Below are 71,650 nucleotides of genomic sequence, written 5' to 3' on the forward strand. Positions count from 1 at the left end.
TGTGTGTGGCATGTGACACAGACTGAGTGACAGGTGTTGGTTATTGGTTAGCAGCTAGCGTTACCTTCCTTAAATTTGTGTTCCCAGGTGTTCTCTGTGCTTACTGTGAAATCGCCACACCAGGTTCTGCTGGATTTTCACAGGAGCCATGTGAATCAGAAACCTGACAGAGATGTGAGAAGCTGGCAGGGTAAAATCTGTTAGGTATTCTGTGTGACTAATACAGATATTTAAAGTCGACCTATTATGAAAAATTACATTTTTGCATGTTTTTGTACTTCCATTTGGATCTCTACTGCTTCTAGAAACAATCCAATATAAAAATTAAATAAAATAAAATAAATCCTGCTTTTTTGGCAATACATTGAAGTTATAATTAATATTTGAATAAATCCCATACACAACTTTGTCAGGGTTCTCTGTTTTCCGTGCTCTCTTACTCTGCTTCACAGGTGGCTGCAATTGACGGGTGGGCGTGGCCTGCACCTGCGGCTCATTTGGAAACCCTCATCTCTGGCTTAAAATGAGTGCATAGAAAGCTGGAAGATGCCAGAGTGTTACCCTGTCGTGGTATACCTAGGCCACTGATCTGTCTCCCGAACTTCTGTGAGTTTTTGGAAACTCTGTTTTTGGACTAATCCTGTCTCCTATCTTCTCCAGTTTGTCGTGTTTGGGTTTACTCACCTGTGTTGGCTCCGTGCTCTGAGGACCAGTCGTACGAATACCCGCCGCTCAGATTTTGCTCTGGCATCTCCACTCATACTCACTTGGTAGTACCAAGCCGTCCGTGAGAACCCCCTTCCTGGATTCACCTGGTTCGACAGTCACACTCCGGTTCTTCCAGCTGCTCCTCCTGCCTGCCACCGCAGTGGTGCTGTTCGGGCCCCCCGCCTGTATTACATCCGCCAGCCCTCCTGTCACTCAGCCACCACCTCCCATCAGAGAGTTACGATTGCAGAGTTCCTTTTTCACTCATCCCACCCGGATAGGTCTCCCTGTCCAAACGGTAAGCGGCGCAACGTCTGGAAAATTTCCCCCTGGTTCGTTCCTCAGTAAAATATCCTCTTTCTTACCGCAGTCGTTCCAGCTCTGACGTTCTGACCTCGTTTGCTGCACACATCGTGTGCTTTCCCTTTGTTGAGCATAAATAAACATCTTAAAACTGTCCCTGCTTCCGTCTGTGTCTGAATGTGGGCCAAACACTTAAAAACCATGACAAACTTAACATTGGCATTAATATATGCTAAAGAATTTGCATATAATTCCCTTAATTACAGCTGAAAAGACATAGGCAACTAATGGGTAGCATGGTGCTAATTCACACTGAAAATCCTATAGGAATGCTAGCGCTATTATCATCTTTTTTCTCAGATTCTTCCAACCTTAAGCAATCATAATGCCCCCTAGATGCACCTTATACAAACCAATACTTTATAAAACATAACACTCACAGCTATAATGGAAAGTATTTTGTGTTTCAGCATGACAGTGTGATATGGGAGCTGCATGGCACAGAAGAGTTAGGCTCAATCCAAATACCTTAAATAGAGCAGGGACTCTTTGGCCAAAGTGGAAGTGTGTCAGTGGTCGCCATGATAAGTGCTGTCCAAATAGTGCAGTCAGTAAGGAAAGAGGTAGGAAAAGGAGCCTGTATGCTCCTTCCCGAGGCTAGTTTTGTCTAGGAACCCCGCAATGTCCCTTACTGGCACTAACAACCCTTAAGATATCCCAAAATCCTGTGTGTGACATGACATATAAGCACAGACCCCACACAGAAATCAACAAAAATGTCTGAAGGGAAGAGAACCAGCACTTTGTAGTTCGTTTTCGGAAGGCTGTAGGCCTGGATTTGATTTGCATCATCCATGTGCGTTTCCGTCACGTAATGACGCCGGACTTAAAGGCTGTCTGAATTTGGCACAGCAATCTGAAGCTACTTTCCTCCCAAGGATGGAGTTCTTACTGGTGACCCCGTAGAAGGTCAAGGAACAGGAGCAAGGAATAGGAGCTAGAAACTAGGGTATTCGACTGGAGCCTTAGAATTTAGGCTGTGAGGTCAGCACAAGGGATTGTGGGATGCCGTCTACAAAACCTGGACATGGTTTATGTTGCACAAGTCTAGAAAAGGGACAGAGACATAGCCACAGAGAAACTGTTGCTGCATCCTTGCTGGTTTTGCAGGAAGCTCCACTTCTTCAGGTTCTGGCTCTGACTGACAGTCAAACATGTACTGCTGTGCCATTGTGCATCTGTCTGCAGCCATTTTCGCATGTATAAAGTGTGAGTTTAAACATTGAGCTGGGGGTGCGGCCAGCTACAGCTTATTTGCATTAAAGTGACAGAGCCCTAAAACAGCTCATTCTGAAAGGAACTCAATATAGGTGAAACTGAGGTGAAATCTCATTATCTGAGAATGATTTTGTGCAAAAAAAATTTATCAACATGTTTTGTATAGCTCATATACATGATCCTAAAACAACTCCAATCTCTAAAATCTCAAAAGTTCATTACAATTCAGTTTATTTTTATAGCACCAATTCATAACACGTCATCTCAAGGCACTTTAGAAAGTCAGTTCCATCAAATCATCCAGACAGATTGGTTAAAGAGTTTTCCATGTAAGTAGAGCCACAAGTCTTGACAAGCGGCATTGACTACACTTGGAGCATGGAGCCACAGTGGACCGTCGCTGGCATCATGTCATTGACTTCGCAGCAATCCCTACTACAGAGCATGCATGTTGCGACAGTGGAGAGGAAGACTCCCCTTTAAAGCTTCAGCAGGTAACCTTTGTAAAAATTATTTTCACAGATTTTTTAAAACTGTCACTAAAACATGAGACAGACAATCTGTAGAAAAAAGATCAAGCTCCTCTGGCTCCTCCCAGTGGTACGACTGCCATATCTGAGAAATACACCACTCCCGGTCAGAAACAACCAATCAGAACAAGAATGAAGGTCCTGCTCACACCCTGGGGGCAAGCAGGACATTTTTCCCGTAGCACATGAGAACCCAAGTTGAAAAAAACCTAACATTGCAGGAAAACTGCAAATCTCTTAACTGGCACCTGCTAAAAAAAGTTTAGAACAGTAGTAGACCGATGATGAAAAGCAAGTTAAAAGGAAAGAATTAGACAGAGCCCAAAATAAAACAAGGGTAAACATCGGAGCAGCACGACAGGCTCCATTGTGGGGGAGGAGCTGTGGAGGAGGAAGGGCTACAGTGTAGCAGATAGCAAGGGGGATGGACCTGTAAGGTGTGCTTGTGGGTCAATTTGTCAACCCAAGTCCACTATTTTCTCAGAACTCCCTACTGCAGTTTTAACAGGATAAAACCTCCCGCTGAACCAGGCTCAGTGTGAACGGCCATCGGGGGGTTTGAGAAACAGAGCATATATACAAAAAGAAGAAAGAAACGCAAGGAGTACATTGAATGTGAGAGAAAAGTAAAAGGGTAATGGAGAAATATGAGTGCTCTTGTTAATTTTCATCAAAATTCTTAATGCAGCATTTTGGATCAGCTGAAGACTTTGATCTGCATTTTGTGGACTTCCTGATAGTAAAGAATTACAATAGTCCAGCCTTGAAGTAACAAATCCATGGACTAGTTTTCAAGCATCACTTCTGGGCAGAATATTTCTAATTTTGGCAATATTCCGGAGGTGAAAAAAGAAAACCCTAGAAATCTGTTTAATACAGGATTTAAATGGCTTGTCCGGGTCAAACATAACACCAAGGTTTTTTACTTTATTACTAGAGGCCAATTTAACATTGTCCAGATTAAGTGGTTGATTAAGAAGTTTATTTTTTGAGGACTCTGGTCCAAAGATTACAACTTCTATCTTGTCAGAATTTAAAAGAGGAAAATTTAAGGTCATCCAGGTTTAATGTCATCAAGACATGCCTGTAGTCTAAGTAACTGATTGGATTTGTTAGGATTTATAGATAAAAAATAGCTGAGTGTCATCAGCATAACAGTGGAAACTAATCCTATTATTTTACCAATCGGAAGCATTGTAATATATATATATATATATATATATATATATATATATATATATATATATATATATATATATATATATATATATATATATATTTATTTTTTTAATTATTTTTTTTGTGTATAGATAGATAGATTTAAACCACTATAATGCTTTTCTTTTTTATCTACAGTATATTCAAGTCTTTCTAAGAGAGTATTGTGATCCACTGCATCAAATGAAGCACTAAGGTCTAACAGGACAAGTACAGACACAAGTCCATTGTCTGAGGCCATGAAAATATCATTAGTGACCTTCACCAGAGCTGTTTCAGTGCTATGATGAGCTCTGAAGCCTGACTCAAACTCTTCAAGTAGGTCATTACTTTGTAAATGTTTACATACTTGATTAGAAACTACTTTCTCAAGAACTTTAGATAAGAAAAGAAGATTAGATATAGGTCTGTAATTTATTCAGTCACCTTGATCAACAGAGGGTTTGTTAAGTAAGGATGTGACTACAGCTACCTAGAAACCTTATGGTACATATTCATTTACTAAGGATAGATTAATCATGCCTAAAATAAGGGCATTAATCAAAGAGAACACCTCCTTAAATAACTTGGTTGGGATTGGGTCTAACATACAATTTGAAGGTTTAGATGAAGTTGAAATCTTAGATAACTCATAATGCTCTATTGCATCTAAATGGTCCAAACACTAGTCAAGTTCTAAAGATGTATCAAACACTGCTTCACTTACTGAGGACAAAGTAAAGATGTTTGGGAGGATGCCAATAATTGTATATATTTTTTATATGTATTTATAAAGAATTCCATAAAGTCATTACTGCTGAGACCTACGGGAATGGATGGATCACCAGAGCTCTGACTCCGTGTAAGTTTGGCAACTGTACTAAAAAGAAACCTGGGATTACTTTTATTTTTCTCTATTAATGATGCAAAATATGCTGCTCTAACTCCGCAAAGGGTCTTTTTATACAACAGTAGACTGTTTCTCCAGATTAGGTAGGATTCTTTTAGATGTGTAACCACCATTGTCTCTCCAATTTCTTAACATTGTGCTTCAAAGAAAAAAATACACACACACACACACACACACACACACACACATATACTGAACTCTCACCCACCCCTCACACTCCTGAGCAGGTTGGGTGGCTCTCCATCTTTCAAGCTCGGGTCCTCTACCAGAGGCCTGCGCGCTTGAGGGGTTTTCCTTAGGATCTTAGTTGTTCCTGAGATAGCGCTCTTCTGGGCTGAGATGTCTGATGTTTCTCCAGGTATCTGTTGGAGCCACTTCTACAGAGTTGGGGTTACTGCCCTGAGGGCTCTAATGACCATGGGCTCTACTGTTGTATATCCTGCCGCTCACTGGATATTCTCTCTTTTTTGGGCAATTCTTGTAAACCCTAGAGATGGTTGTGTGTGAAAATCCCTGTAGATCAGCAGTTTCTGAAATACTAAGACCTGTCCGTTTAGCACCAGCAAGTATGCCGTGTTCAAAGTCACTTAAATCACATTTCTTCCCCAGTCTGATGCTCAGTTTGACACCGGTTTGATTGGCTGATTAAAATATGCATTAACGAGCAGTTGGACAGGTGCACCAAATAGAGTGTCCAGTGAGTGTGTGTGTGTGTGAAATAAGTACCGGTACCCAGCTTAATGTCATACAAGTATGGGACAGAAAGAAGGGGAATATGTTTATATAGGTCTGTCCATCGATGTATAGATCAACCGCCTTACTGTATGGAAATTACAAAGCACGATAGAACAAAGCCAGTTCTTAATCAATTACACAACTCAAATTCATAGTGTCATGAAGCCACTTTTATTAACTTTAATCCTGATGGTGTTAACCTTCACTTAAAAAATAAAACTGAAAAAGATATAACACAAAAGATCCTTAAAAACATAAGGTAGTGATACATCCCAAAGATTTCAATAAGCTTACAGTTGTCTTTCATCAAATCTAGTTTACTGAGTATTAAGCCTGGTCTCAACAAACCCATGCCACTTTATGCAGTATTAACTTACATTTTATCTGAAAATGTTTCAGCATCTTCAAAAACCCAATATATTGATCAGCCATACTGAGGGTCTCTGCATAAACATATTTAATATCAAATGTATCCATCAGGTAACATGAACTGAATATGAAATGTGTGAAATGCTAAAAGTCATCAGACCTGAACTTGTTGAGTTGACTGGAGGGCAACAAAAACAAGCTGTATCCATGCTGTCTCTCCACACAGCAGGGATAGATATGGATAGGACATGGCAGAGGCAGGAAAAGAAAGCAAAAAAAGCAGAAAACATTAGTTAATATAAGGGAAAATGTCATTTAGAATTCATAAGTTCCAATTTTAGTACTTTGAATTATTGGCATATCAGCTGGTTTTGCACATAAAGTAAAATGTTCAAATATTAAATATTAATAATTATTTACAAAACAGTAGTCTAAGTCTAAAAATAAGATAACAGTGATCACATTAGCATTAAGTTATCAACTTACATAGAAAGGGCTCCACCAGGTCTTGGGTTCATCTTTGCTTGACTGGTTTGGTGCTTCCTAAGCCCTCTCATCAGCAACATACTACACTTGATCATTTGACCAAATGTCTGGCCTCTGCTCATCCCGCTTTATGTTTATGTTGACTTGCTAGCTAGCGGAGACTGATGTCCGTTTCCTTGTGTAGTGCAGGACTGTTCGGAGCGCTGCTGTCATTACTTCTGCTCCAGTTTGGGTCCTCTTTGAGCTCTTTTGGAGCCAGGTCAACATCACAGCCGTGATCGTTTTCCTCCACTTCTCCCCTCTCATCTGAAACACTTGAACGTACAGCAAGCATTGAGGGCCAAAACAATATGTACTGTGCTGGGGAAACCTGGAAAAGGTCCTGGTATGCAGCATTCAGCACGCAGCACAAAAGTGCCAGTGTTGCGTGCCGGCCCACGTAAAGCACTGATCATAACATTCTGATTGATCATTACAAAAGTGTGTGAGACTGTGTGAGACTGCGCTACAAAGATCTTATTTGGAGGACTGGGACTACTTTCTATCATTTGGTAATTGTTTATCTGAGCAAACCAAGATAATGGGGGGTTCCTCAAGGCTCCATTCTTGAGCAACTTTTATTAGACATTTACATGATCCCTCTAGCTCACATTATGGAGTGCTAAATCTTCTTGTATGATTTCTACTTGACCATCTGCTATTCACTGTGTCCAAAATATCTGAGTGGGCCAGAATTTACTCCAGCTTCTTGCATGAAAGAGAGAAAGGGTATGCTTTCTGTTAGCCCCGCTGAAGCTGTAATTACAAAACTAAACAGCAGGTAAGATATTGACTGCTTCTATACTACTTAGGGAACCCCATTTCAAATAATCTAACAGCTCCTTTTAATACATCCACCTGGATAAAGTTACCTTCCGTGCAATGTCTCTTAATGTACTATTATCTTAGCAATATTAGATATAAATATATTGCTGGGTATGTAAATACAACCAAAAGAACAATGTTCTAGCCTGCATTAAAGTCATATCTAGACGCAATAAGCAAAATCTAATTTACATTTATGATATAAACCCCTCTTCCTCTGACAGAGAGCGTTTGGTTGTCACACCTGAAGCCACGCCCCCTACAGCTGATCTCGCGGAAGAGAAGAAAACCTGACTTCAAAATAAAAGTCTTATTGGTGAATTTCGGTGAACCACAGATTTGATCCAAAACGCTCAGATTTAAAAATGACTACATGTGCAAACTGTTTTTCGAAGCTCTCATCTTTGCGCCCTTCCACAGCTGTAGCGGGTCTGGGCGCCATCCCGCCGAGGCTGACTTGGCTTGAGCCGAGCGGAAACAGAGGGAGAGAGCGACGTGACGCCGAGGAGTTGATGCCTGGCTGTCAGACGGCCGTGTGCGTGTTAGAAGGTTTCTGCGTGTGGACACAGGGGGCAAAGTCTGCTGCCCGCTCTGGATTTCCAGTCTATCTGTGCGCCAGGACAGGCAGACGGGCTCCAGCAGAGACAGCAGCGCGTCAGCGGGCTGTGCGCAGACGCTCCGTGGTGGCGGGTACATGCTGTCATCACAGGTGCTCTCCTCCTGCCTGTTCCCACTCTGCCCGCCGGACCCGTCCGCCGGTGACCCGCCGGAAGCATGGGGGGGAATCTGGGCTGTCACCGCTCCATCCCCAGGGACCCCACCGACCTCAGCCGCGGCAAGCGCAAGTTCAGCGCGGCGTGCAATTTCAGCAACATTCTGGTCAGCCATGAGCGGCTCAACATCAACACGGCCACCGAGGAGGAGCTCATGACTCTGCCGGGAGTCAACCGCACGGTTGCGCAGAACATCGTGGAGTACCGCGACTGCATCGGCGGCTTCAAAAAGGTGGAGGACCTGGCGCTGGTGAGTGGCATCGGAGCCACCAAGCTGGAGGCGATCAAGCTGGAGATCTGCGTCTCCTCCAGGACCAACTCGTCCCAGCATTCGCCGTCGTCGCTGCGCAAAGACCTGGACCATCCGCCCTGCACCGGGATCAACATCAACACGGCCACCGCGGCGCAGCTCATGAGCCTCCGCGGTCTGACGGAGAAGATAGTCAAGAACATCATCGCCTACAGGGCAGAGCACGGGCCGTTCAGGAGCATCGAGGACTTGGTGAGGGTCCAGCAGATCAACAGCTCCCTGCTGGACAAAATCCGCTTTCAGGTGTACGTGGAGCGCTCCAGGGCGCCCTCCACCAACACCAACGGAGGACTGACCAGCACCACAAAGTCCCAGCCGAGCCCCACTTCTTTCAGTCTGAAAAGCGAAGAGCTGGACCTCCCTCCCGGTGGGCCGGCGCAGATCATCTCGGTGAGAGCGAACGTGGAGCCGCCGCTCGGGCTGCGGGACGGGAAGCCCGTGGTGCGCCTGGCGACGTGGAGCCTGCAGGGCTGCTCCTGCGAGAAGGCCAACAACCCGGGGGTCAGGGAGGTGGTGTGCATGACCCTGCTGGAGAATGAGTGAGTATCCACTGGAGATCAGACTCTTCAATTCATCAGAAAATTCATTACAAAATGATGTCTGAGGCCGTTTACTAATGGACAGAAAAAAGTTTATATGTATTTACTAGGAATTAGGTCAAATATAGGAATATGAGAGAAAAAACGGATTTATCAGTGTTCAACCTGCTGCAAGTTTGCAAGTTTTCAGCTAACTAGTCCAGTGCTGAAATAATTGTATAGATTTTAATCTTTCCAGTAGCTATTTATTTGGTTAGTAGTCTGTAAAGATTAACTGAGCTGAGAGGAAAACGTCCCTCGATAACCTCCTTGTTCTTTTAGTCAACTGTGAACTCCAGGAATTTTGGGGTGTGGGGATAATTTGTGTGAGTGAGTGGACACAGGTTTCATTAGTCTGTCCTAACGATCAGTTAGGTAAATGAGAACATTTTCAGGAAATGAGAAAGAATCCAAATAGTAATGATGAGCTTCGTTCTGTGGAGCGTCGCTTTGTTTCAGAGAGTGAATGGGGAATGAACAGGGAGTAGTTTTCTTATTGTTCTGTTGCTCTCTGCTCTGTTCACATATGGTCAGTGCCTGCATGGAGTCTTCCCAGCTCAGACACAACCTTAAAGCGGAGATAGTTTTCCTATGTAGGAACACGTCCTGCGTTGATTCAGCTTCTCTTGGCCCTCTGAGAGAGGAGGCGTTTGTACCAGTCCTCCTTAGCGCCGTGAGAATCGGTCCCTTCTGATCAGAGATTCATGGCTGCACCGTGTAGCTGCCATGTCACCTCTGGTGTTTGACTGCAATAACAGTCCTCTCACCCACAGCGCCGCTGCCAAGCTGTCAACTTCCCAAGACGAGACGGTTCTTGGCCACAATAACGTGGGCTGCTTTTATCGCCCCGCTGAGAGCTAATCAGGCTTTTATTACACCTAGTTTATCTGGACGTTACTTTTTCCTGCGCTAAAACTGGACTGGGTCCAGCTGCAGTGAAACAACAACCTGAAGGCACCAGTTTACCTGGGTCAGAGCCGGTGTTGTGAAGCAGGAGCTGCCGCTGGTGGGTCCATTCTTACGGTACAATGACATGCCATCTAACATTTTTAACACATTTTTTTTATGTTGATACGTTCCATTCAGGCAGATCTGCTCAGATCAAAGGGCCTGCATTATCATCCAGCATGGCTGTGACAAAGCCTCTCCTCCTTCTCCACCCAGTCCAACACAGTTTGCTGGGTGTGACCCGTCTCCCGCTGCTGGGAGCTGTGCTGGGTTCTGGCTGGCTGCTGAGCCAGAACCTGTTTGGGAGGCTGTCACCAAGACTTGTTCTCACACAATCAAACACATCTTAATGTTACACCTGTCAGGGAAGGCCTGCAGCTGTTTGATTTACCGTGTTTAGTGCCGCCATCCAGGCTTGGAGAGTTGGTTTCCTGCTGTTGTCCCTCTGTGATGGCGGACCCGAACACACAGATGGTACCTGAGGTGCCTCTGGGACATCATGTGGGACAGAGAAGAGTCTCTGTTTGCTAAAGAAAACAGCAACATGTTAGAATTCAGCAGAGTGGTGATGCAGGATGACAGCTGATACATGCTGCTGCTCACAGACTTTTACTGAAGGAGAGTTTTGTCATCTGTGCCAAGTTAGGACTAATGCTTTGGCAAAACATGGAACGTTGATCATTTCTTAGTGTCAGAGTAGTTTGGGGATGATCTCTTGTTGTTCTACACATCGTTGGTTGAGTTAGTTTAGAAGAACTCGACTGGCCTGCACACAGTCCTGACCTCAACCTGGTTTAAAAAGCTTTTGGATGAATTAGAAGATTTGTAGCCCCACACTGTGAACTAGGCCTTCATGTCCAACATCGGTGTCTGACCTCACCAGTGATTTCATCAGAACGCTCCAATGTTAGAGCTGCAGCGGTCGGGCCAGCTTAGCAGTTAAAATGGGACGTCACTCAAAGTCATGCAAATGTGTGAGTGCAAGTGATCCAGTAGGTGCATCTCAGGGTCATTTGCAAAGACCAACCTGATGGATGGGTTGTGTGTCAGTGCTCAGAAACACATCCGCTCCAGCTGTACTACCAGACTTCATCTTCAGACCCAGCTAGTCACACCGTCTGTGACAAATGAGAATCGCTTTTTTTCACCTCTTCACAGAAAGCACATTGCCCCGTTGAACAGGCCTGTTTATGAAGATGAACAAACAAAATATCTAATTTTGTCTCTTCCACCTAGCATTCCATTGGGTTAGTGAGTCCAGTTTATGGTACCGTCCATAACTGCTCCATACCTGTCTGTGTTATTGGCTTACAAGATGTACGTCTTAACACAAAAGAAACTCTTATCTCCTGTAAGCATTCTTTTATCGCACTCATCCAGCTTTTATACCCACCACCCTCATATCCTGGTTCCCAAGGTTTTATTGATTTAATTGTTACGAGGAGCCTCTGGAGGAGCAGCGGGAGGCTCTATAGGAGATACGGTGTGTTTGCTCAGTGATGGCTTCCACTGTGCAAGCAATCACAAGATCCAGGCTGACTTTCCGCTCTTCCTGGCTCTCCTCCAGGCACAAACAGAGAGCTACCCAGGTTCAGTGAACTCGCGTTCAGCGGCCGTTCCGCAGTCAGCCGCTGTCAGCCGCTGCAGTCTGCCAGCGCTGCTGATGTTAGCGATCAGCTGGCTGTTAGTCATTCTCACATACGGGGCTGGAGGGAAGTGAAAGGGAAAGCCCTGGCTCCAAGGAGCGGGGTAAACGTGGATGGAGGGATAGCCGTGTGCTGACAGCGACTTACTTGACTAAGAGAGATTGCAGTTATTGCTGTCGTCAGGTCTTCCCCCTTCTCGCTGCCAGCTCATCGGAGCACCTCTCCTCTGTGCTCACTCGGTTTGTGGACTTTGTCAGTGTGACAGTTCTTTGTCCCGTCAGACTCTGCACCCACAATCCTTCAGTTCAGCTGGGTGACACGTGCCAGACATTTTCTCAGTTATATTTTTATAGACTGTAACGTTCCACCCTAAATCATGCTGCTCTGCACACAGAAATAAAGAATCTAAACGGACAAATGAGTTACAGAAGAGCAGCGCTGTAATAATATGCTGGCCAGCATTACAGATTTTTATTTGACTGTAATTTCCATGAATACAATTTTAGATGCACTTTACCATATTATTCTAAGGGCCATTGTTAACCACATGGTCCCTTTTATTGAACATGCGAGATTACAACCACAAACTTCCATGTTCTCTGGTGGGATTTAAACCAGCTCCACCTGAAGGTACCGGTTTAAATGCAGCTGTTCTATGAAGGCCTCTGAGGTGTGTTAGAATGAGAACCTACAAAGACATCCATCCAAAATGCCCGGCCACATAAGGAAATAATTAAGCAAAGAAACTGTTAGGAGCTGGAGGAGCTGCATGGATCCACCGCTCATGTGGGAGAAATTGTCAATAGGACAGCTATCAGATAACAAAAGAGGAAAGCAGTTCTTAGTCCTGTTTACAGGCTGGTTCACTTCAGATAAGAATTCCTTGCCCCCCAGTGGGGAAATCGGGATGTGACAGTGGCATACACACAGATAGTTTCACTCAATTATTAGTGATGAAATAAAAGAGAAAGAGGAAAAGCAGGTTTGTAGAAAAACGCGCTCTTGTGAGATGAAACTAAAATTGGAGACTCTGGCCCACATGCAAAATGCCACGTGCGTTTGAAAAGCAACGCTGCACGTAGTTCTGGACACGTTCCTCACCTTTAAGTGATGTGGCGGCAGCATCATGCTGTGGGGAGGATCTCCTCGGCAGGGACAGGGAAGTTGTTCATAGTTGATGGGAAGATGGATGGTGCTAAATCTAATCCAATCCTGGGAAAAAATAACAGTTGGAGGCAAATCTACACAGAGAAGCCGAATTTCCACAAACCAGGGTAAAGCTAAACTCAAACCATCCAGTATTTGTGATCCAATCCTTGCTCCTCTTCCTTGGCTCAGTTTTTAATAGAAGTCAAAAGCCAGAAATTGATGGAGAGTCACGACTCGAGAAATTAAAACCCTGAATAAGATGAACTAATGTTGACATCCTATTCAAACACTCTACACGTCTTCAGGGGACCTTCATGAGAAGGTCTGTTGTCCCCTAAGTTCTTACCCTGTGTCAGTCAAGCATATAAGCTCTTTGTCCACTTTTATCTGACCTCTGTTAATTTCCCACTGTGTGATTTCACTCACTCTGTTTAGGCCAGGGTTCAGAGGCATCCTGACAGACAAATTCAAATTTACTGGTGTAAAAGTTGCAGGACCCCGGCCTTGGAGGACCGTCTGAGACCACTGGTTCAGACAGTAATCATCTGCGCCGTCAGATCTGCCCTTAGAACCTGGTTTCTGGTTCCTCCTGGTGTTTTCCACATGAATCAGGAAAAGGGTTCAGATCTGAGTGTAGATCCTGGAGCTGGAACAGGTTGGCCCTTCTGACCTACAGAGGCTGACGTTAAAAGCTGTTGGTTTATTCAAGGTTAGGTTTCCTTTTTATGTCGTTGCAGCAAAGGTCCCAGCGTTGCTATGTCTTTAGGACACTTCGGGCCTTGGCTGCAAGACTGATGATGATAAGGCCGACGTCACACACAGACAGTATAAGTAAACACTGAGAGGCTGTGTGAGAAAGGAGACGGCACCATAGATATCACAGTCAGCTTGTCAGGCAAAGGAGCCTGCTGTGACATGACGTTGTGGTCAAGGTGAGGTCCAGAAATCCAGACGGAGCAAACCATCAGATCGTCACCGTTTCCCTTTTTCCATCTGTTGTTGGACAGGACCTCCTCCTGATCCAGTAGTCTCCAGCATTTCCACTACAGCCACTGGAGTCATTAGAATTAGCAGTTGTTCTGAGATGACAACCTTCTGTCCTTTCAATCATGTCTAATCACATCATCAGATCTGCGTCTGCTTCAGCTGCTTTTCCTGCCCTCACACACGTGCATCGCCTAAACGCAGCTCTGCTTTCTGTCTGGTGCCCGGAAATATGAGTTCTCTTTTTATTAGGCTTTCCTCCACTGAGGCTCAAATTCAGCTGAACAGATATCATTTTCTGAGTGGATGCACATATTGTGTACACAACACAGTAACCCAGAATGATCCAGTTGGAGGAAAACTGGCCTGACTGGATTGTTCTTCTGATTCCCCTGGGCCACAACATGTTGGCCCTCTGATCACTCCCATTCTACCTGTCTGTGCACACTCAAAAAAGTAACCCGGGATAGTTAATTTTAACATTTCACTTCCAGTAAACACATCAAAAGGATGTTTGCTGGGTTAAATCAGTTTGTTTTTTTAGTAAGAAACACATAGTTATTTGTTTTTTTTACTTAACAAACACTCTTTTTATGTGTTTACTGGAAATGAAATGCTAACATGAAGTGGACAACTGTCCCAGTTCATTTTTCTGAGTGCACATCCAGTAGATGGAGGGGCTTGATTGTTTAGAAGAACCGCATTGACATTTTTATTGATTTTCTTTGATATGTTGGTTTTCATTTGGGGTTAGGATATTTAATCAAATGACTTTGTATCAGTCAGTTCTTGATAGTATCTCTCTGCTTCAAAGTAACCTGCATTGCAGAAGATAATCAACATTATAACACCAGGACTTCCATATGGCCGTGAGTTAGAGAGTGAAGTCCACCCTGGCTCTGCTGCGATCCTGGAGAAAGTGCTTATTTAGATACATTTGTGGTCTACGACTAACGAGCCAAAGATGGAAAACTGGTCAAATGAATACAGATAAAGGAAGAACTGTGATGCAAGCAAAAGTAATTAACTTTGGGACTCAAAGTGAAAACAACTTGCCAACTAGCGCCACCCCAGTGGGCACTGACGGTACTAAAGGCAAGACTGTGAAAGCTAAAGAAGAAATACCGCTGGCAGTAAGTAACCTAAAGTCAGAGTATTCAACACGGTGAGACGATATCTTGAATGTTGTTGAGGAAAATAAAAGGACGGGTTGGTCACATAGGAAGACTGAGGCGAATGGAAACATGGATTTCTATGGTGTAGGACGAGCGCTCATCGCTGAGTGTGGCAGTCCGGATGTTGGGAAGAAAAAAACAGAACTCTAAAAGACAACGTTATCGTATCGCCATGGAAACCAGGACCTGGCTGAACAATGTGAGCTCGATTAAAGTGCGTGAAGGAGCGTAGGGGACAGAGCTGGGCCGATTCCTGGGGGAATGGCTGCCAGATGCACTGGACCTGGCTCCTCTGAATGCCCACTGAAGCCGCAGAGGGTGCACACAGTCTGACTGGAGCAGGCTACAGCAGATCGGCCGCAAACTTTAATGATCAAGTCCCACAGTTACAGGCAGAAGATTCTGGTGATGAAGGCAGCTAGAGAGAAAAAAAGGTGTCCTCAACCAGAACCTGCACATACAAGTATGCAGTTCCCATGTAGTCGTTTATCTGCCTACAGGGGAGTATGGCAGCAGTATCATTCACATCTCAAGCCAGGAGAGTAATGACTCTAATCCATGACTCTGGCCATTTCAAGGTTCTAACATGATTAGAAAGATTTGAGAGGCTCTTGATTGGATCTTACTCTAAGTTGGCTGAACTCTGGCCAATATCTACAGTCCAAATTCAGGTCTGCCCCAATTTTTCCTACATTTCAATTTTTTCAAATTTTTTTTATTTATATAGCGCCAAATCATGAAACATGTCATCTCAAGGCACTTTACAAAGTCAAGTTCAATCATATTATACAGATTTGGTCAGATTATACAGATTGGTCAAAAATGTCCTATATAAGGAAACCAGTTGATTGCATCAAAGTCCCGACAAGCAGCATTCACTCCTGGGGAAGCGTAGAGCCACAGGAAGAGTCATCTGCATTGTCCATGGCTTTGCTGCAATCCCTCATACTGAGCAAGCATGAAGCGACAGTGGGAAGAAAAACCACCCATTAACGGGAAAAAAAACCTCCGGCAGAACCGGGCTCAGTATGAACGGTCATCTGCCTCGACCGACTGGGGTTACAGAAGACAGAGCAGAGACACAACAAGAGAAACAAAAAAGCACAGAAGCACACATTGATCTAGTAATCTGTTCTACATTAGATGGTAGTAGCGGGTGAGCCGTCTTCTCTGGATGATGTCACAGTTAACAGAACGCCAGACCAGGTGTACCTACTATGAAGAAAAAGAGAGAGAGCAAAAGTTAAAAGCTGAAATTACGACAGTCATTTCAATGTAATACAATGCAAAACTGGAGAACAGTAGACTGAAGAACAGTAGAAATCAGTAGAGTGAGAAAATTAGACCCTGATGTCCTCCAGCAGCCTAGGCCTATCACAGCACAACTATAGAGATAGCTCAGGGTATGAGCCACTCTAACTATAAGCTTTGTCAAAAAGGAAAGTTTTAACATTAGTCTTAAAAATAGATAGGGTGTCTGCCTCACGAACCAAAACTGGGAGTTGGTTCCACAGGAGAGGAGCCTGATAGCTAAAGGATCTGCCTCCCATTCTACTTTTAGAGACTCTAGGAACCACCAGCAGACCTGCAGTCTGAGAGCGAAGTGCTCTGTTAGGAACATACGGGGTAATCAGAGCTCTGATATATGATGGAGCTTGATTATTAAGGGCTTTATACGTTAGAAGGAGAATTTTAAATTCTATTCTTGATTTAACAGGAAGCCAATGAAGGGAAGCTAAAACAGGAGAAATATGATCCCTCTTGGTGATTTTCATCAGAACTCTTGCTGCAGCATTTTGGATCAGCTGAAGGCTTTGAACTGCATTTTGTGGACTTCCTGATAGTAAAGAATTACAATAGTCCAGCCTTGAAGTAACAAATGCATGGACTAGTTTTTCAGCATCACTCCTGGACAGAATGTTTCTAATTTTGGCGATATTCCGGAGGTGAAAAAAGGAAACTCTGGAAACCAGATTTATTCCCGTTGCTCCCATCCCTGCCAGGAGAATATATAATTGCAGGATATTGGAATGGTACACTTAATCCAGCAAGGCAAAGATCCACAGGCACTGGCCTGACAGCCCAAGCAGGAACGCTACCACTTCACTAAAGAGTTGCATCTTGCAACTATCTGAAGATATTTGAATGCAAATGATATTGCTTTTTCAGTCACCTTAGTGTCACCTTAAACAAATCAACCAGTTCTCCTCTACCCACAGAAGTCGATAGGACTTGTTGGGTCCATTACAACTGTTCTCTGTAAACCTAAAAGATGATTGCGTGTAAAACTCCCAGGAGCTCAGAGGTTTGTGAACGACTTCAGCAACCATACCACATGTAAGTCACTTCAGTTCTCTTTTTTGCCATTCTGCTTTGCAGTTTGGTTGTTTTCACCATGTCTGGATGCCAGAATGCTGAGTTGCCGGTGCATGTAAGCTGAACTCTGATTCTATAATTCAATTCTTCAGGGTATCATCAATAGTCTTCAGTTTTGAGCTACCAAATATGTCATTCTGCTTTTGTTAGCTCTCCTTTTCTCTAGAAATGCTCCATATCCTGGTGGTACCATGTTCTGAAGCGAGCAACCAAGCACAGCTTTTAACCTACACATCAAGTTAGCCAGTTGGCAGTCTTTAGGGAAGCGTCCAACATGAGGTGTTGCCACGGTTGCTTCCAGTATGATTGCTCTTACCTTTAGCCCTGAACACACACTGCATTTAAAGGAGCAATAAGTAATATATTTACTGTAAAATCAACCTAAATCATTCTCATGTCTCACCCAGGATGGAAGTAACATTTCCAATAAACAATTGGTCCTCTTCATCAACAATGTCTTAGTCAAGTTTATCTACTTTCAAACCTAGAGGTACGGTCCGGAACTACTTTTGTCCAGAGTGTAGCCTGTGTTTACTTCCTGGTTCCTGAACCAATCATAAGAGAGTTCCCAGGGTTCCCAAAGCAGAGCGCAGCATTTGGTACTTTATCTTGGCAAAAGAGCAGCAGCCTGCTAACAAGGAAACCAATAAGAGAAGTGGACCAGAAATAGAACAGAGTACAACATCATATACCTGTCCTGTGGAAGTAAAAATTCACTGCAACAACAAACCGCTGAGTGAAAGGCGGGTGTCTGTGAAAGGCATTGTGTATGTGTTATTCAGATTTTAACCACTAGGTGTCATTACTTATTGTTACTTTAAAAGTCCCTCCATTCTAAACTGAAGGTCTTTTCCGAGTGTGGACTAGGAGAAGCCAAGACTGGGATTCTTTGGTCACGTGGGAACTGGAAGGGAGCACAGGCTGTCCTGGTAAAAAGGTGGCTGAGAGTCTGCAGCTATGTGTTGCTGAATTATTAGGTCACGTTTGACGTAGCAAAACTCTTTTTGTCCCCAAACACAGCGTTACCTGCACACGTGAAGGTAAGGCAGTAATGCCATCAAGGTCCTCCCACTTACAACAGCACAACTGGTGCACCATAATTACACTCAGATGGAAAGGGTTTACTTCCAGCTCTTGTAGTTAATGAGCAGGAGACAGAATGCTACGTTCCCTGTGGAGTGGAATGCTTGACCCGGTACAACAAGTTTGCCGTTTTTACAGACTGAAGTTGTTCTCAAGAGGAATTCTGTTGGAAATGTTGTTGTTTTTTTACTCTGTAAGAAGAAAAAGTTCTTACAGAGCAATTGTTTGTATTGAAAATCAATATTTAAAAAAAACATGGTAGCCATTGGGCGATCAGTTGGTGCCACTATCCATTTGTTAGTGGGCGAGAGGTGGTGTATGCCCTGGATGGGTCAGTTCGTAAAGATTTAGGGCAAGTTTCTGTGTGCTTGAACGAGATGCTGTTGAGAGCTGAACACAGAAACGGCTTATTTCAAATGAACCTTGATTCCATGTTGAATAATCAACGCTGAAAGTGACCCTTTGGACTGCCGATATCAGCGAAGCTTTGTGGAGAGCATCTCTGATCAAACCCTAACAGACCCAGCAGCCTGCGCAAAGTTAGCCCCACTGTTTCAGTGGTTTATAAGTGTGCTCACACCTCATCAGACAAGAATGACTTTGCCTAATTTCTCTATTAAGTCAATGACTAAACAAACAAAATATGTTCAAAAATTCTATATATAGAATGTGTTGTAATTAAAGGTAGGAAACACTTGATTGTGAAGACTAGAGCCTCTTCCAGGGTTTAATGCTCTATATTCCAGATTCTGCATGTCTCAATAATTTGAATGGCGCTAGCTAATATTACGTGGGGTGGGGAGGGCTGTGAGACAGACAGGCAGGATGACAGGTGGAGGCAGGACACATTTCTTTAATCATATCACAGATTCACCAGAGAGCAGAAACAGAAAAACAAGCAGTCCATTAGCCCTGGCACTTCTCCAGGACTCCTGCAGGGCATTTCACGGCCTCCCTTCCATCTCCTGCGCGGGTGCTGAGGTCGCGCCGGAGACACTCTGCTGAGCTGATGTCAACTGTTGGGTGCTTATTCAGAAATCTTCACTGGCAGAGCGTTTTATTGTGGGTGGACATTGAGTTAGGAGCATTGCCCAGCAAGCCCCGCCAAGCTGGAGGCATTCTGGCCAGTAAAGGGCTCCCAGCCCTATTTTCTTTTATTAAACAAAGCCAACTTAAGCATATTTTCCTCTTGTGCAGGCACTCACATTAAGTTCCAAACTCTGATTAGTGCAGCTAGATTTTAATCATCCAGACAGAGAGAAAGGTGGCCGAACCGATGGAGTGGCAGTGAAGGAGTCATTATCATAAAGAGGGTAAAGACCTGATCACTTGTTCCAAAGATGCTTTGGGTAGCAATGTTGAGAATAAAGGCCTCACTGGTTACCATCGGACGGATCATACCACCACGCTCGTAGGATCTAATCTCACCTTCTGAACAGGCTTCCAGGCTAATGCACATTTCTAAGTGCTAGCATAGATGTGAAGGTTTTCCATAGACCAGCCAAAGAAATGTTGAAACATTTCAAAATATATTCTTAATTTATTACAAAAAATGTTCAAAAATGATAAATTGGGGCCCAAAAACTGAGGTCAACATAACAAACTACAACTCAGGTAGTAACACAAAGAACTCAAGCACAAAACTGACCTAACAAACGAGACATGAGGGGGACTTAAATAGTGGCTGATCAGATCACTGCTAACTCACACACGGCGGTAATTAAACACGCAAGAACTTAAACAAATACTGGTCTGCACATTACTACATCTTTAAATTGAATAAATATTAGCATTGAACTAAGTTACAAGAAGAAGAAACATTAAAGAAATGGTAAAATTAAATAAACTAAAGGCCAAATTCGCCCTTCCCCTGCCCAACAAATGGAACGACCCGCTGAGGAAGCTTGACAGCCATATAAGGACATCAGCTGGAGCTCATCTGCATGATTTCAGCAGCAGGTCCAGAGGAAACTGGTAACTCAAAAGAAGAAATTAATTTGTTGCATTTGACAAATAATACAAGACAACTGACAAACAAAGTTAACTAAATGTGTGCACTGCAAATAGTTAACTAAAGAGTCAGACTAATGCAAACAATTTTAAAGATAAGAATCTAAACTACTCAAATCAATATGTAAAGTAATATTAAGGAAGAACAGAAACCCATTACCCTTCCTGCCTCTGTGTGACAGTTGGGACAGCTGTCACAATAGATATCAGTAGTGTTTTTCATCAGCGGTTGGGCCTTATACGGTCTTTTAACGAGGTTCTTGGTTATATCAGAGCGGGGCCTGAAGATGGAACTGAACCACAGGCTTGTATAGCTGTCCTCATCGGGACATTGTTCTGGTTCCCATTCACTGCATCCAGCCTAACCCAAACCTGATTAAGATTCAAATTAGGTCACCAAAACAAAGAGCAAACACACACACACACACACACACACACACACACACACACACACACACACACACACACACACACACACACACAGTTTTGTCTCATTTCTATTTTATTTCTCCTGCAATTGAGCATTTTAGTCAGAAATTGACCTGTCACTGATGCAGAAGAGGATCTTTGAAAGAGGAACAACCTTCATCCCTATCATGCAGCTTCTCCAAACAGATTAATGCGTAGCGTGGATGCCAGCGCCGCCTAGCTTATGGCTACACAGAAATGTTGCATGTAGGGACAGGAGCTCGGCTCTCCTCAGGGAGGATCTCATAATCATCTCATTGATTATGCAACCTTGTGTTTGCCCTCAGTCCTGCCGTAATCTGACGTGTGCTCGAGCACACATTTAATTTGGCTTTATAGCGCTGTGTTTACGTCTGGGTAGCACCAACAGATGTGACATTAGCTGTGATCTGTGTTGTCAGAGCAACACTACAGATAAGTCAACTTCCTGTGGGTCTTCCGTGCAGTCACAAGGTTTTGCTGTGTGTTGTTTTGCCCTTGAGGGTATTCCTGCTTACTTTGACTGTTTCCAGGGTTGGGTTTTTTCCCCTTTAGACAAAGCTAATTGTGTTGACCTCTGAACAGGGTGAAGGTATATATTCCAGCAGCGGTATCACTGACTCGGCATCCATGTCCTGATGACACGGCTGTACATCAGGCCAGCTCATGCGGGGCTGCCTTTGACTCCGGGCCAACATTAATACTTCTTTATCACAGCCTTTGATCGCTCTGATTACAGAGGCACCGTTTGAGTTTCTTCTGGTCATCTCAGCAACCTTATATTTCAGAACTCTGAGGCTGATCAGCAGTCTGAAAAGAAGAACGGACTATCCTGGTGGACACTTAGACAGAAGAGATTAAGTTACAGAGAAACAACGTTCCGTCATCTGCAGACAGTTGTATTGCTCCGTTGTTGTCGTCATTGGCTGTTGAATGTGGAGCAATGGGGCGATTAGACTAGATGCAACAGAGTTGTTGACTAGTGTCAATTGTCTCCATGACGTTTCCTTCATTTCTCTATTGCTGTTTTATTTGGCTGATTGTTTTCCCATGCTTATTTTTAATAAAAATGTAACACTAATGTGATTTTGACAACGGAGTAAGACGGGTGGATCTCCAATCTCCTGCTTGGAAGATAAAGATGAGTTAATAGTTCATCATTAGTACAGTGTCAGATTTAATAGCTGGGATATAAAACATTAAAGTAAATACTGATCCAACATTATTGAAATTTATCTGGTTTTGGAATGATAGACCAAGACAAGCTAGTGCATAAACGTGGACTGGAAGGATGCAGATCGGATAGAGAATATCTGTAGACAGATTCTGGCTTGGATTTGGGTCTGGTGAGTCTAGACTTTGACTAGGCCATTCTAATATGGGTTGATCTAAACCCTTCCCTTATAGCTGTGGCTGTATGTTCAGGGTGGTGGTCCTGCTGGAAGGGGATCCTCCACCCCGATCTCAGCTCTTCCGCAGCCTCTAACATGTTTTCTGTCAGGATGGTTCTGGATTTAGTTCCATCCATCTTCCAATCACCTCTGACCAGCTTCCCTGTTCCTGCTGCTTGATGTCATCCATCCATCTAAACATACCTGCTCATATACCGCTACAAGAATCCCAGCTGATGCATCCCTGAACCCATCTCCTCTTGGCTAAACGGTCATACTGTATATAGCAGCATTTTGCACAAACTTCCGTTGTTCGTCCTGCCTTATTGGTGCATTTATTGATGAAGACGTTTTACAGCAGCTGTTTTGCAGTTGTTTTCTTCATACCAGTGTGTTCCTCAAATAATTATTATGCTGCAGAGGTGAATAAAAACTAAAAACAATGTCAGAAGAAGAAGAAGTTATTAGCAATGAAATGCATAGTTAACAATATTATCAATAAAATCAGCAATAAAAGGCATCAAGGACAAAAGGAGATTTTTTAAATCTCTGGAGTTAAAAAAAGTAAAAAAAAAAAAGCGATTTAAAATCACTTAAAGTTCCAGCAGAGCTCACAGACAGAGAGGAATAGACCAGTTCATTGTTATTGTTTTGATGCGGGTTTTTCGCGCATGCCCGCCGGACTGGTAGCCAAAAGGCTAACACAATGGCGGACGCAAACAAAGGAAACGACGAGTTCTCCACGTATTTTTCTTCTTTAGATAACGTATCACAAGATCGTTATAAGAGTAAGTTGATGGTTGATGGTATCAGATTGCCAGATCCACACAGCAAAAGCCTGAAGGGACGGAGCGAGTCTGTGAAATGCTGGCCAAGTGTTCCGTACGGCGACATATACAGCTGCCTTATAAACACGCCACTACACACGAGAGAGCATGAAAGCCATGAAACCACTGGACGGCTACAATTATTTTATATCGGGACATAGGCACCAGCAACCCCCGCGACCCCATGAGGGATTAAGCGGGTCAGAAAATGGATGGATGGATGTTCAGACATGTTTGTGTAACAGCAGAAAGTGGAGTCGGACACACAGCGCCTCAGCAGAGAGGAAGACCCACCCAGTAGGTTAAAACAAAAAACATTGTTCAGAAAGGATTATTTTGGTGTTTTTGTCCTATTAATCCTGTTCACAGACTCATGCCAGAGGGTTTGCATACATTGTACATGTACGTATATTATTACGAAACGAACATTTACGTATTGACTTAAGTATATATCCTATTTTTTTATATCATTATTTAAGTAGAACAATGACTAGTGCAGAATTAAGTTGTATTTACAGGAGATGAAGTGTAGACTGCAAATTCTGTCGTAGTATGATGGCTCCCCCAGTCCATTGGGAGTGTCTGCCTGCGCTCTTTTCATTGAAAATATCCATTTCTTTCTTCGTCCTTCCTCCTTCGGTAAACGACAGAAACGTACATCCGACGATTTGGAATGCCTCTGTGTGCAACCGGGAGCACAACAAGTCGTAGGCATTGTTTAGATTCCAAAAATAAACGAACTAAAAGCACGCTCTAAATCACCCGTTTTGTCATGTAGTAGACGAGAACAGTACTGTTTCTGCCTACCAGCGTGACCTGGATGTAGCGCTGACGTCACGCATGAATTGGTCTATACAGCAGGTCAGCTGACTACAGCTGCCAGTCTGAGGGAGGAAAAGATCTATTTGGGTATTTAGTTGTTTCTCCTACAACAGTGGGTGTAGTCATATGGCTGAGACCTCAGAAAACTAAAGCGTCATGGCGATCAGTGGCCTGTTATGTTCTGGGCAGCTTCTGTCTGGTCCTACAGGAGAAAACCAATCCCCTCATGTCTCATTGTGCTAGATTTGGTCTCTGGTCTGAGTGGAACCGCTGGATCCTGTTACGTGTGTGTGTGTGTGTGTGTGTGTGTGTGTGTGTGTGTGTGTGTGTGTGTGTGTGTGTGTGTGTGTGTGTGTGTGTGTGTGTGTGTGTGTGTGTGTGTGTAAGCCATGCTTGGGATTAGAGGCAGTGTTTCACCAAGAGAACAGCTCCTTATGCAACATGATTTTCTAAATTTCAGATTAGTTGCTGAGAGGTGAATGCAGTTCAGCTGTCGTCACCTTGTGCAGCCAACTCAGTTTCCTGGAGTGGTAGCAGAACTAATATCCTTGATTCCAAGATCATCACCGGATCCCATTTTTCTCCTCATCTTTGAAGGCAATTTGTTAAGGTAGTAAAACCAAATGCCACGCAGAGGAGTGTTTGTCCCTTCATCAGTAATTGCATCCCAAGCACTTCCCCTCTCCGTGGCTGAAGGAAGTTGCAGGAAAAGATCGAGTGCCACTTAGAAATTTACTGCTTGTTATTCTGCTGACTGTTGGTTTGGAAAATGATTCCAATTGCAAACAGATAAAGGTTTATTGGGCTGTAAAGTCTCTTCCCCTGGAGTCCAATAATGTGCTGCCGCCTTGAATTAAGAAGGGCACTGCTCCATCAGATTTACTCTGCTCTCCTTCGACAAACCAAGAAAAGAGGCTGGTAATCACTTTGGGAATCAGGTTTAATTACCAGAATCTGTGGCTGATCTTTCTAGAATGTCCTAACAAAGTCAGAACGTGGATATCTTGGCATTAAAAGTAAGTGTTTTTAGATTAATTTTCAGTTTAAGGTGCAATTGCCCGGCATGTAAAATGAGTTATCCCCTATTTACCGCAGTTGCCTCTATAGGCTCCATTAGTCAGTTCAAGAGAGAGTGATTTTGGCCAAATTCCGTGTTCTCTCGCTAATGAGAACACGAGCTTCAATATTTATTACTTTCTTACCTCAGAACACATCTAAACAAAAGACCTGTGCAGTCACAGCAGCAGATGCTTTCCCTCTTCTTTTATTTATCTGCACAACACTGGTGTCATTTTCACTTGTCACCAGAGGGGGCAGTCATCTGCAAAGCCCCTGGAACTTATGCTATGCTCCTTTAAATATAGACGAGCAACATTTTTATGGCTGTTTGCAGGAATATGTTTGTGGAAATTACAGCTTCAGCACCAAATAGTTCCCTTAAAAATTTCACGGATGCATGTATACTGAGTGTTCCTCATTCATTGTCACTCATTATTTAGAGGGTTCCTCATCTGAAGAGTCAGAAACAGAGACACAGGAGAGAAGGAGATGTTACCTGTACAGGTAGCTCTACCAGTAAATGTAGGCCTCTGTGGTCTGAGAGAATGCTTTCAACCTTTTAAATGACTAAAGTACAATCCCACTGGTGTAAACCTGCTTATGCTTCTAAGCTTTATGGAATTTTTTTCTCAATTTAAACATGGCCCATGCTGCTTATTGATGTATTGCAGACACAAAACATGAACGCTTTGAGTCTGAACTCAGTTAAACAGGAAAGAAGAAATCAGATTTGTCTGTCTTGGATGCATTCTTTACATTAACTTTTCATCAAATAATCCCTAATTTAAATAAATCCAGGGATCGTACACTGCATCCATCCTACCACTGTCACCACTTGAGGAAAACCACTGACTGCTGGACAAAATATTAGGTGGCTTTGAAAACTTCTCATTGAATTATAGGTTTTTGTATGTTAGAATTACATTATATGAATGTAAATGTTGTTCCTTCTTTGTCTCATTGCAGCATCAAGATATTGGCGGTACAGGACCTACTGGACCGGGAGGCTCTGGATAAGGTACGGTAAACCCCAGGTCCAAACGGTTCTAAGGGGGATGGTTGGTGTGAATCAAATAACTTACCTCTGAGGGAAATATTTCACTTCTTTTGTTGCTAAATTAGCCTGTGGTCCCCGGTGGACTACAGGCTAACACAGAAAAACGGATTGACTAAGAACCTGCTGCGTTGGAACTACATTGAGATTAGCTACAAGTCGGCTTGGATTTCATAAACAGTTTGCTCTTAAGCAGTTTGCTTTTAGTGCAGCTCCATCCATCCATTCATCCATCCATCCATCCATCCATCCATCCATCCATCCATCCATCCATCCATCCATCCATCCATCCTCTTCCACTTATCTGAGATCTGGTCACAGGGGAACAGGTCCAGCAGGGAACATCCCTCTCTCCCCCGTGACATCCTCAGGCCAAACAGGATTTATTTTCCTTCCAGTGAGTTCTGGGTCTTTCCCAGGGTTTCCTCCCGATGGGGTGAGCCCAGAAAACCTCCAAAGGGAGGTGCCCTGGGAGCATCCTGATCCGATGTCTGAACCGCCTCAGCTGACTCCTCTGTGAACTCCTCCTCATCCAGACGAAACATCGAACACCACCTATGTTCAGATCGGGGAGCCCGTTCTACCCAACCACAGCCGTCCAGGCAACAGCTAGCCTAGAATCCTCAGATGGTTCCCATTCCAGGACACCATCCAGGGACTCCAGGAAAGCTGGGTAATCTGAACTGCTGTCCAGTCCATTAACCCCCCCCCCCCCCCCCCCCATTACACTGAAGCAGTATTACTTTAGCGTAATGATGTGTCTGAGGCTGAAGGCCTGAATGCTGTACAGTCACATCATGTTCTCCTCGTACGGAACAAAGATCTAGGTTGTCTGCATTATTGCGCAAACGTTGCTGCCTCCATAAAATGTTAAGAGCTTAAAAGGCCGGTTTTAGCAGCATCACATGTCCGCCGTAAACCTCCACACATCATTGCACACTGTAAATGTCACTCTCTGCCCCGACCACTGAGTGGAACCTTGGCTGTGAAACGAGAGCTCGGTGGAAGGGGAAGTAGGTCAGCAGCAGAGTATTTTGGAGCATGGAAGGGAGGCAGGGCGGGGACGACTTACCTCTGGACGAGCTTTAGCCCACATAGAGGACTTTTCACTCCCGCCACCCTCCACCGCTCCTGCTCAAAAGGTTTACCTGCATATGGCACACAGGTCTGAGTTAGTATCCAGTTTATTTAGAAAAAAAGACATGTAAATTGGGTTTGTTTCTGCTCTATTATACCAGATTATTATGTTTTAATAGTTTTCTCATTAGAGTGAACTCATACAAACGAGCACCTGCAAAGGTTTCCTGAGCCTCTCTCTGTCTGGGTCAGTGGGCCACACAATCAGGGGGACGCAGATGGAAGACGGTCCTCCCATCACACCTCAGCAGAAGCACTGGGTCAGAGCCACCATACCACACCGCATCGAGGCAGTAATTCAGGCACAAGGAGCCCTGACCATGAAAGGAGTGCAAAGAAATGAACAAACCTTCAGAAGCCTGACATTTCTATTTAAAATCTCCTTATTGATAGAAACTATGTAATATTAATTTCAGAGACACTGAATGTTCTGTGAGCCATTAATCGCCAGATTGTAAGGCCTGAAATACTTCAATCTATATGTATGAAATCTATATGATAAACAAGTTTTCGCTTTCAGAAATGAGTGTCACAAAATATTGAACTTTTTTCACCATATTCATGTACTTGTAATGTCTTGTGACAAATCAAATTTATTTTTGAAATCGCAAGTTATGAAATCTATGGATTTGTTGCACTTTAAAACCTCACAGGTGATGTCCAAAGCAAGAAACAGTACGTTTCCAAATATTAAACGGTTATTTAAGAATAAAGAGGGAAGGGAAGACCTGATAGACAAATACAATTTAAAGCGGATGTGTGTTTGCAGCGCCATGTAAAGCATGCACATAGCAGCTCATGGCATCATTTGGTGGAATGACTTAGACGAAGTAAAGGGAATATATTGCACAATTATTAATATATAGCTGTGCTGTTGTATAAAAAGAGAGAATATGTTAAAGCTACATTTGCTGCAGTCACATGTCTACATGCACAACTTACATTGTTGCTGTTTTAGACTGTTGTTTTGGTTGCTCAGTAAGCTTCTGCCTGTGGTTGGGTGTCTTCCTCTTTATTGCTCATAGGCAAATAGGCAACAGTATTAGTAGCAGCAGAGTAATTGATGTAATTACTGGACACACACACACACACACACACACACACACACACACACACACACACAGTTGTGTTTGTATTGTGTAGAAACCGGACACTCCTGTTGTGGACCATCATGGCTCGTCTTCATGTTTGGCCACTGAATGCTGTGTAGACGTGACAATGATTAGGTTATATAAAAAGGGGAAACCCAGAACAGTTAAAGTTCTGGGATGACAAGAAGCATAGGTCTTTTCCCTGAGGCAAAGGCTTTGTTCTCGTGAGAAAATTAAATTTTGGTAACACTTTACAATAAGTCTCCCCTTATGGATAGCTAATACATAGTTTATAGATATATTATTAATTAATCTGTAAACACTTTATAACTAATTCAAACGTGCTCACCCTTTATTAATGCATAAGAAACACTTTTAGTGTTTGCAGATTGATAACATAAATATAAACTATTTAGTAGCCTTCTATAAGGGGAAGTGACTGCGATTGTTTCTCTGGTGGGATGTTATGTATTCATCAGCAGAGCAAGTTCTCAGGCTCATTTGACGGGACCCAAATAAAATGCTGCTACTTTAATCTAACCCTGTTGTTTCCTCCACTAGTACAAGCGCTTAAAGATCCAGATGTTGCCACCAAAACTTAGAGTGGTGATATTTTTCTCAGCTTAGCTCGCTGGCTAAGTAAAATCCCATTTGACTCCTCCAGAAACACGTTTGGGTTGACCGTCTGGTTCACATCTGTCCAATTAGAAGCACGGGTTCACTGAAGTGAAATGGGTTAATTTGAGGAAATACGTCTACTTTTTAAGATTACCACTTTAAGTGGGACCTTTAGGCACAGGGTTTATGTCATCACGTCCTCTGGTCTGCTTTTACTGCTTGTTACCTGATGGGGGAATTATATACACTATTAGCACAATTGCTTCATTCCAGAACCTGAAAGTCACGTTTTCTGTTGTACAGCAATCCCAGAGAATGGCCTTTTACGTTGAAATCCCATCTTCAAAGTCAGAGGCTTCTCATCAGTCTTCACCTATAAATCCAATATGGCTTCCTTCCTTCATAAAAGGTGGTGCTAGCCAAGGTAATATGCAGCTTTTTTACACTTTTGTCAGGGTTTTATCTCATGGAATTTGTAGGGGTTAAAAAATAAGTGAAGCCAGCCTGACTCACTGCGCCCTCAACGTTTCTAAAACCATCCTGGTCCCCGTAAAATATTCCAAGACCTCCAAGGGAATGCTGGGCCTTCTGCCAGGACTCTGGCTGCTCGCTGTGTGTGCACTTCAGAACTCTCAGGGTGAATTATGAGGCTGTTTTGTGTTTTGGCTAAATAATTCTCGTAAGCGGTTCACCTTTCTGTAAGCGACAGGCTCAACGGCCCCTGGAGATGATGCCTGAAGGAAAATCCTGTTCCAGGTTTCCTCCTCCTGAGAGTCTAAAGCTGCTTAGTCATCAGGAATTATTACCTCTGTTCTGACAGTTGAGACGAGGCAGAGTTCTGCTCACTCGTAGTTCTCGGCTGCTTGACAGAACCATCTTTTGGATTTTGCACCTCAACAATAATTCCAATCCTACATTATCTTTGTTTTCCACCCAGAAAATGGATGAGGCTAATTTTAATGTGTTTATTTGCTTTAGATTAGTTCAACTAAGCTCTGTGAAATTTGGTAGTGAAGATTCTCAGTCATCCAGCTCAGGATCATTCCAAAAAACTAAGCTTCCCATCCAGAAAGCTTTCTCAATTCAAATGTCTGGAGTAGTGTGTAGTTCCAAGCTTTATATTATTGCCCAAACAAAGGTCTTGTTTTGGCTTAGATAACATACAAGTTAAACCAAAACTGGTCCACCCCTTAGCAGTGGGGAGTCGTTAGGGTCATTGCTGGCCTGGCTTACAGGAGAAATCATCTGCATGGAGGGGAGGATTGAGGAGATAATTGGAAGGAATCAACCCAATTGCTGTGTTGTAAGTTTTTAAGAGTTGAAACCTAAGTCATCCTCCTCTGTTTAAGGTTGTTTTTTCTCTTTTAACATAATGGCTTCCTTCACTGCCCTTTCGAACCAAATTTGTCCAAATGTTCACATTTTGGTCCTTTGTCCTGTAGGTGTAGGTGGACAGCAGAGTCTTGTCCTGAGGAGGTAGCTCTCCTGTGTTGAGCCATGTGTCTGTGGAGAGGTCGTTTGGTTTCTCCAACATAAAGATCAGAACATTCCTCACTGCACTGATCTGCATACACCACTCTGCTCATCTTAGGCTTTGGGGGATTAGTCCTTAGGATGGACCAGCCTCTGTCTGAGGGTCCTGTTGGCTTTGACATGTACTTAATGAGAAACATCAGTTGATGGAAATTTAATTTAAAAACCAAGGTTCTGTTATGCCAAATGAAAAGGTGCATTTGTAATAAGCTTCATAGCATTTTAAGTTCCATCTCTGAAGTAAAGAAAAAAAAACAACAGGAACAAAGCTGAAATTTTGATATGCAAAATCAGTTTGGTTCCTCATCAACTCCGACTCCAAAGTCCATTGGCTTTATTGATTGTATCTCAATGGATCCATTCTATTCTGCTGGAACTCAACATCATCTGTTGAACAAGTGGATCAGCACCAGACAGAGCTTCAGTGGTCATAGCTGTTAGAACATTTAACCCTTCCCTTAGGGAGCAGGGAGCAGCTTACAGCGCCTGTGGAGCAATCTGCGGCTAAGTGCCTTGCTCGGGGACCCTTAACGGTAGTCTAGGCCACCACTCCCCCCTGATGGCAAAGTAGACCAAGGAGAAATGGAGCGAAAGTCAGTGTTATCAAAATTAGAAATACAATAATCAGACATAACATTATAACCACTTGTCTAACTGCATTGATCAGCCGTTTGCTGACAAAACTGTCTTGAGGCGTTAAGGGACGGTATTCTGTGTTATCTGGCACCAAGTTATCAACAAATCCTTTATGTCCAGAAAATTCTGAGGTTGGTCCCAGTGGATCAGGCTTGTTTGTCTGTCACAGTCGATTGACTGGATGTAGATCTTGGTCATTTGGAGGCCAAGTCAACACCTCAAACTCATCGTGGTACTCGTCAAACTATTCCTGACCCATCTTTGCTTCATATCAGGGCTGGTTGTCCTGCTGGAATGGCCCACAGCTGTCAGGTAATACTGTCCCCATCCCGAGCATTCTACCACTATATAGCCCCAAAAACTGTGATCCACTCTTTCTATCATTTCATTTCTGTTCAGATCATGCCCATTTATCTTGCTTCTAACTCATCAACTTTAAGTTTTATTTGCTGAATTCTGCATCCCACCCAATAGCAGGTGATAATCATCTGTTAGTGGTCATAATGTTTTGCCTAATAGTGTGGATATTGGGTTGAACTGATTAGGAACAATATATTCTTCTTCACTGTATCCAAACAGTGCAGCAATGAAAGGATTATTAATCATCCTCTCTCACAGCTGTAAGCTTTGGAAATCCTGACATTTAACAAATAAACATGCAAGCTGAATGATTTAGAAAGCTTCCCTTTTGATTCTGTTTGGGTTTGAATCCACGAGCTGCAGCTGAAGTCCACTTCGCTCCGAGTCTTTGGTCTACCTGCAGTCTCTGCCTCAGGGCTCCTGATCCAGTGTCCAGTATGGAGACAAAGCCTGTTGTTGCTGTTTCTGCTCATGTTGAGGCAGAATAAAAACAGCGGTTCAGTTCTGTGAACCAGACTCATACAGTAGCTGTAGCATGGATAAGCCTTCAGTCAGTCAGTCCCTTCACATGTTAACTGTTGTCTGTAAGGCCGGGGCCCTTCAGAGACGGGTCCCTGGTGTGTGTTTGTGTTTGTGGGTGGGGTCCGGCTGAATTTCCTGGTGTGGCACAGGGAACATGCTTTCTCCCACTGACCCCACTGAGTCTACTTCTAACCTGTTCTGAACATGTTTGTTCCCTTGTGCCGTGATGGAGGAACAGTTAGCCATTCTGCAGGATGTAACTCTGCTGATTAGCCCTGCGTTCTGTGACGTCACTGTCAGGAGCTTCCTCTTTCTGGCTTGTTTGCTCTGAGGCTGTCTGGATGAACTCCAGTAGCCTCCTCTCAGGCTACTGGAGTTCACTGAACTCTGTATTGTTTCTTGGTGGCTGTTTGCTGAGGAACACGTTGACAAGCAGAGTCATCTGCCCCCTAGTGTTAGGAAGAAGCATCACACCACTTACAATTCAGGCAGAAAGGAAACAAAACAGGAACAGAAAATTCCCTAAATCACCAGAAGCTGCACAGTTGTCAGAAAATGATCTATGATGTAAATTAATGCATAAAATTAGTGGGTTACATTACCGCTATATTACTCTTGAGCCGTCATATAGAAAAAGTAACAAATCTCAGTATATTCACTATTTGTTTTATGCTTAATTGCTTGAGAAATTTGTAAATGTTCCAAAAGCTCTTACTTACCTTTCTGGCTAATAAGCTACACAAGGCCAATAAAGAGTGAGAGCCTGTATCTACTCAGCTCCACGGCAGAGCCAGAACGTCATTCCGGACTGAAAAAAAAACTCTCCTTACGCACACGAAAACTGTCTCATTACAGATTTTCCTGCAGAGCAGTGAAGCATATAGTAAAAGTTCTTTGCTCAGCCCTGTATCCAGCATTAAGTCAAGTTTTATGCACACAACGCATTTTCATACAGACCACAAAGTGCCGTCTACCAGCAAAAAACTAAAACCATTTAACACGAGTTTCATTTAAAAGAATGGATTTTTTTTTTCTCTTTAAAAAAACTCAGCATGGTCCAGGGACCGACTTTTATGGTCTCGGTGCTGTGGCAGAAAAAGCTCTTTCACCTTTTCATTTTCAGCCTTCTGCATGCCACCACCACCGCTCTGCATCACAAGACATCAGGGATTAAAGCTTCTGAGGTGTATAGTCCGTTTCAAGCTACCAGAACCAAGATCTTGCAATGTACTGAGAAATGAATGAGAAACCAGTGTAGCAGGATCCCACCCCCCAACCATCATGGCAAATTTTCCAGCAGGTCTCTCCAGAGATCTAGTCACCTTGATCTACAGTAACAGGAACCGCACCAACAGCTACCCTTGAGCCACACAACCAGCTGTAGCTTTATGACCCGGCCGGCCGGCATAAAGGAAGTTACATGAGAGACGACTGAGGCGATGTCAATATTTAGTTACCAAGCTAAATATTTAGCTTGGTAACTAAATATTTAGTTTGGAACTGTGACATTTATAAATGCATGAATGACATGGTTAGCTTTGTAGCTAAAACTGACACATTTACAGAAATGTTCATTAATGTGTACTATTCCTGTGAAAATTAATTAATTAATTAAAAGGTGAAAATATGACTTGAACCCCTATTTTCTTTCCCTTATGACAGGCTAGATGACCCAAAAATATTGCTGGTAATTCTTGACCGTGTGAATTTTCAAACGCCACCCTGTATTGTTACCCCCTAACAATACAGGGTGGCGTTTGAAAATTCACACGGTGAATGCAGGAAAAATGAGTACAAAAACTCCCGATCCTCATTCAGTTGTAATGCTCAGTCAGCTGGAAAAGACACTTAGGAACAGATATTTTATGGTCAGTCAATCTTTTAAATGCTTCACTTTATTTTTCATGTCTTTTGTATCGGGTTTAAAGTTATTTATAGCCTAACTGTATTTAACTTGATACGTTAACTTGATTCATAACACAGGAGCATTTTTTACCCTTACATCTCTTATTATCTGATCGTACTGCCTGTGCTCTTCAGTTCTTTGAATCAGGCAGAGGTAAGTTAAAATACCATTCTTATCTAGTTTCTAAGTATATTAACACAAATATATAATATGTATATGTTTAGATGTTCAGCAATTTTATTATAATTCTGATGCTTACACTAGCAATAATATATTAATAAACACATTTAGTTGTTCTGTTCACAATCCCCCTGAATGAGCTGGAGGATGTCGCTGGGGAGAGGGATGTCTGCGTTTCTCTCCTGGACCTGTTGCCCCTGCAACCTGATCTCGGATAAGAGGAAAATGATGGATAGAGGGATGTTAAAAATTCACCAGAACATTCTGGCTTTTCATCGCTCTGTTCTTTATAGAGTAACTTACGTCAATGAAGCTGCAGGGTTTCCCGCAGTGCTATCTTGGCGAGGCGGCCGCCTTGCCAACATTCCAAAAAAAAAAAAAAAACCTTTTTTTTTTGTTGCTTTCGCGCGTGCATATAGTGAAAAACACATGGATACGCCCCCGCCCCTCGGTCCGCGCAAAATTTGCTAGAAGTTCATTTAGGTTCCACGTTATGGTCGTTCATGCTTTTCATGATTGGAAATATTTCCAAATGGGATTTTCTTTTTTATGAGCCATCTTAAAGCCAGCTGACCAGGCAGCGCACTGCAACATGTGGGGGAGGGGGGGGGGGGTGCTCTATTCTGGTAATTCCGGTACTTCTGGACTCTCCCAGAAATAACGTAAAACTGTAGGAACAGTATGACACGTGACATTTGAAAGTCTTGGTACAGCAGGACCTGGTAACCAGCTGCTACCTGTAGTAATGTGGTCTGACTGGATCATTATCACACTAAGGTAGCTTTGCTTTTTTCACTTGGAGTTAAAAATGAGTTTACCTCTTAGAAGAGTTTGCTGAATTGTCTGCTGAGGTCTCCTGCTACAGAATCAGTTGGGACCATAATATCTGCGTGTGGCTCTAACCAAAGTTCCTCTCTTGTTCCAGTTCTGTGTGGAGTTAAACCAAGGAACTCTGGCCAGCGTACGGAAGTGGAAATGGCCCCGAGGTGTGTGGAAAAGCATCGTGTCTGAAAAGCCTACGGGACTCTCCAGCAGGGTATGAAAGTGTCTGTGTGTCAAACACCTTGTTCCACGACCAGACGTGGTTATTCTCAGATTATGTTAGGCAGAACGTTTGCTCCAATTTAGAAACACTTTGCCTTATATAACACCAGACATCAGAAAGCTTTCCAGTCTGAGACAGGGTTTGTAAAAAAAGCACAATTCAAGCTGGAGGCCTTCATTATTCCACCCACTTTGAACAAAACCTGAGCACCACTGGCAGCGAGACAGCCCCATAGCATGGTGCCACCCCCTCATTCTTGAAAGTTGCCACTATGGTGTTATTCTTGAAAGCCTCATATTCACCTTTCTGAGCTTTATTCTTGTCATGGCAGCCAATTAGGTCCATGTTTGTTTCATCTGACCACGAAACGTTCCACCTGAATACAATTACAGTAGTGCTCGGAGTAGGGCTGGACTATATAGGAAAAAAAGAATATCAATAAAATTCAAAACATGTGTAAGTGCAGCCCTGGCCATTTAATGCTGTTGCTTAATGACCTATTTTCAAATTAAGAACACTGAATTCAAACAACACTTTATGCAACCAACATTTTACAAAAACTAAAGAAAGAAAAAAAGAACCTTTGCTCTCTGAACTCTTTGAAGCTTGGTGAAGGAGCTTTCCTGGGTCTGCGTTTGTAATTGGCTGGTAGGATGTAGTGACTGTAGTATCAACCTCCATGATGGGCAAAAGATGATGCAAAACGAAGGAGAGCTGTTCTTCTGTTGAACTTTTTATTGACCCTTTTGTTTCTATTGACCCACACGTTTATTGATCAATATATATTGTTATTGAATTATCATCCAGCCCTAGCTTGGATCATTGGGTTCTTTTTGGTCAGCTCCTCTTCATCCAAGAGGTATACCATTTGAAGAACGATGGAACTTCACATGAAGGAAATGTATCCAAATGTTAGTGCGAGCGTCGTTATATTTGAGGTTGTACGTAGCATTTTGACCCTTTGTCTCTATAGGAGAATCCATAAGACAGACAGTGTTGTCTCTCTTGTTGTGTCTCTGCTCTGTCTTCTCTAACCCCCAGTCGGTCGAGGCAGATGACCGTTCATACTGAGCCCAGTTCTGCCGGAGGTTTTCTTTCCCATTAATGGGGAGTTTTTCTTCCCACTGTCTCTTCATGCTTGCTCAGTATGAGGGATTGCTGCAAAGCCATGGACAATGCAGACGATTCTCCCTGTGGCTCTACGGTTCCCCAGGAGTGAATGCTGCTTGTCGGGACTTTGAAGCAATCAACTGGTTCCCTTATATAGGACATTTTTGACCAATCTGTATAATACGATTGATTTTGACTTTGTAAAGTGCCTCAAGATGACATGTTTCATGAATTGGCGCTATATAGATAAAATTGAATTGAATCGAATTGAATAATATCTCAGACATATACAGCCAGTTGTTCTTAATAACTACTCTTTGTTGTATGATGTAGAACTATTCCACTGTAGTAATATGGTTCAAGCAGGTCAGTGAAAGCCCAAAGCTAATATGGCACCCATGATGAGTGGTACTCCTGTCTGTAACTGTCAGAGAAGTAGGTAAAGTTTATTTACATATAGCGCCTTTTAGAGATTAAAAAAACACTGAGAGTAGAGACGTTAGAACATTATTAAAAGATGATAAAAAGGTGCAGAATAAATCATACAAATAGTCAGAAACAACTCCAGTGTTGGTAAAGTGTTAGCGAGGTGTTGCGGGTTCTAATTAAAGACCAATATCTGACTCCACTTTTTCTCTGTGTTCAGGGAGTGAGCTTCTCTGGCTTTCTGTGGGACAGCTCATCTGCCATTGATCTGAAGGATGCTGTGGTCCTGGACCATTCTGTCGCCAATGGCAACGGAAATCATGCACACCCTCAGCTGTACCTGGCTCACTTTTTGGTAAGTTGCATTTAGCTAAAAGAGGCTAACGTGCATTTTGGGGCATTTAACTGAGCCTGTATGTTTCGTGAAGAGCTTGAAAATAAACTTTTGTGAGTTGGTGATGTGTCAAAAAATAAAAATAAAAACTGGAGCGATACAATGTCTCATTGAGAGCTAAGAAAAGAAAAGCTTTAGGGTTGTCTCTTATGTAAACAAAATTTAGCTTTAGTATTATTCTGTTCTTCAAGTATTTATCAGTAATTGTTTGCAATGTTCTAACTGGGAGTTGGGACAAGGAAGCAGGGCTCTGCTGGTAGAGAACCAGCCTGTAGTGAATGAATGATTCCTTACTGGGGTAGTAGTAGAGTTCATTAACACTCCTCTACCAAATGCCCTCGGTTAGTTTGTTTTGGGTGTAGTGACAGATTGTATCTTTCAGGTTGGTTCTGTGGAGCTGACGGTGGTGAGCGTCCACATGCAGAGCACGACCTCAGCAGGAGAGTCCAGCAGCAAAAACCACCATTCAGACGAAGACAAGGGTCAGCACCTCTATCCCAGCATCCAGGAAACTCTCAAAGGTCAGTCTGCCGGGCTGAACTCAGGCCACCGCTTCACAGAACTGGCTCCAAACAGTAGCACCCCCCCCCCCCCCACTCGCAATCTCACGTCTCTTTAGAAAGTCAAATCATCATTTCCTCTGCAGGGGAGAAGGAGTTGGTCGTCCTGGGAGACTTCGGCTCTTCTCCACAGAGCTCTGAGTTTGACATACTGAGAAAGGAGAAGTTCTTTGCCCTGGTACCTTCCACCCAGTTTACCAACATCAGCACCCGCTGCCCTCAGGGCACCCTCTGCCTGGATAACATCTGGATCAGTCGCTCCCTCAAGAAGATCTACTCGGGTTGGTACCTCATCCTCTGGTCTGCTTCATGGTGGCACAGTATGAAGAACAAATCAGTACAAATCAATCTTTTGTTTAGTGATCTTAGCCGTTGTATGTTTTTTCCTTTTCGACTTTATTGACCATTTTATTTATTTGTGTAATGTTTTATGTATTTATTATCCTTTATCCTTGTTGCTATGTCTATACCATGCATGGTTTTCAAATGTGCATTTTAAAGGGCCTGTATCATGCCTGTATCTACTTATTTGAGCTCTTAACTATGATGCTATTCCTTCATCAAAATCATGTCCAAAGTGGTATTTTACTTAATTCATGCATGTCTGTATATTCCTCATGAATTCTGCTCTCTGAGCAGCAGCCCCACCCTGTCCTGGAAAACGAGCGGCCATGACATTTCTGCACAGAGTGCTCATTACCCACCCCCTGCATAAAGTCCCTACCTCACCAGTATTCTGGCTCATTGGGGAAACATCTAAAGAAATAACTGGTGGCTCACACCCTTTCCCACGTATTTTCAGATCCTAAATTTTTGTCTTTTGCCTCCTGCCTCTGTCATTCACTTGCAGTCCCACTTGTCAGATGTCCTTCTATCCCGATGTGTCTCTTTGTTTTTGTTTTTATTTATTTGAAAGGGTTCAATGGTACACATAACATATTTGTACAGATGCTAAAGATGCAGGATTAAAGCAGAGGCTTTTTTTTTTAATCCTCCCACGTACCGGCTCACTTGGCAACAGTTAACATTAAGTCATTAAATGCATACATTAAAAATCACACAATATCCCCCCCACACACACACATTTTCACTCATCTAACCCACCCTCCCATACCCACACATATCCACCCCCATCCCACCCTCCTTCTCACACCCTCATCCCCCCACACAACCCTTCTACACCCATACCCACATCCAATCCTCTTTCCACACCCAGTAACCCCTTACCCCTTCGTCACCGTCCGGCCCCATCCATCATAACCCACCCACTCTCATAAAACCTAAAACGGCCTGTAAACAAATGTTCTTTCTACCTGGTACCCTGTCATACTATAAGATACATATGAAATCCACAATAGACATAATAAAACATACATTGTCTCTTCCTCTGACAGGTCACTGCATGGTAGTACGGGAGGGCTTGACTAATCCCTGGATCCCAGATAACTGGTCGTGGGGAGGCGTGGCGTCAGATCACTGTCCGGTGGTGGCTGAGTTTTACGCTGACCTGGCTCCCAAGGAGATGAGCAGACCTGCCATGGCAGTGGTGGACAGAGGAGACGTGATGCCCAAACATGAGCGATGACAGTAGTCACGGTGAAGACGGTGAGCGGGCGGACCGTGTCAGCGGGACGTGGCCTGCATGGATCCTGCTGGAGCAGCGCTTCCCAACGAATGTGAAGAAGTACAGAGATGCCTTCTGAGTTTCAGTATCTACTGTAGTAACTAATAAGTCATCAAGCCATAAAGATTTTCAAATATATATAGACTATGTACTTTAAAGAGAAATGTGCCAAACATTTTCTATGTGTAAATAAAATAAAGAGAAATTATTAGATCTTTGCACTGTATCTGGCCTGCTGTGTGTCCAAACAGATGCTTTATGAGATGTTGTCTGTCTGAATGAGCCATCTGGTCAGAGGTGCTGGAATTAGCCTGGTCTCTCTTCTCAGAGGATCGCATGGTCTGCCATGGTCTGCCATGCAGAACTCATCACAGGTGCTCTTCAGTGATGAAAGGCAGCTTTTCAGCGCATGCCAGCTCAGTAGGACAGTGGGAACACAGACAATGAACTTTATGCACAGTGGCTATACAAAAAAAAAATCCCTTTTAACTTGTAATGGGCTTATTGCTTCCGGGTCACATGTTAACATCCTAACTTACCAAGCAGAAAAGCAAAGTCCCACTAGGCCTCCTCTGATCCTGGGACTAGCAATCATTTTGTCACCAAGGTAACCAAACTAAACAAAAAGACGTTGGATTATTAAAGTTATCCATCTCTATCTTTAAGAACCATGGAGAGAATGGCTAAAAGATTAGCTGGGATGTACTGATCTCACTACAAAGCAGTACTCTCTGCTCAAGGTTTGTTGTTCGGTGAAAGCAAACAAGCATTTCTGTCTCGCTCCTATGCAACAAACTTTGCCTTTAGCCACAGAAAACTACATGAGCCTTTGATATCAATGTGTATAAATACTAGCAATATACTGTACAATTCCAAAACTTAAGCACTACAATCTTCATTTTCTTCTCGGGGTCACCACAGAGATCTGCCTCTATCGCTGCCTTCCCAGCATCCTCCTCTGTCACAAGGACCCTCTGCTTATCCTCCGTCACCACATCCCTGAACCTCCCGGTGGTCAGCCTCTGTTCCTGCTCCTCAGCAGCTCCATAGTTAACTCATTCACCTAATCCGTTGGTCTTTGTCTCATATATAGACAATTGTCACATCGCGGCTATCTCAGTCGGTAGAGCATGAAACTCTTAATCTCAGGGTTGTGGGTTCATGCCCCATGTTGGGTGAGCACTTTTTAGGGCTGCAAGATTCAGGGATACAGTAATAGTGTACCGCGAGCGAGCTATTTTTAGAAACGTAACGTCACGTTGACGTCACATCACGTGGTACGCAGTAGGGCAAACTTGCATAGTCCGCCGCTGTTTCGCTGTAAAAGAGACGTGCGTTAGCCTTGGTTTTACTCGGTAAACGACTGCTTTTTCCAAATCTAAGACCATGGTTTTTAAACATTGTTGCTATGGAACGTGCAACAGCGACTCGAGGTACGCTGATCGGCCGCATATGAAGGATGTCTTTTTCATTACTTTCCCGAAATTCAAGAGTGCCAAAGAGAAATGTGTGCACTGGATACACCGGTGCGGTTGGCCTACATATGTAGCAAGCATTTTGTCGGAGGAAAGGGCACAACCGAAGAACATCCTGACCCAATTCCAGCGACATCAAGTAGTGAACAGGTAAGAGTATTTTGGTGGCCGACATGTTAATAATGAAGCGCCTGCTACCATGATAGCATATAGGCTATCATGGTAGCAGGCGCTAACATGATACCCTGCTACCAGGATAGCTTACTCAAAAACATTTCAAATAAGACAAACATTAAACATATACCAATTCCTGGACGGTGATTACAAACAAAAAAACGGCCGACGACGCCATGACCGCCGTGCAGAAAAGAAAAACAAAGCTTACCGTTCGATCAACTCAGCCCGTTTTCCGGTCTTTTTAAGCCCTCGACACTCAAGCCATCGTTTGAGCTGAAGGTTGGTGTGTTCTTCGACAGTTCGACCAGTAAACCGTGCCCCTGGGACATCGTCTTGGGAAAGTTTAATGGCTGCAAAGTCGGTCATATCGCTGGTTCTGTTGCGCTTGTAATAGCTGGTTGCTACGGGCGCTCTCTACCTGTATGCCCTACCTAAGCGGCAAAAGGGGCGTTGCTCTTGAGACAGTGACGTCACGTGCGCGGTACGCTATTGACAGTCCTGTTCGTTCCCAGCAATGATTGTCTCAGTGGTGTCCTTGGGTAAGGCACTTCCTGCTGGCTGCGATCAGAGGGTCCGGTGGTCTCGTAGCCTAACTTCTGTCAACACCGTCAGGGTGTCAATGCGTGAGTGTAAAGCACTTTTTTTTATGTTTGGCACGGTGACGCAGTGGTTAGCACTCTTGCCTCACAGCAAAAAGGTCCTGGACTCAAGTCATGGGCTTGGCAGGGGGCCTTTCTGTGTGGAGTTTGCATGTCCCCCCCTTGCCTATGTAGGTTTCCTCTTACAATCACAGCGGCTCAGGCTAACCCTCCATCTGATCTACGAAATTTCGTTGTATGTATAATGACAAATAAAGCATCTTATCTTTTTCCCACCTGCTCCTTACTCTAGTTACGTATAAAGACAAACTACAAACAGGGAAGTCCATGGGGAGTCTTGCCTGATCTCAGCTGGCAGATTGTTGATCATCATTATAGGGGGGGAAAAAGTGCTCAGAGCAGATTTCACCGCCTCCACCTTGAGCCCATCTGTCACACCTCGCCACTCTCGTAGTTTCCTGCACCCTCTAATAATGCTCTGCCACTCCTGACTTCCTCATACAGGATCATACCTTTTTCTCCTGATCCACAGAGCAACTTCATCAACATCCTTAAATAACCTCTCTTTCCGGTCCAGCCATCCATTCCATCCATCATCTCTGCCTTCTGAACGCTTGCTGGGTGGCCAGAAGGCTGGTGCCTATTTTCAGCTGTCTGTGGGTGAGAGAAGGAGAACGTAGACAGCTCACCAGTCTACACAGGGTGAACCAGAGATACACGGAACAAACATGTAGGTACAGACATTAGCTGCTAAGGGCAACATAGGGAGTGCCTGTTTCTGGACTCTGGGAAGAAGTTTAGGTACCCAGAGAGAACTCATGCCCTCAGGGGGAGAACATGCACACTCCACACAGAAAGACCCAGGTGAGGATTTGAACACTGGACCTTCAGGCTGCAAGGCACCAGGGCTGCACCATTTTGCTGGGTGGTGCTGCCGTGCAGCCTCTTTGTTGTCATGACCCTAAATCATGGCTCATTGATTGTCAACGTTCATCTTAACTTTGCTGCAGGTCTTGGCATGTTTTATATTTAAATATACAGAAAAAATCTCCACAGAATTCTTTCTGGTGAGTTTATTTGAGAATTGATCCTGTATGTCTCCCGAAGGCTAATGCTATAGCTGCTATCTTAGCCACCTTTGACCTAAGCTGTTCTGAGTTTCCGAAAACACGGACACATTTTAACCACAGCTGCATGTCAATGATCGAGCGTCCCGTGTTGAGTTCGTCCTATAAATTCTATTAGGTAAATGTGAGGGAAGCAATAATCAGGTCAGAGCGGACGTTAGACCTTAAACTTTCAAAGTTTAAGGTTAAACTCTAAGTTCTAAAGCAGATTCTGAGAGTGTCATGTTGCCGTTGCCAATAAGTCCCACTCTGGAGCCTGGTTCACTCGCCTGACAACAGTTCACTATTACTAGTTAGCGGTAAATAAAATAGGCTTAAAACACTGACATGCTAATGTATGACATCACATTCAGCTCTTACACCAGAGCTCTACACATGTCACATGTCGCCCTGCAACACATTCATCTGGTCTATCAGAGCCTCAATGTCCACTCAGCTACCGTTTCACTTAAACACAGGAAAAGGGTGCCACCTAGTGGGCCAGAGTTGCCATCTTCAATTTGCCTTTGTCTTCTGTACAGATACCATACCGCACCATACCACCTTTATTTATAAAGCACTATATAATAACAAAGGTCAACAAAGTGCTGTACATATACAACTGAAAATAACAGTAAAATTAAAATAGACAACTGAAACACAGACAAGCTAAAATGGACAAATAAGATAGTTGAAAACTGTTAAAACACTTCAAATTACTTAAAAGTAACTGCTGTGTCTTGAAAAAAAACTATTTGTACCCCTTTAACCTTTTACTATGTTGTTTTAAAATAATTTCAAGTCCATGGATGGATGGAAATTCAAATCAATTCACTTTATTAATAAAGTCACCCAAAAAAAAGTCCAGCTTCATTCTTCATTCCAAATTTCTCTCAAAAAACATGGTTCTGAAATACAGAAGCAAATGGGTTCCAATATTTTAATTAAAATGCATTAATAGAAATGCTCATTCGCTTCCATACTGAAACAGAATTAGCACACTAATTTAATATCACTGCTTCCTCTTATTGATTCTAGGTTTCAGTTTTTATTATTTGTTCCTTTTTTTCTGGAGTTTATTAGTTTAGCTGAATGTTAGGGCTGCTAGTCTAGTAAAAGTCATTTAGTTAATAAAGTCTTGTATTTGGAGAGGACTTGTGTTTGTTCTGGATATGTGTGCAGGGCTTGCTGTTTGAGAACTCCCTCCATCTTTAAAAAACCACAGCTACCCAGGCAGGTATTAACAGAATAGCTGACAGAGAAATGTTTGGCTGTGATTTCCTGGATAATCAGGCAGTGCCAAGACATGATCAAATGACTAACTTTGTTAATAATTTCCTTTTGCATTTATTAATAGTTATTCATGGTGTCGAGTTATCACAGGCTGTGTTGTGGTGAGCTCGCCCATATTCCCCGTTGTTCACAAATGAATAAGTCATTTGGACCTTAAATGTATTAAAAGGAGCAGATAACATAAAAGCACTGAAATTGTTTGGTTTATTAATTGTTTTTATTTTTATTAAAGACTCAAGCACTTATGTATTAAACTACATGAAATAGTTTAAGTATGATTGTTTTTAATAAAGTAAGTGTGTTAGACAGACTGAAAAGAAGAAGCATGTTTGAACATTCAGTGAAGGCTGTGAGGCAAACCTCTACTTGTCCAGTAAAGGTTGTTGAAAGATGTTTGACAGATGACTGTAGTGGAAGCTGAATTCGGAAGAAGCCTGTTACTTCGACTGGCCCTAAATGAGGAAGAACCTATTGCAACATCTCTCACACTGACGGTTTTTAAGCAGATAAAAAGGAGATGGTTTGTGCTCTCAGGGTTCACTTCTCATCACAGAGGACAAGAAGATCAACTGGCCAAAGTATAACGGAATCCTTTGTCTATGAAAACCAGTGAGGCTGAGCCCGATGCCCTTTTCAGTGTCTCTTCTACAATTCGGGGCTGCTGGAAGTGCCACTGTGGCTTTGAACTGGTTGATGAAAACAACCTGGTCGTTCCAGAGATGGCAACTCTATTAGAAGTTGTGGCCATTCGATTCATTGAGTCACTTTTTATTGAGTTCTTTAATGGTCATAAAACAAACATGGTGCGTGGTTCTAAAAATATTTAGGAGGCCTTTAAAGGTTGCCTGTAGCAAACTTAATAAACAACACCCTTGGGACCATTGAGCCGTTGTATAAGAGTAGGAGGCACCGTAACTAGGGCGGTGGACAGGAAATAGGTGGCCTCAGGCTACTAGGTTGCCTAACTTGTCTACTGGAAAAGGGTATGGTCTTAGGAGGGAGGTTGTTAGTAGATTGGTTGTGTCCTACTTATCTAGCTAAAAAGGTCTCATAGGAACTCTAAGCAGGGTAATACTCGTTAGGTTCAGAGGTCTTTAGAACCCTTGCTAGTTTGAGCTTTAACCCAAAATAGAGAGGGATGAAGGAGGGGGTTTGGTTCAAGTCCGACAATAACAAGGTGGCGCACGAACAGGGACCTTCAGAGAGGGAAAAACCTTAAAAATAGTGGTAAGTAGTTGAAAGACTTCACAGACCACAACCAGTAACAGTCTGAAAGGGAACAGGATTGTTGGGGGCTGGCCCAGGCCTTCGTTGCTGCCAGATGATTGGCAGCAATGAAGACGCACCAATAGCTGAAGTGGTTTGCTGATTTCATGGAAAGCTGGAACAAAGGGAGAGTGGTGTCCCTCTACAGCCCCTCTATTGACTATGATCCAATAGTGAAGATGTTGTCCTGAGCTGGGATCTATGGGTACCTGATAGACGAGCTAGCTAGACTAAGCCCCAACAAGACCAGTATAGATCTGAACTGGATAGACTCGCTCAGTTTAAAACAAACAATGAGAAGAAGAGAGACGAAGCCCCTAGAGTCTGACAGAGGCGGAGGAGTCTGAAGAAGTGTGACCTAATACAGGTTTGTTTAACCAAGAGATGAGGCATCTCGACAACATTGATCCGACTATAGTCAGCACTAATACCCAGTTTACAGGCCTGAACCTCACAAAAACCCAGACCGGAGAGAGGTTGCTGATGAGTCCAAAGTATGCAAGGAGCTCTAGAGACCAAGTCCTCCACCCCCAAATGAGCAGCACCACGCGAAGATCTTCTCACAAAAGGGTCTGTCTCCAGAACCGTAGTGGAGCTCCAAGGACCAAAGCCCTCCCAAGAAACTGATGACCAATCCCAGTCTTCTGAAGAAGGCATCGACAAGCAAGGGAAACAGAGGAAAGCAACCAAAAAGCCTAAGGGCCCCATGTACTGTAATAAATGTGGGGTCTCTGGCTTTTTGTGTGTAATTCAAGAAGGTTGCCTGTAGCAGAATTTAATAAACAACACCCTTAGGAACTTTTGAGTCACTAAAACTTGGTTTAGTTGAAGTCCGACAAAAACAATAGCCAAACCTATCGTTGTATAACAGTTCTTTATTGAGGGATTGTTTCACGAACACATTCAAAAAATAACATTGTCATAAACATTGAAAGTGTTTTCTTTCAGAAAAACTTTGTTTTAATGAGTTTGCTTAGATCAAAACAACACCTATAGCTCCTACAGCTAGCGGTATAAAGGTAGACTACAGGTCAGAGAGTGCTTAGAGGTGAGTCCACTGTGGTCATCGGGACTTTTCACTTATCTTGAACAGTTTCTAAAATGACTTTTACTTTCAAATTCCCTGCTGTGACCAGCGAACTCTCTGTGCTGGTGTGAGGCGGTGGTATCAAACATCACTTCATTTTCTCATCCTTCTCTCCTGCAAAAACAGTTTGCTTTCTAACAGAGACAACAACACAAAGAGGTGCAAGAAGGTATTTGTATTTGCTAAACAGACAGATCTCAAACTCAGGATAAGTACACTTAGATAAGAGGAGGGACACACTATTTTCCATGGATATATAAGTCAGAAAACTGACCTGATTTTGAAGGGATCCGGAGCATGCACTGATATGTTCTTTTCAATCTGAACTAATGGTTACCTTATATAGTTTGGGCTTGTATATTGCAGGAGATCATCTGTATAGTTGCCAGTGGCCATTCGGTTGGACTGACTGCTCAAAGATTTGTGTTAATAGTGTTGACCAGAGAAAGAGTCAGTGGTGATGATCACAATATAAGGAGACACTTGGGGTGGTCCTGGTGGGACTGGTCCTCTTCCCATCAGATGGATGACAAGTTGCTGCTAAGAATATTGCAGCTGACAGTTTCCTGGATCAACAAAAACAATAAGCCAAGAGGCCTGGTTCCACACTGCTGGGGATCAGAGGAGTCACCATCATGATGGACCTACATGCCACAAAGCAGATGTGTGAAAACAAAGATCAGTGCATTATTTGATGTGTATGTTGCTACTAAATGACTTTTAGACTTCTGAAAGCGTTGAACATGAGAAGCCTTTCCTGAAGTGTGGAATTGGAGGTGGGGGGGGGGGGGTGCTTTTATTTTTCACAAAGGTTGAATTATTTCGGCAAACATGGTCCATTCCTGTATAGTCTCTGCAGGAAATCAGCTGTACTGGTTACGCACTAAACTAACCTGGAAACACATCTGCATGGCTCTATTCCTGCTCTGAACTTGATTATAAATTAATGAGAACCAGATTTGGCTTATTTATTAAATAGATCTGCTTTAAATAGTGATGCTTTGAAACATCCGACCAACAGGAAGCTTGAGTGTCCAACTTCTACACGGCAGCATTTAATACACTGAAGAAGAAAACTTGGCACGAAACTTAACACAGGTTGGAGAAAATACTCTTTATGTATTGATACTGCAATCCATCTGTAATGGCAGAAAAAGTACAGCGATAACATCAAACTTAAATATAACACAGCAGCGTTCTTTTCCTTTAAAGGGACTGTTTATCTTTGGAACAATGAGCAGGCTAAGGCTGAACCTTGAGAGCCTGAAGTGAGTCTTAGGATCCCAAAGTGCGGCACACTGCCCAGGTCCCAGCTTTGCTCGCATGCACAAGGTCTGCATTAGTGATGAGATGCGTGCAGGCAGGAGCCGGGCACAGCAGGTTTTATTGGGGGCTGTGGAGGAGGAAGAGGAGGACGGAGCTCAGATGAGCCTCTTCAGCTCTTCATCGGTCAGCTGATTGACCGCCATAATCTTTGTCAGCTGCTCAGCATATCTGGCCTGGTCCTGCATGAAGTGCGGGATGCGGACATTCTCCATCTGACCGAGCGGTTTCAGACGATCCACATCTTCAAATGACACCTGAAAGCCAGCAGAAAACAAAAAAACAGGATAGCACCTTTAGACTGGCAGCACTGCTGTTGATCGGACAAATATATTTACCACAACTCCAGACAACTATTCCAGCTTCCTCGTGAAAAAAAACAGACAACTTTCAAACCTCCATTCTAACATTACATGTAGAGTAGGTATTGTTTCATGGTTACTGCATTCACTCCTTTGAAGCAGAAGAAGGTGGCATGCTCCTTCATCAGGGGGTGGGTGGATGGGGGGTTATGTAAGCGTTTTCCCTTTTTATGAGTCTTATATGCAACCATGCTCGGCTCGCAGACACTTCATTTAATGTGACTGCATGTCACAAAGGATCGCTGCAGTTTGCTGCTGACGAACCGAGGGAGAAATAAGAGGGAACCAACTGGAATCTTGGCAACAGTGCAGAGTTCCCAAAGCTCTAAGCTTTTTAGAACAGCCATGAGCAGATCTGTTGCTTCAATATACAGAACCACATTCTCCCTGCAGCCTGGTGGAGCTGAGGACAGCGCCACCCATAGCAGGACAGGAAACACATCCTTTCAGGTTCTATTAGCTTAAAGCACTTCCTAAAGGATAGGGTGGCAGAGATGGACAGGGAAAGGAAGTTAAACAGTCTCTAAGCTTTAGTTTGGGGCGCAGACTTCAACATGTTTTATACCAGCAATTTGTTTTTTAAACTGTCATTCCACATGTTTCTAAAGTATTTGCTCTTCTGCTTTCACACACACTTTGATGACATCCCATCATTACTCCACATGGTTGATGTCGATCCACCCTCTGCAGCTCTAACAGCTTCAACCCTTCTGAAGCCGCCTTCCACAGGGTTTAGGAGTGTTTATGGGATGTTCTGACCATTGTTCCAGAAGAACACAGTCATATTCAATACATTAGAATATGGGTTTCAATGAGGCCCATTTCAAGGACTAAAAGCACCATTTGAATATAACAACAAGTTTTAAGAAAGTATTAAACATAGTTTTTATTATGTCCAGATTTCTGTATTAAAAATGTATTCTTTATTGGTTTGATGTAATATTCTAATCCTAAATGCGTTTTCATTACATGTCACAGAAACAAGGGCTTCAAAGCATTAGTCTGTGAGTAATTGATCTATCTAATGTGTTTAACTTAGCTGATTGGGTTACTGAAACAAATGGACTTTTTGATTATATTCTCATTTATTGACTATGGCTATATATGAGGTCAAACACTGGTTCCTCCACACCAAACTGTTCCCACAAAGTGGCGCCTCAAGAGTTCCTTTCAGTGGAACCAGTGGGCCGAGTCCAGCTAATGACAAACAATGGTCTTGTGGTTATCAGCTCTGTGCCGTGCTCTGCTGCCCTCCCCAAGTCTTCAGGAACTCAGCAGCTGGCCGTACAGCTCCTTCGCCACGACTAGCATCCATAACGCTTTGTTCCTTATTGAAGGCCAACCTTAGCTCCACTGTTGGACAAACAAAAACCCTGTAGAACATGGAGTCCAAACTAAATGTAGCTTTCCTGCAGGAGGAGATCAGGCTGCAAACATGTCAGTGGATAAGCAATAACTGTGGAGTCCCACAGAAACAAGATCTAGTCAAAATAGTCTGACTACTGAAAGAGAGACCTCCTGGGAAGGTTTAGACAAATTGCACTGGGGAAGTTATTACACAGCCAGGCAGCAGATTAATCCAATGTTCTCTTATTGTCCTTCAGGCTAGAAATGGTCCTTAGTATTGATAATAAATCATGCTGGTCATCCAGGTCACCACCTTACCAGCTTACCATTCATCTTATTACAGATTATATCCAGGAGAACACATTCCATGCTTATACGGACTTCCCACAATCGACAAGGAAGGAACACCACTCAGACCTATTGTCAGCAGCATTAATTCGGTGACTTACAACATGGCTAAACATCTCGCTGGTATCTTAGCCCCTCTGGTAGGACACACATCACATCACATAGAAAACTCCGCAGATTTTGCTAACAAAGTCAAACATTTAAAGATGGCGCCAAGAGAAACTCTTGTATCTTTTGAAGTCTCTTAACTTTTCACTTGCATACCCACATCAGAGGCAGTAGAAACAGTCAGGAAACATCTTCAACAAGATGATAACCTGAACAACAGGACTAATTTTACTCTGGAACAGATCTATACCCTACTGGACCTTTGTTTTTCAACAACCACCTGTAAGGTCAGTGATCACTTTTACAGACAGAAGGATCTCCAGTGTAACTGATTGTGGCCAATTTTTACATGGAAGAAATGGAAAAGAGAGCCTTGGACTCTTTCAGAGGAATACCACCAAGCCACCATTCAGATACGTGGACGACACTTGGGTCAAAATCCAGGCAAAAGAAGCAGAAGCTTTCATCCGACACATCGACTTAGTGGACAACATCAAGTTTACCAGAGAGGATGCCAACGACAACAAGCTACCTTTCCTGGACTGTTTGGTGAACATGGAAAGAGATAGAAGCCTCAGTATTGAAGTCTACAGGAAACCTAATCACACAGACCAATATCTTCTTTTTGATTCTCACCACGCACTGGAACACAAACTTTCTGTCATCAGAACTTTACACCATCAAGCTGAACATGTCCCCACAAGGACAGAAGGGAAGAACAAGGAACAGAAACATGTCAAAGATGCTCTCCAAACCTGCAGCTACCCTAACTGGGCTTTTGTCAAATCAGCAAGTAAATCCAAAAGACACGTCGCAGAACAGAACAGGGAGAAGAACAAGCGCAAAAACATTGTCATCCCATATGTTGCTAGAGTCTCTGAAAAACTCAGGAGGATCTTCTCTAAACACAAGATCCCAGTACATGTCAAACCCAACAGGACCCGCAGACAGAGGCTGGTCCATCCTAAGGACTAAACCCCCAAACCTAAGATGAGCAGAGAGGTGTTCTGATCTTTATATTGGAGAAACCAAACAACCTCAGAAATCTCAGATTCCTCACCTTTCCGAGAGCCATCAGAGCAGGGAAGTCAATCTTGTCTCTATACCTCAGAATTTTCAGTATGCCCTCCAGATAAACCTGGTCTTTACTGAAGCATCCTTTAGGATTAGAGATCAGAAAAGATCAGTCAAGTATGTCCAAAGCACAATACTGAGATGCTAGCCCGGCTGCTGTTAGTGATACCTGGCTGGGCTGTGTCGCTCTGGCCTCTTTTGGCTCGGACGCAATAGTCCCAGCGTGTGTTTGGGTCCTGGACAAAGCGGCCCAGGTTGTGGAAGAGCTGAGAGAAGGACATTTGCCTGGCCTGATAGACGGTATAGTAGAGCAGCGCGGCGCGCCACAGAGTGGGGTCCTTCCTGAACAGAACGCTGTGGATGCTGGCGAGGCCCTCCTCTGTTGGGTTCAGAGGCTTCAGGTTGAGCTTCTTCCTTCCCGCGCTGCTGCTCCAAGGCTGCTGGCAGTTGTTGATCCCTCGGAAGTAATGAGTGCCTGAGAGACAGAGGTGAGAAGGTTTCACATGGCTGTAGTTCAGCTAGAGTTAAAGTTGACTTTATTACTGCCATCATCCACCTTCCCATCAACTCTGACAGCTTCCCGGTCTCTGCTAAAGGAAACCCATCCCCGCAGAAGGACACTGCCGCCACCATGTCTCATAGCTGGGGTGGTGCGTTCAGGGTGATGCACAACTTTGCCCCTCAACCGTCTGCTGGGTTCCCTAATAAACCTCTGAGAACAGCTCTGGTTATACAGAGAAAAACTCTGCTTAATAATTATGTGACTCTGAAGACGGCTGGTCAGCTCACAGTTTAATAAGGGGTGCCAGAGCGAAGAGTGCTGAACATAAATGCACTCCACATCTTTCAGGTTGTTATTTCTAAGAAGTTCTAAAAACCATGTATCATGTCACTTTCCATGCACTACTTTGTTTCAGTCTGTCACATAATATCCTCAGACTGTGGGGATGTAACGTACAAAGGTTTAAGGGGTGTGAATTCTTCTGGAAGGAGCTGCATAACTAACTCCCAGAAGGAACCTTGTTTATTTTATTGGACTGACGTGCCCAGAAGGACTGTTGCATGTTTTACTTTCTATTCAGCTGAAAGCAACATGGTATGATCCAAAGCAGCCAAAGCCAGCCATGTGAACTGGGAGCTACCGCACGCACCGATCTCGTGCCGCAGCATGCCCTCCAGCCAGTGCTCCCGAGCGCTGGAGGTGTTGATGGTCATCGTGGGTCTGCCGTTCACCACCGTCATGGAGGCTCTGGACAGCAGGTCATCGGTCACCTGGACTACTATCTATCAACAGAACCAGAAGCAATACAGGAGAAAAGTAACAGGCATTATACGCAGTATTGTTCAATGACAGATTTGTTCCATCTTATGTAAATAGTCTGCTGTAGTTTCAGGGTTAGGGTGAAGTAAACATGCACATCTTGTACATTTTGTAAAATAATCCTACTCAGGTGTATTTCTAAGGGAATCTGAGTATGCTATTTTTAATAACAGCAGCATTCTTTTTATTTTTAACTCTACTGGCGCTTACTCTGCTGCTTGCCTTTTGCCTGTTACTTTGCTGCTGCTACACCTGAAGTTCCCCACTGAGTGACAATAAAGGAGATTGCTATTCTATTTTTGTGCTGCACTGGTGTTTTTTGTTTTTTTTCCCTTTTGACTGTTCTTCCTCATTCTGGCTAGCACATCGCTCTTCTGTTACGTATCAGAGTTCAGTTTGGGTTTTAGAATCATGTTATAGCTGACCTGAGGGAACAAATCAAGGGCCTTAACAGCTATTTTTATATATATAATTACATCTTGATTGCTTGTAGGCAATGGTCAATATAAAATCGGCAGCCAGCTGCCTGGTGTGAGACAGAACTCTGACCCACATTGATGGCCGCTTGCTTTGACGCAGGCTCTGAGCTTCATGCGTCAACAAACTATCGGAATAACAAGAACAAATGGTAAATGGCCGGCACTTGTATAGCGCTTTATCAAGTCTTGAGGACCCCTAAGAGCACCACACCACAAACATTTACCCATTTACACCCTGATGGCGATGAGCTACATTGTAACCACAGCTGCCCTGGGGACGGCTGACAGAAGCGAGGCTGCAAGACAATCAGCACCACCGGCAGCAGGCAAAGCAGGTTTAGTGTCTTTTTGTTCTGCTTTGCCAATTTCCGACACGTCATCTGGACATAACTTTTCTCCTGGCAGGGTGTCTGGCAGCTGTAGTGTGATTGGTCAGGAGTTGGGTGGGTGTGGTTAAATTGAGCCTAACCCTAGCAGCCAGACTGTTCTGGGAGCGAGACTTTCTAGGAGTTCGGCAGCTGAGGTTCTGGTGAAGTATGACTAGTCAGAGCCAAAGCGAAATGTGTCGCGTCTCGCAGAGTATGGACCAGGCTGTATTGGGCACAGTGAGTTGAACGGGGGAGGAGGCCTCGTGTAAGCAACTCTGAAACTTAACATAGAGGGGGTATTGTGATCTGTTCTCACATAAACTGAGTATTTTTAACTCAACAAAAAGATAAAGATTTCATGTCCTCAAAAACTGAAGTGGATGTGTACCTAACTATTAATCTAGTCATTTGTAGGAGGGTGGGGCAGCAAAAGGGGCTCCTGCCCAGGACCCAACAGATTATTTCATCCAGCCCTGGCTATGGATGTTTGTGGAGAGTTTTCAGTGGAGGATTATTAACATTCTGATGTAACAAGAGTTTGTTTGAGTCCATAAATTCTGCCTCACAAAGCAAACTGAAGGATGACTTAGGTAAAGCGGTCACTCTTAGGAAAACATTGCTTTTCCCCAGACTCATTTCCGTTACATGATCTGCTTTGTGCTGTGATTTAAAAATAAAGCACTTCTCAACCAACAAGGCCGCAGCCATGGAACAATATAACACCAACCCGCCTGCTGTCAGAGATTCTGGTCGGTTTGAATCCAAGCGTTCTGGATAGAGCCTTAGCAACAGCATGAAAGGAATGAGCAGATGGCTTCTCCTCCTACCTCGCCCACGCAGCCTTCCTTCTCCATGTATCTCTTCACACTGCTCCAGATGCGACTCTTGGTGAGGAGGTTGCCGCCGGTGAGCTGCTCAAACTTCTCGTAGCTGCCATATCTCTCCAAGGCAAGCTCCATGATATTCACGGCCTGCAAGAGAGGACATCCACCTTTTATCAGGAACTAGCTCAGTGATGGTTTAACTGCCGACATGCTGCTTGGCTGTTGCCTTCATAATGACGCGGCTAGGCGTCTGCTAGCTGCATCGGCCTGCGCAGGCCTGGAACTTTGAATCTGCGTGAATGGACAGAAACTATACCAAGTAACCAAGGAAGCCAGTCTCCATGTGAAATTGCTTATTGAGCATGAAGATATCCCATAACATTCCCATACCCCACCCCCCGCATCACCATTAAATGTATCAGATCATCATCATGCATGAGTAGTTTGAACATTGCTTTTTCCATTTATTACACAACTCCTCCCTGCAGTGCTCTACTCCTGACCAGGGTGTGCTTCTGTGTGTTCAGTGGGAGAGCAGCTGGTGAGACTGGACTCTGTCTCCTATCAGAACGCGTTCTTAGTCCACAGATCATGGGACAATATGGTGACTAGCTGGGTGTTCAACCAACATGGCAACTTGAAGGTGAACAACTTTCCTCCAGAAGCAAGACGTGGCACCACAATATTATTCAGCGGCTTCATTTCCGTCTGCTGGTTCTGATTCTGGCCATCTTTGATTTCAGATTTCAGCTTGGCATCAGATCTCCACAGTCCTGCAGCAGCATAACCCCCCCCCCCACCCCCCTTCCATAGAGCTACAGCAGGTTCCACGTCAGAAGCACCTTAATTACCTGCAGCGGTACCACCCATGTTAGCTGCTCGCTGGTGTGGACACAGTAGACTCTAGCAACGTTTCCTCACCCCGTCCATCCACAGCGCACCCTGAGACCCAGTGCAGCCCTTAGAGATTCTGTGCAGCGCTCTGAAAGGTGTGGCGTGCGTTTGCATTCAGTCTCCTTCAAGCCGGGCATACACTGTACGATATTTTCCATCGTTGTACTCAGATACAGCTCAAACTGTACGATGAAGCCACAGGGTTTAAAGTTCACAGCTCACCATTTGTGTACTTCGACTGTAAGGCCCGACGCTCTGATGTGATCTAACTGCTCACACTGTACGTCCAAAAACCACACATCGGACTCATCCCCGTAGAGAGATGGTGCTTGTGGGACTCGTCTATTAGTAAGCCAAATGTAAGCAGTAGAAGAAGAAAAAGATGGAAGTGTCGATGCTCACTGTTAAATATGAGGCTTAAATATGCAGTGCCTACGAGTTCTTCCTCCGTAGTTTGACTCCATGTGACACGTACCTCCGTCATGCTTCTCTCCACTCCTATGTTTTCGCCTGAGAAGAAGAAGAAAATTCCCTTGTCTGCACATGTACAGTGTGAGAGGTTGGGGGAAATCGGCTCGTTAACACTCGTAGCTCTGCTTCAACAACAGGATGCGCTCACGATCACTCATGAGGGCCGACTGAATTTCAAACATGTTTGATTTTCATCCGACCGTCTGATTTCTGATCAGGAGGTGGTCGTGAGATGCTAATCGCCCCTCATTACCACCAGTATACGAAGCAGGACGCACGATCAGGCTGAAACTCAGCCCAATCCAAAAAATTCTCGCATGACTGAAGAATCGGCCCAAAAAGGGCAAAAACTCGTGCATTGTACGCCCGGCTTTACTCTCAGACTCCCATCTAAAATGCCACGCAGCCAAGTGCTTACAGAACTCAGGGCCCTCGTGAGTGACCGTGAGCACATCCACCTGTTCCGGGTAGACGTGTAAGAACTGATATGGTGAGCTGTGAACTTTTAAATCTTGTGTTTTCGTTCTTTTTAACAGATAGAAAAGCAAGCCAGAGTTGATTTCAAGGTAAAGGAGCTAAATCCAGGTAACCCTGGAAGAAAAGCTGTTAGAGGCTGCAGAAGAGAGACCGGCGTGGAGGTTCACCTTCCTGCAGCAAAACAGGCCGAAATATACAGCCAGAGACGGACTGCATTAGATCTAAGCAGATTACCTGTAAGAAGGGCCTAATCAAAGTCCAGACCTAAGTTCAATTGAGAATCTGGGGGCATACTGTCAGCAGACGTTCTCCATCCCATCTGAGCTCGGTCTGTTTTTGTGCAGAAAGACCAGCAGCTGCAACTGGTTGTTCTACAAACTATTGTTCTAGAGGAGCTGGGTACAAGTTTTTCAGATTTTTATTTCTAAAAAAAATTTTCCTTCAACTTTACAATAAAGCCCTACTTTTACTCAACTATGAATACTTTTTATATTAACCACAGAAGACAGCTGTGACAGGAGAATGACCCAGTTCATCCACACCCTTATATTTTCAGCATCTTAATGATGTTCTGATACGTAGCTTTTGTTTGACAGAGGTCCCCCTCCAGCTGAATGATGGTCAGAACCCTGACCATGCATATGTGGTGTAGCTCCTGTCGCTGTAGCCCTGCTGGGCGTGCTGAGGAGACGCTGCCTTACCTGGGTCAGAAAGTGATCGGAGGCATTGTTGTGGCGGGCCAGGATGGCTGCAGAAATGGGGTTGCTGTACTCAAACTGGGGATTGTAGTTGAAGTCAGACTTGAAGAACTTGTCCTTCTCTTTCTCGACGTTGGACGGCTTGATGGCTGTGAGGATGCAGAGCTTCTTGACGCTGTCGGCCTCCCGTGAGACTGCTGCTTTGTGGAGGGATGGAGGCCCGGGGCGAGGCACGTTCTGGGTGGAGGTTTTCCTGAGGGGCTGTGGGACTGCGCGAGGGCTCAGTCCCATCTTGCTGCCCACTATGGTGAGGTTCCGGCTGGGCTTAAGGAGACTGCAGTTGCTGCCGGACAGGACACAGTTTGTCGGCACGGGTTTGTCGCCACCGTCTGGGAGGCGCGTCTTTCTGCGAGCCAGGCTCAGACGGTTTCTTTTACTAAACGCGGAACCTCTTCTCACAGACGTCTTGGGCCTCTTGCACAGGGACTGCTTCTGCTTCTTCTTCTTCTCCTCCTCGGCTTGCAGAAGGACGTTGAAGCTGTTGGAGCCGGTGCCGAGGAGGCCCTGGAGGACAGTGGAGGACAGCTTTTCGAGGCACACCTGGCTGGGACTCACCACCCTGTCAGTAGCACTGAAGACGGACTTTTTGGAGAAATCCACCTCCGGCCAGTGAAGTTGTTCTGAAAGAGGAGAGAGACCAGGAGGGGAGGCTGATTATTCTGATTCCTGTTCGCTTCAGCATCACTCTGATCTGCAGTCAGTGCAAATTAGACCGACTAATCCTCTCATCAAGGAAAGCTCAAATTAGCTGTGTTCTAGTCTGGAGTTGAAGCAAAACAAGGCACTGACAACGTGATTTACGATCTACAGCGAGATAAACAGCACCGGCGGCGCTTTCAGCTGCTGCTCAGTCAGGATCATGAGTCAGTATCCTGACCGTCCAGTGGAACTGATTCCCATCGTGCCCACAGAGGCTGACGGTGTAGGACCAAGGGCTCAGAGATGTGGACCCAATCAGAGAGAGAGCGGGACCCGTTGGGTCTACACACAGCAAACTAGTGGAGTCAGCTGCGCAGCCCGGAGCGAGCAAAATAATTTAAAGCTTCAGTGGTTCACTCAGCCGCCTAAACAAATACCATCCCCTAACACCGAGGTGTCCAACGTGCAGCCCGGGGCCATTTGAGTCACCTGGACTGATTCTTGTGACCACAGTTTAAGAGCGTTAAACTGCCCCACAGCACACATGGACAATTTATTTTCCTAAGTGCAAAACGTTGTACTGAAAACTGAACTCTTCCTAAAATGGAAAATGTTAACTACAACACAAACTACTGATATTTTAATGCTCATGCTTCAGGCATTCTGTATAACTTCATTAGGATAACAAATATCCAGCATTTGTTATTCAAAAGCAGACCTGGGTGCACCCAAAGCTCCATTCTACTTATATAAACAAGCATTTTTAAAAGATATGACCCAAAAACCTGTTCTTGTTGCTGAGGAATAGACTTTTATTCTAGTCCAGGAACATGACAACCCTTTTATGAATGTTTTGCATTATTAATTTGAAATAAAGTCATATTTTTGTGGCCCACAAGCCCTTTCAAGTTGGGTTTCTGAGTCCAATGTTGAAAACAAATCAAATCTATTCTGCCTGCCTATTCCTGAGTCATAGAAAGAAGTTCTCATCCTCTTATCGATCACAAATTTACAAGTATGAATCTACAACCCCTGGTGAAGCTATTACACACCCTACCAGTTGGTGGCAGTAATGACATGTGGCAATGTTTCATCTGTGAGAATGCAAGTGCCATACATAAACATTATTATGTGGCTAGAGATGCCCATGGACTGGCCTTACCTATCGGAGCTGACGTTTCAGAGCGGCCGCCATCTTGGATGGGTGTCTCATGCGCCCCCCAGTGCATTTATATGTACCGACTAAGATAAATCATAACTCCCTGAATTTATACCTGATTTTCACACGGTTTGGATTGTTAGAAATGGCAAGGATGTGGTTATGATACAGGACACTGTTTTAATGCTGAAATACATTGTTTAAACAACATATTTCATAAATGTAAGCTCTTTAACAGACAGACATGGCATATTCATGTAGAAATATATGATTTCATACTGAAATATTTAAGCTATTTAATGACAGACGTGGAATGGCATATTATTAAATATGTAAATAAATATGTGTTTTCATGCTGAGATGCTTTGTTTTATGCTCTTAAAAAAGAGACATGTGGTATTACAAATTATAAATGTATAGATTAATACTTTTTATATTTTAATAAAGAAACCAGTTAGATTATTCATTAAAATGTATTGCACTCTCTCACATGTACAAGCCTGAGCTTTCTCTACACACCAACAATAATTTCTTCATACTTGTGCGCACTGTGCATGCACGTATGTATACACAGTTCTTTTCATGGCCTGGAAAAGTGTTCTTTAACATTTCCAAGTCATTCCAGTGTCTTACACTACCCTGCTTGCAACTGGGGATGGAGCTTCACTCTTGAAAAAGAACTGTTTTGCACAGCTTCTTGCATGTGTTTGTATTCTGTAACTCCAGGGTACTCAATTTGGCAACGTGAGTCAGCCTTATTTTGTGAAATACGGCGATAACAGATTAATAAACATGTAATTATGGTTCATCTGTTTAGTTTCTTGAGAGTTCTCACCAAGGAAAAACTCTACTTCGTGACTAATCTCAGCCCAAAATGGTGGTCTGCCCCATGTGATCTACTTTCAGCAGTTATCCCTGGCTATTGCAACCACAAGCTGCAGAAAATATGGGTAAAGTTGCTACTTCTGCGTTTACTCCCGTTGGCTGCTATGCCAGCCTTGAGTAGGAGACCCATCCAATATGGCAGAGGCGCAGGATGCGCTCCAGCACGTAATGAGGGGTCTGCTTTAATGGCAGTTGGTGAAAAACATTCAAGTGTGTTACCGCCACCAACTGGTAAGTTTTACTCCTAAATTTGATTTGTACTCAGGAAATTTGTAATTTGGGACTTGTACTCAGAAATTTGGGATTTGTACTCGTAAACTCGATTTGTAATCCTAAATTTGGGATTCGTAAATTAGATTTTTAATCGTAATTCTGTGATTTGTACTTGTATTGTTGCAAAGTTGTAACTCTATAACTTGTATTCTCACAGATGAAACATGTGATGTCACACAAATATGTATGAGTTGACAACCAGGAACAAATACAAATCTTAGATTTATTCAAGTTTATTGACTTACATTTACAAATTCAGACACCTACGCAAACGTTTATATTGACGGTTATCTCACCCCATAATCTGGCCAGGCTTTAAAAGCCAACAGCAACAGGCTGATACCAGCTAGATAGCTGACCGTTTTCTTTTTGGTTCAATTGGTTTATTTCTAACTATTGGATTTTCGCAGGGAGCACAGTCCACAGATTATCAGCTGGGCTGAACCCCAACCTTTGCTGGCTTTTAAACCTGGCCAGATAGTCAGGTTACAGGTGTATTAAGGCTGTGCGAATTAAAGAAAGTCCACAATAAGTTCCAATTTGTGCATTTAAGAGCATCTAAAATCTGATCTTATTGTAGAATGATGTCAGGAAAAAGAACTGTTCAAAATGTACTGGAAGCCCGGAGTTGCTGTGCCCAGGAGGAGTGGGTGTGGACGGTGTGTCTGGATCTGAGCCGCCGATTAGCAGCAGATCAGGATCCTCTGTCTGTCCCAGCGCCCAGCAGCCAAAGCTCCTGATCCCAGAGGCTCTGGACAGACTGCAGCAGCCTTCAGCCTGCCGCTATTAGCAATATTGGCCATTTTATTTGGGCTTAGAAGTTATCAAACACGTATTACATTACCTGTGACTTTAATTGACTCCAGCATCTTCTTTAACCGAGGCTATTCGGAAACGAACGTTGAGAGCCGGCGAAATAAAAGCAGCAAAGCGGCGCTGGAAGCAGGGAAGCGGGCGTGAAAGGAGCTGTGAAAGGAGCTGTGTCCTCCGAGCGGTTCCTGTTCTTCCTCCTCCGACACAGAGCAGAGCACTGGGGGCAGAACTGACCGTCAGCCGGAGCCAACGCACTGAACAGCTCCGCAGTGGCTGGCTGGTTTCCATGGTCACAGCTTTAACGTCACACGTTGTGCGTCTCACTGCCATGGGAAACGTAGTCCTGAGAAATGACGTCATTGTTGTACAGTTTTCATTTTCTAACATTGGGCTCATAGATATCCATAATAAAGGCCTTTATTATGGATATCTATGATTGGGCTGACCAATATTCTATTACGAGATATTGTTTTTTCACCAGCTTGTGTTTTTTATTGGTCCAACACTTTTGAAAATATAAATTGGAAGTGGACTTGGTTGCTCCTTAAAAAATACAACAAAGTAAGAGAAATTTCTTATAACATTATTCATAATGTTTATCCTGTTAATGCATTTTTTATAAAAAAAAAAAAAAGATATAAATGGGATTTGGACCCAATGTGTACTTTTTGAAGAAAAAAAAATGAAGAAAAGCTTATTCATCTTTTTTGGGATTGTAATTATACAAAAATATTTTGGAGAGATATGTCACTTTTTTTCATCAAAGAAGTCTCAATATTACTTTACCAGATAAGGATGTTTTATTTGGATGGAGAAATGTCAACTTGTCAAAACAGAATCCTTATATGTTGTTAATTTTTTTTATTATTTATGGTAAATATCAAATACACACCTTCAAATATTTAAAACAAAAACCTAATTTCCAGATTTTATTATCTTCTATTAATATCTACATAGAATCCTTAAAATTCAGTTCAAATGCTTAAGCCATTCAAATCATAACTGCCCTTAAAGAATTGCAACCCTCGAGCACAGTCTTGATTTTGACATTGTAAGATAATTGCTCTGTTCTGTAAAGCTCTTTGATATTGTATCTGTTTGTAATTACTATTGTTCTATATTGTTCTTGTATGTTCTTTTTTTGCAATAAAAAAACAAAACATAAAAAACATTGGGCTGACCATAATAGACATCATATACGTAAACGCGTCGTTGGGCAGGTTCTGCCTATGCTGCGATGCGTCAGAGCGTCCGCCATGTTAAATGTGGCAATTCTGCAGTTACTCAGTCACTTAAACAGTATCAGAGGGACTTTAATCTCAGAATATACTTTGTATTCGTAATATTTTTATTTTTGTAATATTACAAGTTTATTTTCGTATCCCTTTAGCTTCATTCTCCTGAATTTACTCTCGTAAAGAATAAAAATTATTTCAATAATCTAACTCTAATTCTGCAAACTGTGACTATTCTGGAAATGTTCCCTCTTAATTCTCATAATATGACGTTTTTCCCATAACCTTACCACTGTTATGTTTGTCTTTTTTTTACTTTATTGACTTAGGTCTTTTTTTTTTTCTCATATTAGTAATTTTTCCTCTTTAATACTCCCCCAACAAGTCTGTTCCTAAAGGTTCACATGTGACACGGTTTTATGAAATAATGAAGACCACAATGTTTAGATTTAACAAATTGATCCTTATATTCATAACACATACACATGTACACACACACAAATATATATACACACACACACACACACACACACACACATATATATATATATATATATATATATATATATATATATATATATATATATATATATATATATATATATGTAATCCCACAGCTATTTATTTGGCTTACTTGAAAATCTTTATATGCACATCTATGTCTATATACAATAGTCTGTATGCAGGCTAAAAACCTTGAAAAAAGAATGGTCTTGCACAGCTTTTTCCTAGTGTTGCCACTCTGCAGCTTTAGTGAGTCCAGTTTTGCAACATGGTGCAGCCTTAGTTTATAGAAGGCAGATACAAGTAGTAAAAACAGCCAGAATACATTTCCATGCAGCACAGGAATGAGTCATCTTCTCTGATCCACGTTCACTACAACAGAACTTAACTTTTTTCTGCCACATACAATATGGCGGTGACGTTGACGTGTGAACCTGCGCCCAACGACGCATCTACGTATATGATGTCTATGGGGCTGACGTTCAGATACCACCTGATATTCTGTTTTCTGGTTTTGACTATTCCTCACAGGTGTTCGCCTTTAGGCAAAGGCCAGAAGCTTCAAAACATTTGAATTACTTCAGGCGCCAGAGGGACTACAGAAGAACCGTTTCAAAAGATGGGGGCAAATAAAACTGATGGCTCCAAAGGGCCATGAGGGCCAAGGCAGAACGTTAGAGCAGAGGGAATATCCAGGCTGATTTACCCAGCTGTCTCTATGGATGTTGATGAAATGTTGCAAATATGCTCTGTTATTTTATTTGAAAAAACATAACCCATCCATCCATCCATTTTCCAAACCGCTTAATCCCTCATGGGGCCATGAGGGGTGCTGGTGCCTATCTCCAGCGTTCACCAGGCGAGAGGCAGCCAGGGTACACCCTGGACAGGTCGCCAGTCTTGAAAAAACATAACATTACATAAAAAATATGTTTGGATAAATATATAAGAGTCTGAACTTCCTTGGCTTTACTGCAATACATTCAAAGTCAACTGGATTAGAAAATGCCTGAAACTCGTACTTTAATTCTGAATTTTATTCCTCATTGTGTGTTTTCTAGGTTATATGGCATTCTGTTTGTTTTACAGTGTAATTATCATATTTATCACATTCCTGTTGCTCTCTCTAAATGTCATAGGCAACCCCTCTTGGCCTGGTCTTTGATTTTCAAGCATAATTGGTCTCCTATACTTCCTTTGGAACAACAAAGGTATGTGTTAGAAGAACATATATTTTTTTTGTGACAGCTGGTTTAGAAATGGTATCACACTGGTAAACCAAGCCTTTAATGAGAAAGGCAGCCTTTCAGCTACCAAGAGTGTCTGTGTCATTTTAAAATTCCTATGAGCCCGAAACAATCTTGTATTGTAATTGATGCTGTTCATTTGACGTCCTCACAAAGGCTGTGAACGTGCAGAACCATAAACTGGATGAGCAGATCTGCAAGCTGGAAGCGATGGAACGCAGGCTGGCTGTGGCGGTTGAACTCAGAGGAGAGATGGGATAAAAACTTGGATGTGCACGCTCGCTTCAAGGTGGAAAAACCCAAACAAATTCAGAATATTGGATTCGCCACGTGGAGGCCAGCGACAAAGACTTCAAGGCTGACAAAATTTGTGCAGCTTGCTGTCAAAACAAAAAGAGTATTTTGGCTTCTCCCTTTATCAGCACTCCCCTGGATGTTATGGCGGAGGGCCCAGAACTCCCCCACACCTGTGGATGCGTTCAGAACTGTGTCGGCTGATAAACTTTCCATCATATCAAGGACAATGGCCTCTGGACAGCGTTCATGGACAAATTGCACACACTCATTCACACATGCACACAACTGATGGGACTCACATGTTGCACCTAATGCCTCCGATGTAAACCCTCTGCTGGAATGTTGTCTCGTCATATGTGCTTTTCTCGTGCTGAGGTTTTTTTACATATCTCAAACTGTACCCTGTTAAGGATAAAGGGTGAAATATGCCTTTTTCACCTCTCCCTCCCCAAATGTGGCTCCTATCTTTCTACAGAGTTAAAGGCAGCGCCCTATGGAAACCGCGTCAGGCGGGGTCCTGAGCAGTTGAAGGAATGCGCCTAACGGCTGCGTTCTTTGGCAACGCAAGGCCTCAGTCAACCGTTCCCCCCCTGATGTATGTGATGTATGTGATGGACGGTTGTACTGGAACTGTAATTTCCATTACAATGGAAATTGTAGTTGACAATAAAGATTGATTGATTGATTGAAATAAAATGGACATTGATACCAGCTGCCCTTTCTGGAACCTTCATTCAGAGTCGGTTTCTGACCTTTTTTGGTATTGTGAGCACACCAGACGTCTATGGTGAGTTATCTGTCATTTTGTTTTGGACAATATTTATGACAAATTTGAACTTTACTTTAAGGGTGTTTTATTTGGCATCACAAAATATAAAAAAGAACTGCCTGACCATTTCTTTTTATGTAATCTTATTTTGTTGTTGGCCAAATTTTACATTTGTAAGGTTATTATGGCCAGCCCCTCAAGTGCCACCTTTAAGCAAAGCTTTACTTTTCTACTCAGTCCTCTTCCAATAACAGACAAAACTGTGTTCCTATGCTGTAATCTGCATGCCTGTTGTTTTAGCTGTTGTGTTTTGTATAAAACCCCTGGCGACCGTTCATAACTTCTTCTTCTTCAGTTCCTGTTATGTGATTGTCCAAAGAATATTCTAATAAAGATATTTTAGAAATGTTCAGTTTAGTTTACAAACTAGATAGATAGATAGATAGATAGATAGATAGATAGATAGATAGATAGATAGATAGATAGATAGATAGATAGATAGATAGATAGATAGATAGATATTTTAAACGTTTGTTAAACTATTTTGCATGAACCGATGACAAATGCAGGGAGGGTTATGCACTTTACAAATGGGCCACACTCTTTGGCTGTGATTGGGTGATTAAAACGTGACGCTCAGGCCGTGGCTTCCGATTGGTTCCCAGGCAGTGAGAACGGTTGGAGTCTGCGTAGTGGTCGCAGCGCTGAAATTCAAATTTGAACAGACACAAGCTGTTTTGTCGAGGAAGAGCAGCCGAGAAGACAGGAGCCCAGAGAACTTCTCGTTTGTTTCGTGTATTTCTGTAGTCCCAGGCAGCGCGGAGGACTGCTGACGTACTCCGTTTGGTAACTACTTCTCAAGAGGAGAAGACTGGCCGAAATGGACCCGTTTACTGAGGTGAGTTGGGAGAAGTTTAACGTGAGAATGTTGCTAACGCGAGGCTGTATTTTGAATTATAGAAGCGTTAATGTTACCCGCTAATGCTAAGCTAACCCGCAGAGATGTTTGCAGAGGGGAATGTGTCAGGTGCGGGTTCTCTGTCTGTAAAGGCGGGTGTAGCTAGTTTTTCATTTACTGAGCTCAGAAACCGACACAGCAGCCATAAAACGTTGACCCAATCTGATTGGATTAAACCTTTGAGTTGGATTTTAAAGCTCGGTCTTCGGCTGATTCTGTTGCTGTCTAACTGACGGATAAAAAAAGAAGCACGTTTCTTCTTCTTCTTCTTCTTCTTCTTCTTCTTCTTCTTCCTGTACTGTTGAGATGCTGGGAGCGCAGCCAGGCGTGGCTCATTCCTGAAGAATGTGATCTCAGATTTTCCACGCAGGGGCTGTCTGCCTGCCTGGTGTAGCTGTGGTGGCTTGCAGCAGGGACTCAGGAATGCGTTGGGGCTTGCTCAGTAAATCAGACCATGTGACAGCTCTCAGAGAGGCTTGGCAAAGGCGATGAGATGAGGAGGAAGCCCCTTGCTGTAAACTGGTAGACAAAGCAGTTTTGAATTGAGTAGGCAGTTAGGGTGACGTGTGAAATTCAGAAATGTGCCTGGAAACAGCTCCACATCATGGACTTCCTTACATCCAGCATTAGTCTTCAGAAATGAAATATGTTTAAAGCTTAGAAACCTGAGTAAACGTGGATAAATCAGCTGACCTCTGGGTTTGCTCTTCATTACATTAATGCCGATCTAACAGCATTTTTTTATTTTTTTGCTTACTTTGTGGATATGTTCAACTTTTCTAAGAGCATCTAAGACAGTTGTTCCTAAATCTCCTACATGGATAAAAAAAAAAAATCAAGCTCTCTAAAGTTCCAGTCGTCTGATGTTCTGGTTCTGTTGGTCAAACTAGAAACTTCTGGAGCGGACCCGGGCCCGCAGGGAAAATCTACAGCGGAAACTAGCAGAGCGTCCGAACGCTGTGAGCAGACAGATGGTGAAAAGGCCCCTGACTGAATCCAACGGTACCATCGCTGACCCGGCCCGTGATAAAGGTTGGTGCGTCAGTGAGATTATTGTCGGCGCTGTTGTGACGTACACGCGTTTGCTGATACTTCCTTGTGGTCTGCTTCCAGCTCCACAGATATCTTCCAAGCCGTCTCCTTCCAAACGCAGGTGCTCTGAGGAAAACAACCAATCGGCACCAGATGAGGAGAACCAGGGGCCAGTGATGGCCCGGCCTGTGGCCCCGGCACCGTCCGATCCCCTGACGGACAAGAAACCCCCGGTGGGCCCGCCCAGCGTTCGGTCTTCCACCTCGCTTGAGAAGACTTCAGCGCGGCCTGCTCGGTGCCAGCCTGAGGAGCTGAAGGCTGCACAGCCGGAGAACGCCAGCGTCACTCCGGGTCCAGATCCTCCGAGCGACGGGGGAGCAGCGACGGAACCCTCTGGTTCTGGCCTGCAGAGAAACAGGGCAGACCCGGTGGAGGATCCAGCTCCTTCTGCCGCTGGCATGAAATCACGCCTGCAGAGGCTGGCACAGCAGAGGAAGTGCTGGGACGGGGATGACGGTAAATGACGCTTTGGTTTTTTATCTTGGGACGACTCCCCGTCATGTTTATAGCAGAATCAGAATATGTGAACAGTCTGACATGTGGTCGGTTTTTTGGCATAACTCAGAACCGAGGGCTAAAGAGTTTAGTATTTCTGCAGGTAGCCTGTAGATGTGGGGGAAAGTCTCTAGCTTTATATTTCATCTTTACCCAACATAAAGCTCACTGCTTTTCCCCCCCTGCCAGGCTCTTCTGATGCAGTGCAGGGCAGCCCCCCGCTGACGTTGGTAAAGAGGCCAGCTGATGCCCAACCCCCCACCACGCCACCCGCCTCAGAAGCTCCCGTCGGGCGGAGAGGCAGGCTGGCCAACCTGGCGGCCACCATCGGATCCTGGGAGGATGACCTCAGTCACGCCCACATTCCTAAAGAGAAGCCAGCCACTGGTTCTGTTGCCCACGTTGCTGTCAAAGTTGCCCCTGTTGCTGTGAGCTCAAAGCAAAGTGCAGCACTGAGCAGCTCAGCAGCAGCCAGCAGGTCTGCTTCCAACAGCAAGCAGGTAGGTGCTCCTCCATGGACCTTCATCTACAGGAAACATGGCAACAGAAGCAGCACTTTGTATTACCCTGCAAAGGGTTGAGGGATACCTTCTTTAGAGATGAACCAATCAGAGTTCAGATCTCAGGTTTTTCTAAAGCCTTGACCCGCCTAAATTCAGATTTGAGCGTATTCTGGTTTTCTTCTGATAAAAGCCAGTTAAGTTTTATGCACAGTTTATGGCAGCTAAACATCATAAGGATAAGTTGCTCTAAGCAGTCTATTTGATAGATATAGAAGATGTGGAATTAGATGGAATGTCAAGGAGCAAAAGAGGACAACCTTTGCAACCTTTTTTAGCCCTTAAATACATGTTGTGTACTTTTAGTCTCTAGAAGTGCAGAGAATTTGAACTCGGTCTCTCCTGTTGCTGTATAGATATCTATATATTCTGTTTATTTTCAAGCTGTTCAGTTTTCTCTATTCTCTTACATATTTTGAACAAGTATGTAGCAGTATTAGCTGTGGAACTGCTGAATGTATCTTGGACTTCGTCCTTACCAATTTTGTGACTCCAACATTTTTTCCCCCTCATTGCAACTTTCTAGTGCAAGCTCAAGGATGCCAAAGCTATTGGTGAATAAAAGCTCAGTTCCTCTGGCTCATTTTGGCCGCGCTGCGCTCACTATGGAGTGTTCCTGCAGCAGTTTCTTTTCAGGGCCAGCCCGGGTTCCTCCGGCTCTGCTGAAGAGCACGGTCAAACCGCACCTCCTTCAGTGATTGGCCGCAGGGCGAGGAGGAGGAGGTTTTCTCAGAGGAAGTCCTGTAAAACTGAAGAGCATCGATATTAGTATTAAGGACCTCTATGAATAGTGGGTCAAACCAAAATACAGTTTTATTATTTTCAGACCATGAACCACACCTGAAGGTTAAAAAGATGAACAAGGTGTGAAAAGAGGCTTTCTCTCATTTCTCACTGAATGCTGTTTAGTAAGCGAGTTGCAGATTTCGGGTTGCATGGTGCATTATGGGTAGGTTCGCGGAAAGCAACGAAGAGAACTATGATTCTCTTTCAAACACTGACTGCCAAATGTCACCGTCTGTGTGAAGCTGAGGCTAAAGCTAAGCTTAGTGAAGAGCTTAAGGCACTGATTTAAAAGTTGACAGGGAGCAAAATAACATTTGTCTCTATAGTTCCTCTATTGCAGGGCTATCACCGGCCCTGCCTGTGAGCCTTATGTTCACGTCTGCTACCTGCACCCCACACAAATTACAGTGACAGCAGGGTTTGCTTAATGCAATGTGCTTATTAGAACGGATTTCAACGTTTATTTATTTAGTAACCACTCACAGTTCATGACCCTGAAAATGTCTAGTATTCTCCTAATATGGAGTAAAAAAGCTGTCTCAAGAAGATGATTAACAGCCAGCCTTACAGTGATGTGTGGATTAATGTTTATCTGTGTGATAGAGGTAAGAAGGACCTAGATTTTTAGGGCTGAATATGAGAAGTGTAAGACTGCTGGAACTACTGGGCCGAACGTCTGATTCGGTTATTTAAACAACATATCGCTCTACCCTCGCTGCCCCAGTCTGTATTTTGGATTTATTTTTACACCTCATTAGCACTTCACTCCTCGTGTATTGTAGAAGCTCAAACGTTTTTCCAAAAGGTTGCCAGCATTTCCAAACTAAGCATGTTAGACAGGCTGGAAGCTGAAAATAAAGCAGTGATGCGTTCCGTCCCTGTTTACCAGCAGCAGCCTGAATGACGGGCCAGTGCGTCTCTGTGGTAAAATGTTCCTTTAAATGGCTTCTTCCATCTTTTGACTTCATTTTTAAAACATTTTGTTCATACTGACAATAGCTAACTTTGAGTCCTGCTCACTCACTAACAGCATACCACGCTGTTACATCCCACACAGTGTTGTTGCCAAGGTAACCTGGTATTGCTTAGAAATGATGCGTTCAGGAGAATGTTTTCAGCCGGCCAGGCGCTAATCTGGACCGATGGAGCTCAGCACTATTTGATTCCCTTCATTGGCCAGTTTCTTGCTACATCTCTATTTTTACTCCTGAAAAGTAGGTCACAGTGGTTCTTAAAATAAATCTATGACGTTTGCATTTTAATTTTTTTTTTCAGGATACTGTGCATTCCACAGTAAAGTCTAGTCGAGTGGTTCCTCCAAGCCCTCAAAAGGCTGAAATCCCAGCATCTAGACCTGCCGTTCAGTCGGAGCAGAACCCCCTGAAGAACTCCAAGCTGGGAGCAGCCCTCCCACCCAGTCCACACAAGACGTCTGCCTCAGACGCAGCATCAGCACCACAGAGTCCAGTGAAGACTCCGGTTTTCCCCAGGATCCCTAACCACACCGCCAGCCCCCATAAGCCACAACTCTGTGATAGACCCGCCGTTTCTGTCCCATTGGGCCACCAGGAAAAGGTCACCGTTGGAGGTCCTGGTGAGTGTGTTCAGAAAATAGGATCATCTTTGCTTTATTTGAACACATAAACAAATGATTACTGGTAGAGATCTATCGTTGAAATTGTGAATTAATGGAAATGCACCCGTCCAAAGTGTCCATTTTTATCTTAAAACAGCTCTGATTGGTGGTTGTCATGTGAAAAACTGAAAATTCAGAATACTTTCTTTGTTCTGTTTATAAAATGCATCAAACCATAAACCTTCCACCGCCGTCAGGCTCTAAATGCATCAACAGCAAATACTTTGATGCCCTTTTTTTTTTTTAGTTTCTTAAAAACATTAAAAGTTAGGGACCAATGCTGATGCACATCAAAGAACATGCTGCATGTTTATCTCCTTTTGTGTGTTAAAATTAGAGAGATAAAATGTACATTGAAATCAGCCCTTTAAGAAAACCAGAAATCTATATTGACTCTAGAATTCAAGGAAAACCTGTTTGAGGCTCTAATAATTCATTGTTCATTTGACATCTAACCATCTTTATAATCCTCACTGCGAACAGGCGTAAAGTCCTTCCTGGAGCGCTTTGGAGAGAGATGCCAGGAGCACAAAGAGCAGAGCAGCACTCCAGCCAGAGTTCCTGCAGCAGCCAACGCTGCTCCTGGAACTCCGTCAGTCACACCCAACACCAAGCTGGTGCAGGAGAGGCTCCGGGCCGCCCAGGCTGCTCACACCGCCACCGCTGAGCTCACGCAGAGACAGAAGATGGTAGGTGGTCTGTTTCTCTCTGTCCACCTACGGTCATTTTAGGGTCAGCAAAGGAAAGTAAGACGTTGAAAAAATTCTTGTTACAGGAGCGAGAGTCTGAGCTGGCTCAGATTCGCAGCCGATTCCAGAAGGGGAAAAATGTGTGGGAAAACCAGGACAAGCAGGCAGACAATAAGGTTGGCTTGTGACGCACAGAACATCTAATTCTACAAATATTTCAGTTTTAACCACAGCAGTCGGGGGTCAAGGGTCATGCTCAGGGACCCAGAGGGTCACGCCCAGCTCTCTAGCCCCTAGACCACAACTCCCACCATCAGGTTGTTCCATGAACGTAGTTTAACAGATGATATGCTTCACAGGAACCACCTGCCAAAGCTACACAGAGGGACATTTCCTCATGTGACTCCCAGGATGAAGCCACAGCACCATCCACTGAGGAACTGAATACACCCAGCAAGTGTCCTCTTCCAGGTACGGCATGACCTCCATCATCAGATTAGAGTTAGTCACTGAGCTGATATCTTGATGTTTCTTGACATGCTGTTTAATTCCTATCTGAAGGGTCTGCTTTCTGTACGGCAAAGCACAGAATGAGTTGATTCTGTCTTCTATATTGTAATGAGAAACGATCAAGATCATTCCTGAGAAGGCGGGTCATTAACTGTAGCAGTTCATAAGCTACTTGACTGGATAACGTCTAAAAATGGAGTCAGTCTCATCTCTCCAAAGTCCGTCTGCAGCAGGACATTCTGTTCCATGGCAGCCTGAAATACATAAGAAAATGTTCACTCTCTATGTATTATCACTTCATTTTTAATTTTTTAAGGGACCAATAGGCATGTAAACTAAAGCCGGGCATACACTGTACGGTATTTTCCATCGCTGTACTCAGATACAGCTCAAACTGTACGATGAAGCCGCAGGGTTTAAAGTTCACTGCTCACCATTTCTGCTCTTCCACTGTAAGGCCGGATGCTCCGATGTGATCTAACTGCTCACACTGTACGTCTAAAAACCACACAAACTCAGCCTCGTAGAGAGATGGCGCTACTCGGACTCGTCTATCTGGAAGCCAAATGTAAACAGTAGACAAAGAAAGACGGAAGTGTCAACATGGAAGCGTTAACACTCGTAGCTCTGCTTCAACAGCAGGATGCGCTCATGAGGGCCGACTGAATTTCAAACATGTTTGATTTTCATCCGACCGTCTGATTCCTGATCAGGAGGTGGTCATGAGAGGCTAATCGCCCCTCGTTACCGCTAGTATACGAAGCAGGACGCACGATCAAGCTGAAACTCAGC

At 43.6% G+C, this 71,650-nt stretch overlaps 3 protein-coding genes across 4 annotated transcripts in view; 2 read left to right on the forward strand and 1 right to left on the reverse strand.

Moving 5' to 3' along the window:
• Positions 1-7,841: 7,841 nt before the first annotated feature.
• On the forward strand, positions 7,842-39,372 carry eepd1 (endonuclease/exonuclease/phosphatase family domain containing 1). Its single transcript, XM_012879128.3, has 7 exons — positions 7,842-9,002; positions 25,925-25,976; positions 34,921-35,031; positions 36,797-36,931; positions 37,353-37,491; positions 37,617-37,811; positions 38,925-39,372. The coding sequence occupies exons 1-7, from the start codon at positions 8,155-8,157 to the stop codon at positions 39,113-39,115; spliced, it is 1,671 nt and encodes a 556-aa protein (XP_012734582.1). The 5' UTR covers positions 7,842-8,154; the 3' UTR covers positions 39,116-39,372.
• A 6,553-nt stretch (positions 39,373-45,925) lies between these two features.
• si:dkey-222b8.4 (uncharacterized protein KIAA0895) lies at positions 45,926-60,364 on the reverse strand. The gene is made up of 7 exons (XM_012879129.3): positions 60,112-60,364; positions 56,255-56,931; positions 53,715-53,858; positions 51,871-52,003; positions 50,889-51,194; positions 50,706-50,803; positions 45,926-47,737 (listed from the first exon to the last, which is right to left on the reverse strand). The coding sequence occupies exons 1-7, from the start codon at positions 60,134-60,136 to the stop codon at positions 47,579-47,581; spliced, it is 1,542 nt and encodes a 513-aa protein (XP_012734583.2). The 5' UTR covers positions 60,137-60,364; the 3' UTR covers positions 45,926-47,578.
• Positions 60,365-64,841: 4,477 nt separating this feature from the next.
• The window catches only part of anln (anillin, actin binding protein), a 16,127-nt gene continuing 9,318 nt past the window's right edge, over positions 64,842-71,650 (forward strand). Inside the window, exons 1-8 of one of the 2 annotated variants that reach the window (XM_021324800.2) lie at positions 64,842-65,030; positions 65,981-66,122; positions 66,204-66,638; positions 66,867-67,177; positions 69,299-69,617; positions 70,143-70,348; positions 70,435-70,524; positions 70,708-70,819. In XM_021324800.2, coding sequence (XP_021180475.2) covers positions 65,013-65,030; positions 65,981-66,122; positions 66,204-66,638; positions 66,867-67,177; positions 69,299-69,617; positions 70,143-70,348; positions 70,435-70,524; positions 70,708-70,819 — 1,633 coding nt within the window. In that variant the 5' untranslated portion in view covers positions 64,842-65,012. The remainder of the gene's footprint in view (positions 65,031-65,980; positions 66,123-66,203; positions 66,639-66,866; positions 67,178-69,298; positions 69,618-70,142; positions 70,349-70,434; positions 70,525-70,707; positions 70,820-71,650) is intronic. The other variant, XM_021324801.2, reaches the window with a different exon arrangement.

Source organism: Fundulus heteroclitus, chromosome 13 (assembly GCF_011125445.2).
Source record: "Fundulus heteroclitus isolate FHET01 chromosome 13, MU-UCD_Fhet_4.1, whole genome shotgun sequence".
Taxonomy (NCBI): domain Eukaryota; kingdom Metazoa; phylum Chordata; class Actinopteri; order Cyprinodontiformes; family Fundulidae; genus Fundulus; species Fundulus heteroclitus.

Coding starts and splice junctions, on each gene's coding strand:
- eepd1 (XM_012879128.3), top strand. CDS start 8,155: ATGGGGGGGAATCTGGGCTGTCACCGCTCCATCCCCAGGGACCCCACC. Junction 25,977..34,920: donor ACCGGGAGGCTCTGGATAAG/GTACGGTAAACC, acceptor CTCTTGTTCCAG/TTCTGTGTGGAGTTAAACCA. Junction 37,492..37,616: donor CATCCAGGAAACTCTCAAAG/GTCAGTCTGCCG, acceptor TTTCCTCTGCAG/GGGAGAAGGAGTTGGTCGTC.
- si:dkey-222b8.4 (XM_012879129.3), bottom strand. CDS start 60,136: ATGCTGGAGTCAATTAAAGTCACAG. Junction 53,859..56,254: donor CCGATCACTTTCTGACCCAG/GTAAGGCAGCGT, acceptor CCTCTCTTGCAG/GCCGTGAATATCATGGAGCT. Junction 52,004..53,714: donor AGGAAGGCTGCGTGGGCGAG/GTAGGAGGAGAA, acceptor TTCTGTTGATAG/ATAGTAGTCCAGGTGACCGA.